The 56,675-nt window shown below is 40.2% G+C and overlaps 1 protein-coding gene across 5 annotated transcripts; it reads right to left on the bottom strand.

Moving 5' to 3' along the window:
• Window positions 1-787: 787 nt before the first annotated feature.
• Window positions 788-54,672, bottom strand: BTBD7 (BTB domain containing 7). Of its 5 annotated transcripts, XM_082059517.1 has the most exons (14): window positions 54,566-54,672; window positions 41,790-42,033; window positions 41,259-41,424; window positions 34,640-34,825; window positions 28,471-29,550; window positions 15,873-16,081; window positions 14,439-14,514; window positions 12,106-12,266; window positions 11,683-11,826; window positions 11,338-11,451; window positions 9,631-9,820; window positions 5,471-5,649; window positions 3,909-4,337; window positions 788-2,211 (listed from the first exon to the last, which is right to left on the bottom strand). In XM_082059517.1, exons 4-14 carry the CDS (start codon window positions 34,719-34,721, stop codon window positions 1,396-1,398), a joined length of 3,480 nt encoding a protein of 1,159 aa, XP_081915643.1. In that variant the 5' UTR covers window positions 34,722-34,825; window positions 41,259-41,424; window positions 41,790-42,033; window positions 54,566-54,672; the 3' UTR covers window positions 788-1,395. The 5 variants fall into 5 exon arrangements, with proteins under 5 accessions (XP_081915643.1, XP_081915645.1, XP_081915644.1 ...); XM_082059519.1 differs by lacking the exon at window positions 11,338-11,451; XM_082059518.1 differs by lacking the exons at window positions 41,259-41,424; window positions 41,790-42,033 and having other exon boundaries at window positions 54,566-54,618.
• Between the last annotated feature and the right edge of the window lie 2,003 nt (window positions 54,673-56,675).

Genomic DNA, 56,675 nt, shown 5'->3' with positions numbered 1-56,675 from the left:
CACCTTAAGGACTAAGGATGCACTTACAAACTGTAGTCATCATGCCTGGTACAATCGCTTCACCCCAGCCCAGCGGCCAGGAGCCAGCCCAGGTCATGGACATTCCCTCCTCATGTCACATTAACTGATGAATCTCACTTCTGTACTTTAAAAGCTGGGAAATGGAAGTGTAAGTTAAGAGTGCTAAAGCCGCGCACATTCCATGATGCTAGAGCAGTTACTCTTCGCTTTGATTCCGTTCACAGAACAGCCGCTGCAACGACAAAGTCAGCAACACTTCAGGTAAGGAGCACTGAAGGACGTTGCTGAGAGTGAAGCCCTTTTTTCCTCAGAGGCAGGAGAGCGCAAGGCAAGGAGCAGCCGCCCCAGCACCTCTGTGGGAGAGGGAACCCCCTCAGGCCGAGGGGTCACCGTTCAGGCGACAGCGAAGGTGCTACGCCTTGTCTTCCTGACACGCTGGGGTTCAGCACAAATCCTCAACTCTGGTCTTCACTTACCCCCACACGTGGGTAGCTGGAAGACCAAGTTATTACTATAATTTCTTACAGTATTTCTAGATTTATTTCTGCATGGGCAAATGAACAATTCTAGTCTGTCTAGTAAGTGCTTCTGGGTGATCATGGAGTTCTCCCTGGTCACAGCTGAACCAGAAAGCAAACAGAATCAGACTGTCAGATCCCAGTGAATTTCACTGGAATTCAGACTCCTAAATATCCCCCTGGACTCTTAAAAACCCAAAGATAGTTCTTGAAGTGGGCTTGCTATATAGGGGTAAGACCAGCTGCCAGAACTTCTCTACAAAACATTAGACTGGATTCTTGCCATAGTCTTAAAAAAAAAATCAGGAAGATTTCAGGTCTAAACAAACAAAATCTAACTAAAAATGTAGTATTTTGATGTGCTGTTCTTTGGAATTCCTATAATTAAAAAATAAACGCATTGTTATTATCTCATAAGAAAATACACTTCATAATGTGCAACCCAATGCACATAGGGAATTGGCAGGTGAAAGGGAAAATGCAAAAAGTATGAAAATACAGTCCTTTAAATGTGACAATAAAGTTTAACATATTAGTACAAAACTAATACACTAAAATAGATGTACAGGTGCAAAAGGCTACCAGGTTGTAGAAAAAAGGTACCAACTTTTTTTTTTTTAAAAAGGCTTAATTAAATTTGCTCAAAAAAAATTTCCCATAAAATAAAACCAGAAGCAGCATTAAAAACAAAGTGATAACATGTTGTCTCTAACAAAGCAATGTATGTACAAAAGAAGTGAGTGAAGTTGAATTTATCTGCTGGCATGAACGAATTTGTCTGACAGAAGTCAGGCCAAAGTTGCAAAGAATGGGAGGTTTACAACTCTCAGGCACGGAGAAATAGTGGAGGCTGCTTTCATAGGGCAGATTTTTTATAGAGGAAGTCTGGTTTGTTCGGAGACCTCCTTCCCCTGCTCACTGCATCTTCCCTTTCCAAATCCGCACTGCGCTGCGCTCCGTGTTCCAGCGGCTCGTCATCTGCCAGCCTGCGACTGGGTCTCTCTTCCTGCACGTCGGAGGCGTACGCAGAGAGCGAGGCTCTGGTGGAGCTCAGCCCATAGGTTAAATCCGTCTCCATTTTTGTTCTTCCCCTGATGTGAACCGGGCCAGTACCAGCACTCTCCTGGGTAGCCAACGCCAAGTCCAGTCGCTGGGGAGGTTGTTCTAAGACATCGAGGTGTATTGGCTCATTCTTTTGTCTGTGTTGATGCCCATCTTGGGAGAGCAGGTATTCCCTCCTAGAATCCTCTTGTTTTTTAGGAGATATCTGGGAAGGTAGATAGGCTGACTTTAAGCCACTTGGTGATGCCTTATTGTGGCTGTACAAATCTGGGCCAAAATATATGCCTTGTGAAGGCGAAGGACTGTGCCTGTTGGGTGCTGGAGTAGAGGGTCTGCATGCAGCATTTGAGAAGTCATAGAAGTCAGGATATTCCTGTTGATTTTCCCGAGCATCTATTTTTTGCTCTATTGCGTGTTTCTTTCGAGAAGTGGGCATGTGTCTGTTCTGAATACATGAAATGTGCTGGGGCAGAGCAGGTGCTACCTCTGTAACCGTCTGGCTTAATTCTGTGTCGACCGTGAGCTCTGGTAATCTTCTGTCTTTTAAAGACATTGCTGACACACCCATGGCGATATCTGGCATCAGTTCATTTAGCAAGGGCTGAGTACACTGGAAAAGAAATTGGTCCATGGGAACAAAGCAAAAGTTAAAAAACAAACTGTATTTAGGACAGTTTCTGTAATTCAAAATGGCATTTTCCTAAGCTACCCTTGCTTAGAGCAACCTCAGCTTGCAAGTTCCCTACACTGTCTAAAGAACACGTGTCTTCCAGCCTTCACCTCCCTGCTAGCGCAAGTCAGCTGCTTGCTTTCATGAAGCTTTTGTGCCACAGTAATAGTTCCTTCTTTAAAGCATCATCTGCAATATGCAGTAAATGACAGTGTACCATTAAACTCTCAAAAGGTAAGCCTGCTTTAAGCCACTTGCAATTATCAAACTAAACAGGTACTCAGTGCAGAACTTAATAGCTTCTTCCAGCACAGAGTTCCAGTGCAGGGAAGCCATGAAATACATATTTCATCACTACAGATGCAACCCCTCTGCTTGCGTTTCACATTTTAATGTAAGTTAATTGCAGGCACACGTGTACGTATGCAGGACAGCCTTAGGGCTTGGGAGGAGCATCAGTTACAGGGCTAACCAGATTCACAAAGTGAATGGAAGCTGTTGTGTGGTTGCCTTCTCACCTATGCCTATAAACAATCCTGCAGTGAGATAAGCACATTACAGGCTTCCAGACAGAACAGTTAAAAATTCTATTTGTATTTATAGTTCCTAATGAAAGCAATCTTAGCAATCATTGATTACTAGTAATTCACAAATTGCAGAAAGAATACAGAACAAAATATCACCCATATTAAATTTTTGCTTCTTGCATTTTCATAGAAACATTGTAATGTGAAAAAGATCACTATATGGTTTCCTTAGTGAAGTCAGTATTGATCAATAGAGAGAGCCATGCTACAAAACCCACCCTTGAATAAACAATGGCAAACAACTCTAATGTGAAGTTAAATATTTTAACCTAAATATAACAAGTAGTACAACATATTTAGGACAATTGTTAAAGGAAAAAATAAAAATCCAGGTTTCCATTCAGAACCCAAGATTAAATCTGCATCTAAAGAGCAGGTTTTCAGTATGACACAACTGCATACCAAAAATATTTTTTTCACTGCAAAAATAAATTACCAAATTCTTTATAGTGCATTTAATGTACTTCACAAAGCTATGTCTTTGTCGAGTATATAAGAGTTCATTGATTTCACTGCATCATATTGTAGTTCAGCAGCTATAATGACTGTCTTTAAATGCTATAATGAAGCCCTCTGTATTTGCAATTACCAGTTTCTGCTGCCTATTCATTTTAAAGTCTTTTTCACAGCTGTAAGGTCTTCACATTTTCCACAGGTTCTCTTTATACACATCTGTTTACTTCAGGACAACTTACCTCCAAATAGCCAAAATATCACCATCATTTCTACCCATGAATTATAGCATGCACTCCACTACTAAAATTGACTTATGCTTTAAGGTAGAGCAAACTATATTATTTCAGAAGATTCACAAGTCCCACTTGCCCCTCCAAAATTCCCCTGGAACACCTGGTGCTCTCAGGGGTCAGGGCCTGCCTTTGGGATGCAGAATGCTGACAGCCAGTTTGGCAGAAAATTCTCCTCCTAACCAATTAAGATGCTCTTTTATTTAACAAAGTTACTTCTTCATAAGAATTATCTCCAGTTCCTCTCCATAACCCACTTTGAGTGGCCAGAGACAGGGAGAAGCAGAGAAATCACAATACTCACTACTTGCTTCTCGGCAGCCATCACGGCCGCTGCTGCAGCCACCGTCTGTCTCCCCAGAGCTGTAGTGTTGGTGCAGTCCGGAGGTGCCGCTTTGACCCCGGGCAAGTAGACGGGCGGTGCAGCTTTGGGAGCCGTTCGGGAGTGGAACAGGGCGTGATTACATGGGTAAGAAAAGGAACGTGAGGGATGTTGACTTGGCACCCTTTGTTTCCAGCCCACTTTGAACTGGTTATGAATAGGAGTTGCTGGTGGGTGGTATGGAGGTGGAGGAGGGGGCAATGGTGGATGGAAGGCCACAAAAGAGTCCAGTTCTGTAAACATGGTTTCTGCGGTGGGAGTGCTGTTAACGCGACATCGCCCGGACTGTCTCATTGTCAGGAGAGGGCTTTCATCCCCAAATCGCTCATCAGGAAAGAATTTGTGAGGATTCTGCAAAGGAAAAAACCCAGCATGTAATAAAACAAAGTAGAAAGTCATCCAGAAAAATCTCCTCTAAATTGGCTAGTACTTTAACAGCGTAGTTGTGCCTCAGCAGCACTCAAGGTGATTACAGCTATCACAGAATAAAGATATATTTTTTTTTTAAATCAAGACAAGCAGCATCGGATTCACTGTGTGAATAAGTTGGCCAATAAATGCATTTGCTTTAACAGCAGTGCACACACAGAAGTGCCATTTCCATTTTCCCAGCCCTGACGTGTACCGTGCAGATCTACTGTATTACTTAAAACTTCTTCACCTCTCTGATTCAAGAATAAATCATAACCTAGATTTCTAGTTATGGTTTGACTATTCTCATCAACTGCCTCTTCAACAGATTTTTATTGTCCCCAAAATCTGTGGCAGTAAGAGCACCCTGAATGGCAACAAATCTTGAGACAAATTCTTACACATTGCACTTACACATATATAAAATTACATACATCAAATGCAACAGTCTCACTATAGTTTGCACCTGGAGAGTTCTAAAGTTAAGCTGGCATTTCAAAGCATTTTTGCACCTGCATGTACACACACAAAGCAGTTCTCTTTTGGCAGATTATACATTTAAGTCAATTCAAAAGCAGAGGAGAAGCAAAGCATTTGTGGTTGTATGGGGATATAGCGGAAGATTTGGCGAGGAGGTTAGTTAAATGTAAATACGCTCAAGTGACTAGCACCTGTCCGTAGAAAAAGCACATACATCACACTTAATTGTTTTACTGGCCTTGTGTGCTTGATGAGTAGAACCTCTGTGTTAGATAACATAGGCCTGTGAGAAGCTCCAGGCACCTTATCACTGTGTCTGAGATTGCTGCTTTGTTGTGAGAAAGAGCAGGAGGCTGCGCCTGTCTGAAGCCTTGAAATACAGGGGAGCTCAGCAGGCCCAGTGATCTTCCAGCAGCGCTGAACTGACCAGCGCCTGCGTCCCCGCTTGTGTCACCTCTGCCTGGGAGCTCCGGTGTGGCTTCGGAGATCCCCCAGTAGAGAGGTAACTAAAATCAAATTTGCTCTTTGCAATGCATTAGTGGCCTCTGGCTCTTCTTGTGACGCAGTGGTCTTATACAGCGATTTTTTCATACCTGCAGAAGTTCAGCAGCAGCATCAGAAAGTCCAAATTCCCGCAGCACACGAATCTGAATCTCATAACTGACTGTGGCACCTTCTCCACAGTTAAGTGCGTACGCTCTCTGCACCTGCTCTGTATGACGCAGCTCCTGCAGCCGTTTGATCATCTCTTTTACAACAAGGAGGCTGGGAACTGGAGGGATAACAGAGAACAGAATGGAGATAATAGAGATTGCTTTTGGAACTCTGACACAGTAAGTCTGATTGCAATGGTTAGATTTAATTCTGAAAGAAAAAAATCTAACATCACGCTGACTTGGCTTTTCTTTTTTTTTTTTAAGAATCATTCTGCCAAGAACGGTTCAACTTACACATGTTCCTTGGAACATCATTAAGCCAGACGGGATACACACATATCACACAAATGTAAAGACATTACCATTTTTCCAGCTTCTGCTAGAATGAGCCACAAATACAGCCTTCTTTGTAAACCCCTTATGATGCCTCATGATTTGAGGAGGGGGTAGTATATTTTAAATAACAACTGAATGTTCCCTCATGAATTCTACAGGCCAAGAATTCATTGATTTTTTTTGGCATACACTTCATACTTCTAGTGGAATTCTATAATCACAAGGCCACAATACCACTATGTAACTACAGAAAGATCATTCTAAAAAAAAAATACACAAACTGTAAGCCAATATAAACCTCTTAAAATTATGTTGGTTTATGCAGCCATATTGAAAAAAAAAATTTAAAAACCTTTCCAAAATGAAATCATGCATAATTTGGGGTATTTATCCTGTTGCAAAACATTCTCATGCCACTTCTTGCTGCTGTTTGATGATGAATGATATTTCTCTGTGGTCTTTCTGTCCTCAGGAAAATGTGCATATCATAAGAGAAGACAAATCCAGACCTCTGAATATGTAAGCCCTGGCATCTGATCCTTTACCAGCTTTGCAAGCATTATATATTACCATGACCAGATGTCCGTAAAGAAAGCTCATAAAATTAAATGGATCAGACAGTAAGAACACTGTGAAAAGACATCTGCATTACAGAGGAGAAAACCCAACATCATGCAACTATAACTGGTGCCAGTTTCACAAAGTTTACATTGGTACATGAAGGATGAGTGTAAGTGGTACAAAATTCCCACCCCCTTACCCCCAGCTGAGTTCATGTACTTGGAGGGTAGGGGGAATAACAAATTATATCCAGTCTTCAAGGCATGGGAATAAGTCCTCCACACACTTAAATTGTTCTGAAAAATCCCGGTTTAGCAGCCAAATGTTTAGCTGCAACCAGCATTTTGCTAACACTGAAGATGAAAAAAAAATTTAGAGAAGTTTGAAGCAGTTCTCCAAACCAGTAGGCATAAAAATGATTCAAGTTTTTCATTAAAAAGTGGTTTCTTCTCAAACCAAAGTGGTGTTTTTTTTGTTTGGTGTTGGTGGTGTTGTTTTTACTATTACTCATGTGAAACATATTGAAGAGAGATTACATACATTAAAAATACAATTCTCTCAAGTCAGTTACAGGATTTCTAATTCAAATTGAAACTGGAAAATACCTAAGGAAGCCAAATTACCTGCAGAACCTAGCCTCAAAATGGAACAGCCTTCAGCAGAGGCTTAACTCATTTACAGTAGTGTTGCAAGCGGGCACTAAGACACACTGCCACCAGCATTTATGCAAATCCAGACCAGGGCCAGTGGGTACAAGGAAGATGCAAGCGACAGATGGGGAACACCTAAGCTGTAGAAAACACCATGTTCTAGGAGCCCGGCCTAAGGTGCACTGAGGAATCATTGTCTGGCTCTCCCTCCGGCAGTTCCTGTGCTCCGTCTGTGCTTGGGGATGGATTCCCATACAAGTTATAGGTTGGGTACACACCTGAATCTCCTCAAATTAATTTGGCTCCATCTACCCTTCCTAGCACAAAGCACTGGCAAAACAATCAATTCTTTTGCTTAATTACAGAACTAAGCAACGCAGGCAGTTACCAGGACACAATACCTGTGCTCCAGCTACTGGCCAGGCTCAGAGCTCCCATCTATGTGCAAACCACAAGGCTGGCAAGAATTCCTACATATTAAATTGTACAGAATCAAGCTGCAGTGGAGTTTCAGACTTGCAAGATGTCTCATGTTTGCCAACACAGCCAGATTTTTTCAGAAAACAACAATTTTTGCAAAACATTGGAAACCTTTTAGAACCTGTCTCCTTTCTCAACTTCTTTGGAAAGTAAGATTCAGCAAAGTGTTACCAAAGTCACATCTTATGATGAAATACTTTACATTCATGGTGAGTATATTTATGTTTTTCTCTACAGGGGGAAAAAAGTCTGAGATCTGTAATGTACTACTAAGATGCCACAGCTCTAAGTTTCTAAATAAACAAGTAGTACTTTTATCAAATTACAGAAGTTTTCAGAAGCTCTTTTTAGGTATTATCAAGTCTAATCCCGAATCACAAGAAACAAAGAGATCAAAACCATTCCACAAACCTTCCCAGAAAACTTACTGCAGTGTTTAACTAACTAGTGTTTCAAATCTTCCTAAGATCTCACCTTAAATTCTCTTCCAGTAATGTAAACCTATTATTTTGTCCTGGCTCTAGCCTCTGTAAAAATAGTTTATCTACTTACTTTCAACATAGTTGACTAAAGGGAGACATAATTGACATACAAAGAGCTTATAAAACAGGGAGTGGTGGAGAGAGGAAGATGAGTTTTATTGATGCCATGTCATCTTTATCACTTTTCTACAGACTCCCAAACTGATCCGTATCTACTGAAATGTGACACTTTGATCTAAAAGTGGATGTCAAAGTTTGTGCAAGTTTAATGAAAGGATGAAAAACGCATTTAAAATTATTAACTACACAGAAACACACGATCCACTATAGGACATTTTTGAGCTACAAATTGTTGAAGAGCGCATAGAGCTTTACAGGGAATTATTTTATATGCTTTTTCTGCTGCACTTTCCTCATGCACTCACTTCTGGTGACTGCTGGAATATGGATACCAGACTGGACAGACAAATGCTTGACCTGACCCAGTCTGGCCATTTAAAGGGCTAAACACAATGCTCCATCTGAGACTAAATTACTTCACCTGTCTTGTGGCACATTTGGTTCTGTATTTTAGCACAACGGTTGCTCTTTATAGAATTATATGTTGACTTTGAAGCTTTTCTCCACAGTTTCCCCTCTGTCATCCTGTATGCAGAGCCGACTACACATGCATAAGCACAATTCACTGAATTTAAAATTTAATCTTGGTCATTTAGCTATCTAACCGTGCCCTCCAAAACCTCCACTGACCCTCCCAACTTGTCACCAGCTGCCACTTTTGCCAGCATATTATCTATGCACACTGAGGATTAATGGGATGGGAGAAAGCTGGGAAGAGCTAGATACTTTGGAAATCCCACCAGATACATTCTTCCCGTTTGATACCAAAAGATCAAATCCATAAACAACAAAATATATTAGAGCAGTTTTAGGTCTATATTCTCCTGGCTTGGCTATCAGGAATGTCACACCAAGTATTCTGAAGTCAAGAGAGGCCATATCTACTTCCACCTATCAAAACTTACTCTGCCACACAAGGAATGAAGTTGGTTTGACTTCAAAGCTAAAGTGAATATGGTAAACTGAAAAAAGAGTGTGTTTTGCGTGCCTAATTCCAATACTTTTCTGGCAAACTAAGTTAAGCTCACTGCCCTACAAGTTATGTTCCCCTGCTTTTTTGTTTTTAAAAGAAATCAGTATTTTGCCATTTTCCAGCCTTCTGGATCTTACTTATCATGGATGACTGGTTGTAGGAAACGAAGAACCACTCTGAGAACACCCAGTCAGGCTCCAGCAAGTGTTCTATCTAAGTTTAACCAGTCTAAGGTCTTTCAAATTGTTCAGCTGAAGCAGGTTAAGATACTAGTCCCTGTAGTAGCTTATTTTCTAACTGCTTACTGTGCCATCCAAAAATAGTTTATGTCTTCAGAGTAGACCAAAGCATAAGGGTGGGAAGAAGTCCAAATAGTGCAGTACTGCTCTCTGAGGATATCATAATACTCAATAATTCACATTTACTCCCCCTGGCCCCAAGCCCTCACCTGCTCACACGAGAGCAATTGGCATTGCCATTGATGCAGCACCTTACCTGGGATCTCATTTGCTATGACTGACGGAGGGCTGGACTGGTTAGTGCTGACTTGCTGGTGGGTAATCATGTGGCAGCACTGCGGCACCGCGTTGTTCACCATGTAAAGGGTGTCGGGCACGTTGGACATTCGGACCATCCGCAAACGAACGAGATCGGTTTGTTCCACCATCATCTCATCCAGGACTGACTGCAACGACAGCCACCAGAGCCCCCATGAAGACACTGCACACACACCCCCCAGGACCTGCTGGAAATGCAGCCCCCAGGCCACAAGTCTAACAGTGTTTAACCCGTAATTCTTCCACGTCTGAAACAATATTTGGCTTTTCCACAGCATTTTCTATTCCATTTTCCAGTCATGATCAGAGTTACAGAGCTGAGAGCAGGCAGGTGGATAAAGTCTGGGAAGGCTGCTTTGCTTATTTTGTACGTGTCAGATTAGAACAACCTTCTTGAGGGCATATCCTCTGGGCTCTGTTTCAGACAATTACTGCCTATAGGTCTCAGCTCTCTGTGCCACTGAACAGAAGGCACTGATCTGAAAATAAAACGTTTCCCTCAGATGTCTTAAATAATAGAAAGAGACTTATGCATCCCTTTTAGGATTCTCATTTAGTGTTACATGGACTTATTTCGAAAAAATGGGAGGCTAACAGGTGAGTTAAAACAAAACAAAAACAAACCAAATAAACCCCACAGAAATCATTCATCTGCAGTTTCTGCATTTCACATTAATTAAACTATAAATAGCAGTATAGTTACCAGATAATAAGTATGAGAGTCCTCCCTCTAAGGTTAAACAACTAAATATTAACAGCATAATATGAAACTAACAGAGACAAGTAGGATTCCTGATGGGGGGGGTGGGAATCAGAATGCACTTTTTAAGATTACTACTAAAGCACTCCTATCCTATATACCTGAAAAGAGTCAAAGCTTTTATCACACGTTCTTTAACACATTTTTGTTAGTTCTAACAATCCAAAATACAAAGATAAAATTTTAACTGGCTAGTCTTCCCTTGCTCATTTAGTGCCACCTGGTGCTCTTGAACCTTTGTCCCCAAAATGCAGAGTAGGTTTATTGCTCTCCTCCCCTCAAAGAAGATGCCAACAACTCCTCACACCCTTGGAAAATATTTTATTTCTTAGGCACAGGGCAAAAGCTCTGAATTCACCAGAGTAGTGGTCAGAGTCTGCAGGCAGTGCAGACATGCACAGCTTCACCTCATCCTCCTGTTCCACAGTCGTCTGCTCTGATGGGACCCATGAGCTCTTGACTTAATTCAGAGCTGCCTTAAGCGCTGGCATTAGCCAGCAACCTATAAGGCCCCCATCTGTCAAACAGAACGTGGCATGTTTCTGCCCCACATAGAGCCATCTCCACCCTGTCACCAAACGCCACCAGAGATGCTACAAGGTCTTCAGTTGGACAGTCCTCATGCAAGGTATTAAATAGGGAAGCTACTGCCTAAGAGGGACACCAAGGACTTAAGTCAAATTAGACACAAAATATTTATTTCATTTTGTGGCTGATCGACCTTATTTTGGGTATGTTCTGACTCAAACAAGAAGATGAAATACCAGAGTCGTCTGCCAAGTGGAATAGCAGTTCTCCACCCAGCTCTGGGGGGAGCTGGGGAGCCTGAAAGACCTGGCACCGAGGTTGCTGAGTAGCTGCCAACTGGGACTCTCAGGCTCTCACCTTGCCATCCGCCTGCCGGGAGGGCTGCCGAGGAGCTGGGCCGGCAAACTGGCTGGAAACCAGGGAGGTTTCCCTCAGAACGCTGCTTTGTTTCCGGTGGAATTTCATCAAGATCTGTCTCGTAAACATTTCAATTTTGACAAAAAAAAATTTTGTTGAAATTTTTCTGACCAGTTCTAGAGACTTGAGCCTGATGATCAATCTTGTAAGTCTTGTTAAATTGAAAACATTAGTATTTTAGACCATCACATGCAAAGAGAGGCAAAACATACCAAAATCTTTCCCTCTTTACAGAACCCCCTGATGACTCCAATTTAACAATAATCAAGTGTTAATCATTATTACCTTAGCCTCCTCCACATATGGCGAGAACAGTCGTGGCCGCACATATATTCCAGCATTTTTTTGCCGCAGCCAGGCATTTGACTTTCCACCTTCTGATGTCGGTAGCATGTCTGAAGGAGGAGTACTAATCAGGCCTCTCTTCATCTTTAAGAATCAAGAAACAGTTTTATGGATTTTAAATATAAATATGGGGAAAACTTGCAAGAAACACATTCCTTAGACTGAATCCTTACACCACTGATTTTTCTTTAGGCTTCTGATAGATTTAAAAAAAACAGAAAATTTAACCAGAGAGTCATACATGTACTACTCTGAGTAATATCATTTTAGGAGCTAATCCTTAAATACCCACTATGCTGAATATTGCAGCATCTGAAGTACAAAGAACCCCGAGACAGTATTTTTATGAGACTACTGACTTACTGCATCACTCAGTACTTCACTGTTCATGGGTAGGATGTGCTCAATGCGGACAAAAGGTAAAAGTGGAGACAAGATCTCTCTCAGCTCCTCAATGTCAAGATCTCTTCTCTTCACACCTCTTTTGTTCACACTGTGAGCAGTACCACTGAGTAAATTAGGCTCTGCGGGAAGGAATGAGAAATACTAAGTTTACTATTTAAACTTTTTGATGTAAAGTGGGAGTTACAGGGCTTACAGGAAGTTATAAAAAAGGAAAGAAAATTCTAATTTTAAATCAGTGCTTATCAGCATCGCCCCACAAAACTATTTCATGCCTTAAAATCTAATATGAAGCATCCCTTGATACAGGTTCAGTTTATATGAGCATGGGTCATTTGCACAGCAGTCAGTTTCAAAGTGTAAGCCAGGGACAAAATACAAATAGAGTGTTTGGGGTACCTATGCTACCAAAACATGTGTACCTCTCTGTTAGCACTATCTGCCAAAGACTCGGTCCTGCAGCTCTTCTCCCTTTCCCCAGCAGCTGTCAGAAACTTATTTCCTACAAATTAAGGCCTGAAGAGTCCACTGGGATAATTATTCTGGCTTCCTTATGTAACCTACCTTAGTAACAACTGTGACAAGCCCACTGAAATTGCTCTCATGTTCACAGGATACCTGTTTGTGCCAAGAGTATCTTCCTATAAATAGCAAGATGACAACATATGACACACTTGAGTCATTCTCCCTCCCCAGTTAACTGCCCTTACCTACATGTTAGGTATTGTGCCCAACCTGAATTTGGCTAGCTTCACTCTTCAGTACAGGCAGCTCAAGTAAGGGCCACAGCCCACTACAATTTCTAATGCTTCCTGGTATTTGACTGGCACTGCCACATATTCAGAGCTGCAAAATCAGCAGTGTCACTGAGGAATTTAGACCAAATTACTAGACTAAATTTGGTCCTAATCTGATAGAACTTGGCAGAGCTATTATTTATCTTTTTGCTTATCATGTTATCTGATGATCCCAGGAAAGAGAAATGAGCCTTTTACTTAATGAACACTACAGTCCAGGCAGCTGCACAAGTACTCCAGATGAGCAGCTTCCTCCCCAGTCCATGCCTGTTACTGTTTAACTGGCTCCATTACATTCCAATGTGCCTTGAGACAAACACTTAGAAAATTTGTTTTGAAAACAGAAGTTTAATACTTACTCAGGTCACTCAAAGTACGTATTTTAACTGACTTTGGGTTGCATTTCATACATGTCCATGACAAAGCAGTTCTATTGAAGCAATAACAGCGGATTTCAAAAACATGGCCAGCCCTCCAAAGACAGTAGCCACACCAGCTCTGTTTTCACTCAGGCAGGTTCTTTCTGGTCCTCTCATTGTACTATCTGATTGACACTCTGAGGTGGGGATGAACTACAAACTACCCGCATTTGTTATTTGGGAAATATATATTTAACCTACTTCCCACATTCAACCCATGTGAGATTGCCCTTGAAGTTACCACTGTAGCAATAAAATGCATCTGAGCTAATAAAAATACATTTACATGTACTTCATGAAAAACACTGATGCCACTTGATGGCTTGTTTCTTACTACCACAGATTTCTGTGAGAGAAACATAAACTAAAGTGAAAGGCTGACACAGTGAACAAAGACTATTGTGAGAAGCCTACATGAGCACAGAAAAGTAAAAGATACTGCAGGGTTTTCTATTTGATGAATTCGTTACAAGAAAAATAATTCTGAGACAACAGCAAACCCACCAGATGTGAAAATCAGACAACTGTAGAGGTTGAAAGGGCCTCTGGAAATTTGGTCTGGCCACAACCATCGCGCCCTCCCCACGCTTCCCAGGCCGGGTAGCGCAGGTTGCCCACAGCTACATCCAGTTGGGTTTTGAACACCTCCAAGGACAGAGACCCCACAAATACTGTGGGAAACCTGTTCCAGTGTCTGACCATCTTCACAGTTCCTTGTGTTTAAACAGAACTTCCTGTATTTCAGTTAATGCCTCATGGCCCCTTGTCCTGACTTGGGTGCCAAGAGAAGAGTGTGGCTCTATTTTCTTTGCTCCCTGCCATTAGAAATTTATAGAGTTTGCTAAGATACCCACTTTTCTTCTTGAGTCCAAACGACCCCATCCCCCCTCAAATACCTGCATTCTCATTTTGTAAAGAACAAAAGATTTTTTTTTTTTTAAAGTGCATTTGTTTAGTTTTGATCATACTATGCGAAAAGCAGATCAAATTTTCTTAAACTACAGATTACCTACAGAAAATAATTTCCATACATTTTGATTTAATTGGTTTAGTGCTGTGTAGTTTAAAGGATCTTTACCTCGATCTGCTATTCTCTTCATCAACTGGTGTTCTCCCCATTTAATCAGATATTTAAGAATATCTTGTTCACTTGCCTGGTAGAAAGAGAAAGTGAGTAATCTGTATATGCTTAGTATAATGTCACACACACACAAAAAAAAACCAAACCCAAAAGGGTCACGTACACAGGTCTTCTACAGCTACAAAGAAACACAACTGTACCAAGAACAAAGTAAGTATTTGTACTTTGTGATCTGCTATATCACCTCCTCCAAATATTCTAAGGTAGAACTACTGATATGTCACCACCATGATTTCTAGATTCACGTCACTTATTGAATCCCTGGGAAGAGAAAAATAAATATTCTACAGAAGGAAAACTTTTGTCTAGCATGAAAACTTACAGGTATTAAATTTGATTGATTAAAGTTAATTAGAATAGGCAGTTCTAACACTGGAGGTTTGGATCTCTTATGTAACGTTACAAATTCAGCACCTACAGAGTGTGGAAAGCTACAAAAACAATTAAACCAACTAAATTATAATCTAGGTGAAGAGAAATGTCTTCAGTAATACTATACACAAATTTGCTTTGTTCATACCTATATACATATGCTAACCACTCAACATTTTTAAAGAAAAAAATATCATGTACTGAAAAATTTATTTACATGTTTTTTAACAACTAGGGTAGGAAATTTAGTCACAATATACACTCTCATGGAAGATCAACAGCACTGTTACTGCAATTCCTGAAATGTTTACAGTCAACAATTTTTTAAAAAGCACTTTAAATAATCTGTATCACTTAATACTAAAAAAAAAAAAAAAAAACAAACAATTTTTAAAGACCCCAAACATACAAAACCAGAACAAACAAAAAAAACCCACCCAGTCATTTATAACCTATATAAGGCTGGCCATCATTATAAAGATATCTCCCCTGAAGAGAAATGGCAGCAAATATCCACACAATCACTGAAGGGAAATCACAAAAAATAAAAAATTCTGCAATACCTGTTAGGAAAGGTATTTTTATGCCTCCTCCCGAATATAAACGAAGCCTTCTGAACAATTACTAGTTCATTAGCTCCCATTATATACATTGTTGCAGCACAACTACTACCACCACATAATAAAACACTCAAGCATCCAAGACAAATATTAGGTTCAGAAATGCTTCATTTAAAACAATCTGCAGCAGTTTCTAAACTATTATTAGGCTTCTAAGCAATAGCACATACCAGTTTGAGTTGTGTTACAAGCCAAGAACAAAATAGTTTTCTTAATCACTATATCAATTTAATTTTTTACATACTATGAAAGGAATGCTTAGTGTGCTTACAAACCCTCTCCCACCTACATTTTAAGATGAGCTACTCCCAAGCGCTCCTAGTAAGGGTATAACCTGCTCCTTCAAGCGGGACTAGCTGTGTTCTGCATTGCAGGTTACCTGTAAATAGTCAGACTGAATAGCTGTGAGCAGATGGTCCTTGCTGAGCTCATAGAAGACATCTGAAGTCATGACCTGGGTAAACTCCTCACAGAGGAAATGCAGCGCTTGACGATGTACCCACTTGGAACCGTACGGCTGAGAGCTCCACTTCAGAATGGCAATTAAGGTGTCTAGTGAGATGCTCTCAGCAATAATGTCTTCACAGCCTAGGAAACAGAAGCAAAAATCAATGATGTTGTTATAGAGGCCCTTTGATCCTGATGGAATAATACATATGGCTAAATCTGGAATAGAACTGGCTGGATAGTCACAGCAAGTGGTCAATGGCACAACGCCTGGATGGACACCGGTAACAAGAGGTGTCCCTCAGGGGCCCATACTGAGACGAGTACTGTTTAATATCTTCATCAATGACATAGACAGTGGGATCGAGTTCACCCTCAGCAAGTTTGTGGATGACACCAAGCTGAGTGGTGCATGTGACACACCTGAGGCACAGGATGCTGTCCAGAGGGCCCATGCAAACCTCATGAAGTTCAAGAAGGCCAAGTGTAAGGTCCTGCACCTGGATCAGGGCAACCTCCAGTATCAATATAGGGTGGGGATGAAGGGATTGACAGCAGCCCTGTGGAGAAGGACTTGGGGGTAGTGGTGGATGAAAGATTGGACACGACGAGACAAGCCACTTGCAGCCCAGAAAGCTAACTGTATCCTGGGCTTCATCAAAAAAAGTGGCCAGCAGGTTGAGGGAGGCAATTCTGCCCCTCTGCTCTGCTCTGGCGAGACCCCACCTGGAGTCCTGCGTCCAGCTCTGGAGCCCTCAGCACAGGAAAGACATAGACCTGTTGGAGAGGGGCCAGAGGAGGCCATCAAGATGACCAGAGGGCTCAAACAGCCCCGCTGTGAGGACAGGCTGAGAGAGTTGGGGTTGTTCAGCCTGGAGAAGGCTCTGGGCAGACCTTATTGTGGCCTCTCAGTGCTTAAAAGGGGCTTACAAGAAAGATGGGGACAGACTTTTCAGCAGGGCTTGTTAAAACAGGACAAGGGGTAATGGTTTTAAATTAAAGGAGGAGAGATTCAGGCTAGACATGAGGAAGAAATTTTTTTACAATTAGCGTGGTAAAAATACTGTGGCTGCCCAGAGCCGTGGTAGATGCCCCATACCTGGAAATTTTCAAGGTGAAGTTGGATGTGGTTGAAGATGTCCCTGCTCATTGCAGAGGGGTTAGACTAGGTGACCTTTGAAGGTCCCTTCCAGCACAGACTATTCTATGAGTCTATATGATTCCCAGTGAGAGTAAGAACATAAGTACCCTGCAGACCAAGGCTGCAAAGAGGATTAAATTCTGATTAAGAGTATAATAATTTTAATTGTGGTTTAGGTTTTTAACTATACAGTCATTTACATCATGTCTGCTGGCATGCCTGGATGAACAACTGGAAAGCTCGTTCAGCCCTACTAGAACCTCCTTTGGCTAATATACATTATCTGACTGTATAACACATCCTAAAGTTGCAGATTTGAATTGGAGTCACTGTTGTTTGCAGCAGATTAACAGAAGCCTATAAACCACAACAGAGGTGGGATTTTCATCTCTATCACACTGCACACAGACCTTCCTGAGACAAGACCATGCAGAGCCACAGAAATGTAAGCCGTGACATATTGCTGCTCCTCAGCTACTCAGCACAGGGTGAGGGCAGCAAAGCACCAGTTTCTGTCTCGAAGAAGGGAGGAGGCAGCACTGGCTGCCCTATACCACCACCTTGGCCTCCATATCAAGGAATGCACAGAGGGTGCCAGGACGATGAGAATCTCCTCTGATGTGGAAGCATCCAGGAGGCAGGTGTTCTGACTCGTGGTGGGTCTGTCTGTTACAGTTTCTTCAGACCCACTGCTGCATTAGGATTTACACTTTCACAGAGTGCATGTCTTCTGAAGAAAAGACAGGATATTTAAGTCTCCTGAAGGGACATTGCACAGATTTGGAAGAAATGAGGGAATGCGTACTGTGGGAGGGCTGAAAACATGGGTCCTTGTAGTTAATGAGTTAATACAGATAGTACCCCAATGCTGATAACTTGAAGTCTCCAACAGCACTTTGGTGATTTCATTTGTACATGTGGTTTACATATACATGGAATACTATTTCTATTTGCACTATAAACATAGCAATTTAAAGAAAAAAAACCCACCCCATCCTAGAATCATACATTCCAGTCTGAACCCACTATGGCCACAAAATTACAGCTGTGTTTATGCCCACGAGAGCTCCCCGGGACAGTTCAGAGCAGCATGCTTACACTGCAATTATTTTACTTCTTATACATCATCATTTTTCCCTCTATTTCAAGGATATTTAAGAACTAAACTTTGTCAGTTGTTTAGAAAACTTGGACTAAGCTGAATAAGAAAGTGTTCAGCATGGTAATCTTAATGTTTCTCAAGACAAAGATCTAAGAGATTGTCCTGATGCTACATATTTTTGAACAGGTTGCATACACGTAAGATACACTAACAGCAATTAATAGAATTAAAATAAAATCTTACTTTTCTACATATATCAGGATACAGAAGCATTGACTTAATTTCTGTTGCAATAATTATGTGAAAGATAAGTTATTAAGGAGTAAGTAGCAACAAGTAAACATGCTGCTTCAAGTAGAAGGGTATCTGTCAAAGGAATTACTACTTAGGAGCGAAGGCACTGAAAAGGAAAACTTAAACAGTAAGGTAAAGAAGGTACTAGGAAGCAAGAGTTTAAAGAGGAGGCAGGTTACACGTTTACCTGTCCTATTGAACACACATATTTCTACTTAATACTATAAAAACCCCTGCACCTTAATTATGAGAAAAATATCCTGACATTAAAATTTTCTAAACTTAAGTATATTAAAAAAATACAATGAACATAATAAATACAGTCAATGATCAATGAGAATGTTTGCAGCAAATTCCATGAGTATGTCTGAATGTATACGTAGTTTTAGGCACCAATTTTTTAAAATTTTCTAAAGGAATTTATGAGAATAATGTCTGTCTCCCCAACAGCACTAAAGTTTACACCAGTTCATACTTAAACTTTTCTCAACAAGCATGTGGATGATTGTTTTTTCACATGCCTGATACACCTGAGGAAAGGAAGACCGTATATCAATGTCGCCACCAACAGAAGGGCTGACAGAAGCATACACATTTCTGCACAGTGCATTAAAGGCAGTGTTATACCATTCATTCCAAGATAGACTCTCCATTTACTTTTGAGAAAGGGGTAAGTGTAGAGTCATGTTTCAACACACCTGCTTCATCTTTTACCATTACTGAAATAATAGAGCACTTCTCAGAGCTACCTATTACCATTAGGTTACTTATTACTACTACAAGTAAGAATAGATGCCTTACTATAGATATTGGCCTCTAACCTGCACGGTGAGGACCAGTGAAGATGCAGCAGAGATTGGCTGGAGGCACTTTGAACATCAGCCCCATCATCAGATGAGAACAGAGAATGAGAATTGCTCTGAAATACACTCCTTGGGATTCGGTACAGGGCAGAGAAACTGTCCCCTCTAGATGGGGGAATTCCCCAGAAGCCTGAAAGATAAACCTCACTCTGAAATCTTAAAAAAATTCTGCTCATGAATCTGAAAAACAGTGGTTTTTTGTGTGGGTTTTTTTGTTGTTGTTGGGTTTTTTTTTGTTTGTTTTTTAAATCAAATAAACCTATCTTTAAAAAAGCTCAAAATATTTCAGCAGATGTCAGAAATAGGAATAAATGAAGTCTGAAGCTTTCCACTCCGGGATCCATTTTTCCTTTTTTGTTTTCCTTACATTTTTTTCTTACACAGTTAATGACTGAGATGGCATTTAACTTTGTTACGCGAGTCCCTCTTACCTTCCCTTTTGGGGCCCAAAAAATGAAGATGTTAAGTTAGCAGCAAACCTGGCATGGCAAATGAAAGCTAGCCATGACGCGTTACAATATGCTTAAAAGAGGAGTTGGTTTCCCTGCTGTGTTGCACCAAGTCTTGCCCTAACATAATCCTAACATAACTCTTTGCATGCAATTGTTCGGTTTGCATGCATGATTGCATCCCCCGGAAGTCTAAAGATTACACATAAGGACTCCTCCATTTTAACAACAATATGTAAACCCACTCACCGAAATCAGTCATAAACAAATTCAAACTGTAAGAGCAAAGAGACCTATCTCAAAGTGAATGCCACTTGCAGTATTTCATCTGGCATTTACTTTTGAAACAATAAGGATACCTGCCCTCCGCAAAGACACAAAACTACATTTCCGCGAGAAATGCAGTTCCAAAGATCTGAGCAATGCTGATTTACAGAAACAGAGCCATCAGCTCAGTTTCAGTTCTTCTGTCAAGTCCAATTATTGCACAACTACCAATAATATAACATTATCAGGTGAAAAAAGCTCATGGAGGATGCCTAGCAAACAAAATCGTCCTTATCCTAAGTAATTTTAGCAATGTGTCAGAACTGTGGAATTATTAAAAGTATTTATTCCAGAGTAAGCATGAGGTAATAATTAAAGTGTTTTCTGAACATCTAAATAAATTGGGGCAGCCCAATTCCAGCTATGGAAGGAATCCAATTCCTTTTCTTCTTTGGCAGAAGATTTTTTTGCTTTAACAATCAGCCACTTGACAAAAAAAGGAGTCATCTAATAGCCACAACATTGTTCTTCACAGTGGAATAGAGCATTTTTCTCCTATGAGTACTATTTCATAATAGTCAGGCAGCAGCAGCCTTTCCAAGATCCATCTGCAGTGTCCCAAAGTGCTCTACCACAAGCTTCTAGGATCATTAGCATCTCTCATTTCCTTAGACTCCACGTTGAATCTCTGACAGATGACTATCACATTTTGGACATACAAGGCTATTCCTTGCACTTCTTTTGCTGGACACCACCAGGTTTTTAAACAAGTCCCTTGTGCTTCCCCAGTTCTCTCTCAAATGCAATTCCACAGACCTTCCAAAGAGAAATAGCTTGAGCCCACATTTAGCATGCTAGCTAGTAGCTTGTGATCTTATCAAAACAGTTAAAAGACCTACCAAAAAAAAATTAAGTGGCTTCAAAAGTTAGGAAGAGTTGAATTAAGTGAAGTTTTTACTACAGAATTGGTAGCTTGATTTAACTAATTCTGTAGTGGAGACCTTTCCCCTAGACTTATGCAAACCAGTGGAGCCAAGAAAAATAATTCACCCTGACACTGAACTGGAGTCTAGAAGCTATTTAATGTTTTGGTTTTTTTTTTTGTTTTTTTTTTTAAGTTTGTTGCATTAGGAGAGAGCATGCTGGCAATCAAGAAGCATAGTTTTTAAATTTGCTGGCACGTAGGGAACAGCACAGAAGCATAACCTGCTGCTAGACTGGATTGCAACATGTTCGAAAGCTCCAGAGATGCTTGTCTCATCCATCCATGAACACCCTCGCTGCTCTAACCAAGCTTCTGATGGGAAGATAAAGGAAAAAAGTCAACATTTGCTCAGCCTCTTTCCCACATCTTAGAGACCCAAAGCTGCAAATGTGTTCTATACCCGCTAAGGTTTCTTTCGAAGGCAGCCCACACTCCGAGTCTGTGGGAGCTGCCATGGAAGCTAACCCGCTTGTACCGTGGTATAAAACCAGATCGTCATCTTCCTGCACTCCACATCTCCTGCTCTTCTTCTGTCACACTGGTGCATGGGTGGCCACTCAATGAAACAGTCAAATCACTTCTGTCAGTCCTGCTTCCAGCAGCATTAGATCCCCAACAGCACAACCCTGACTGCCAGCACAGAGAACAAAAAAACAAGAGGACTGCAGGAGACAGGGCAGCAGTGCTGCCTGAGTGACATGGTGACAGGAATCTAGGTTCTCCACAGCAGTAGGCAAAACATCAGTTACAGGAACAGTAAGAGCAAGTCACAAGACTTACCTAGCACCAGCAGGGAGCTACACCTTTTTAACCGTTTATCACATAAGCAGCAACTGCCAACAACTTCTACTTTCCTATAACTGTACTGTGAACAAGGGATCTTGATCAACATCCATCTTCTGGATGCAGGTTGACTTTCCCAGTTTATTAACATTTATTGCCTCCTGGCAGCACCATATTCTGTCTTAAAGGAATGTGACAGGTTTCTTGAATTTTTAGTGCTTTTCCATCTTCTCCCCACATTGTTAAAAAAATATTTAAAAGGTGATTAACTGATGCCAAGCCTGTTACTTGCAGGTACATTCCTTTTCCACACTTCAGAACTTGAAAACAAACAAGTTTTGGTTACATGAAGGTGCAAAACTAGATGAATGTTTTACAGAAAAGAAAACAAGACCTCAGTAGCATTAGAGACAAAGAAGGGTTCAATGGGCATTAGTGGTCAAACACTGGTGAAGTCTATTGCTAAGTTCAGTACCTCTTTTGAGCTATTTTTGATCCCTCTGCTGATTTTTCTAAGCCCCAAAATTTAAAACATTCATGCACTCCCATCCTTGAAAGGCTGAATTCAAAGTATTATGGCACTATTAAAGCATTAAGTATTGTTTTTTGCTTTATTCAAATACAAAGCTGATGACTTTATAGTACTTCAGATTAACTGTCAAATCAAAAATAATGATCGATCTGAAGGTTGGGTCAGGCAGCATTTTGTGTTATACTAGCCATCCTTCCACAGTGAAAACTAAGTTATTTCGAATCCAATACAGCATATTAGCTAGCCATTTAAAATATTAAATTAGGGAGCAAACAAAAACACTGCAACTTGTGCTATTTAAAAATATTTTCAGTTATGATATAGCAGTTGTAAAGCCGTTAAACATTCTAAGATATTAACAGCTGGATTTTTGAAGTTTTAAGTTTAGCCAGAAACGTAAGGTAGCTGTTACACGTTTAAAGCATTCAATATTTGTGGCAAAAGCCCTTTAATTTTTCTCTCCCCCAGAATGGAAGTGAATTTACTCTTCTGCTCCTGTCCCATGCAAAATGCATGAATTCGGGAAGCCTGAAATGTGCATCTACATCTTTGGCTCCCTGCAGCCATCAGTTGATAATGGTCCTTGACTGGGCTTCAGCATTCCTGAGGCAGCAGATCCAGCAGCAGTGGCAGGCAGTGTAGCTGATCCAGCTTAGGCAGGAAACAATTGCGGGTCAGAAACAAAAAGCTGCCAACTCAACTGTAACAAACCAACGGGAAGAACTTAACACGGGAACAATGAAGGGCTGAAACAGGAAGAGCTGATGTTTAGAGGGACTGCTGCAGCCATCACTGGTCAGTATTTAACTTCCTAGGACACAGGTGGCTGAAAGAATAACCTGAAAACAGTGACCAGATCTGTTTCGCTGCAAACTATGACATTGCAAACACATTTTTAGGTGCCCAGTTGCACAACTCAATGCAACTGCTCTAAGGAAGAGCCTTTCTACTTATTGCTTTCTCCAGTCTTCATCTTCACAATATAAAACCTAAGCAATAATTTTAGGCTTGAGTACAAGTGAATCATTGTAAGGAGATAATAGGTCAGACTTACATTAATATTTATTTAATCATGCCCAATTTATTTTGAAGTTAGAAGTGCCAGACTAGTTCCTTTGAGCCTTCCTACTGCACTGATATATAACTGACACCCTTGCTCTAATCTTCCCACAATACATTTGCGTGTATTTAATACTGCTACTCTGGCCTTCCTGGCATTTCAGTATTTCAGTCCTGTTGAGATCAAGGGCACTTTTGAAGTCAGGTGATACCTGCCTCTAGATCAAAGGCTGCATTACTGAGTATGGTTTTAAAATAAGTTTCTTCTTATTCTTGTCAAGGGTAAAGTCAACACCTAAAAAATAAAAGGAAAGCAAAAAGTCTGAAAAGAAGTTATTTTTTGTCAATTTTACTTTAGAAAACTTTCTGGAATCAGAAGGCAGGAAAGATTCCCAGGCGAACCTACTTCGTAGGATCCCACTATCCAAAAACCTTTGACAGAAAAACATACTGTACCACCACCTCAGTGAGACTATTCATGATAAGCAGCAAGGGCAAGATGCAGAATGGAATTCATATACTTAATATAGGTATCTAATAAAATTAGGATATCTGAAGTCAAGATTCTCTGCAACAGCAGTAGATGTGGCAGCGCTGTCAGACTGGAAGGGGGGATTATTTTAACCACGTGTGATGAACAGGAGTAGAGAAGCTATCTGGTTCTAACAAGTGTGTTACAGAAAAGGAAGGGATAAGTGATTTTAAACCTCATCTTTGTGAGTCAATGTGTTAAAACAATCACATGAGTATAGCTGACAGCAGCAAGGCAGCATGGAGCCACAAAAGCAAAGTCCAGAAGCATTCCAATAAGGGATGTGCTCTAACCTTCTGGAAAGGGCTCCAACTCCCACAGCCTCCTTGAGAACAGTGAAGAGAGTGAAGAATTTCACTTTCTCAGTTAACAATTACTGCAGCACCCCTAACAGCAGTCTCAGTCCTATTATATACAAAGGGGTTTCAGTATCATCAGCTCTACAGACGAAATATGCCTGCTGATTAGTTCATCTGTTCAAATTAGTCCACTCAAAGATCCAATTCATTTTCCCTTGGAAGATAAGTGACAATCATCAGCTGCAACAAACCACACTGAAGGCCGAGTAAACTCTAAATAAAGTAGTCTTGCTTTACACTATGAATCTTTACTATTCAAGTATCTACTGATTCCATCATAGGGAAACCATCTATCAAAATACAACAGTCAGAAAAAGGAATATCAATGTTTTAGGAACGGGAAGATTTCCATGGAAAGAGTCAAAGCTGAGTCATCTGCTGAAACTGAAGAAAAATTACAACATCTGGATACTTAGAGAGGTCCCTGAAGACAAATCAAACTAAAATCTGGAGAAAATAAAAACAGTTGATCAGAAGCTTTAAAATACATCAACTTCACTTGACACTTTGTTACAAATACCCAGCCAAAACTGAGTAAAAGTGAACAAAATGAGTTGGAAAGAGTATGCAAGACTTACATATAATGAGCCCAAAATATTTTCCAGGAAACCAAGGAGACAAGCTTTAGCAAGTTTGCAATTGGTTGGCACAAGTGAACTGAATCGAAAAACTTGAGCCAGGGGGTGTGGAAACCTAGAAAAGAAACTTAAGGCATTAGCTACTGTGAAAGCCAACTGATGGGATTGGTCAGAACTTGGGCAAACTGCACACCTGCAGCACAGAGTGGAAAAGTGCAGCCAGCAGATCAAGCTAAGAGATTCCATGAGAACTGCCCACATCTCCAACACCTACACAATGCTGTCTCTTCTAGCATCGCTCTGCAAGACATCAACAAGCCAGATATTTGAGTGACAGCTTCCAGCACAGACATATGCTAGTTATGGAATCAGGGAGTAGCAGGGATGCTAATGAAATGAAGTTCTCTCATCTACTTCATGTTAAGTATTATAATAAGGGAGGACAAGGTGCTATGGTTAAGTGCTGAACAGGAATGGTGGTCACTACTAAAGCACACACTTTAAGTGATCTGTTAGTCAAGTGCAGACATATAGTTTTCCCCGATCAAATAAGCTTCCTTTTAATTTTGATTATAAGATTATAGCACAACAATTGTGCACTGTCAGCACAGTACCAATGACCTAAATATGAAGTCAGAAAACAAAGTATGAAAGTATCAGGTACTGACTTCACTGGCAGATATAGATTTTCTACAGACTGCTTACTGCACATATTTGTAAAATCCTAATTAGTTCAAGTTAACATCTAGGATTTCAGTATCTGAAGGGGTGCCAAATTTGCATTTCCTAGTACTAGATAATGTAACAAATTTCAATCCTTGCCTGATTTTACTCCATTTCACAACTATGCGTAACAACCTCCCCACTACCCAGCTTACCACTTTCGTGGCCAGACACTGATTTTCCCAAGGAAAGAAGAAATGACCTCTGAAGGCTACTGCATCCCTCCACCTCCCCCGAGCAACTGCCCCCAAACACTACAGCTCTGGTTCATCCCAAGGGCCACCAAGACTGAGCCTGCACTGCTGCACCCACTGGTCCCAGCCACCCGCACATGCTGCCGAGGTGGTGCCATCAGCCCAGTGCAGCTCCTGCTGCTGCCTTTTTGCTCCCCAGGGGTAGTGCTGGGGGAGAACCTCCAGGGAAAAGTTAAGGTCTTGCTACTGCTAACTCACAAAATACGTATTCCAGAGCAGGACTGGTCTGTAGTGCATTACTGAAGAGTGCTGGTTTAGGACATGCTGATCCACGCACGCACAAAAACCGAGCAGAAATAATGCAGCTCAGTAGCAAATAAAACATCAGTTCTGTTTCTCACCATTATTAACACCTAAAAAATAAAAGCTCTTTTCCTATCTATAAGTTTGTCCAAGTGTCTCTTTGAAGTCCTCTATCATTGCTTATCTGCTTGGATTTAACTTACACTGCTTCACCAGAGCACTTACGGATCACAGTTCTTCCAGTTTAGGTTTCCAGTCTGAGGGAAAGAATTACACCCTGTTCATTTATGAAACAGTGCATAATTATTCTGCATCTTACTGAGGGCTTCATTCACAGTTTAATTCCCTCATTACTATTCCCTGAGCACACTAAATCCTGTTAGCACTTGCATATGTGCATGCACCAAAACAGGGAAGCTGTATACTTGTATCACCTTTTTGTTTCAGCTAATTTTCCTTTCTTGCTTTCAGCTGATCTACCAAGTTGTCCTGTTCTCAAGTACTATGAACTTGCAAATATTGTATAGGAACGAAATTAACACTGTAGTTTAACTACAGTAAACTTTTTGCCACTACTACATTAAGTTAAACAAGATGCTGACAGACCAGAGAGAGTCCAAAGGAGTACCATGAAGACGCTAAAAGGGCTGGAGAACCCAGCCTATGAGGAAAGACTGAAGGAGTGAGGCCTTTTCTCCCTGGAGAAGGCTCCAGGACATCTCATGACAGTATTCTAGTAACTAATGGACAGTTACAGAGAGGACTGAGGCTCTCTCTTCACAAGGAGACACATGGAGAGAACAAGGGGCAACAGGTACAAGTTGCATCCAGCAACATCTCGATACAAGACATTTTTTACAGTGAGAACAGTCATTCACTGAACAGCCTCCCCAAGGACATGGTGTAATTCCCATCACTGGAGGTTTTCAAGATGTGACTGGACAGGGTACTGGATAATCTCATCTAGGCTCCCTTTCCCAGAAAAGGGTTAGGCCAGAAGATCTTTCGAGGCTCCTTCCAACCTGGGCTGCTGTACGATTCAATAATTCTGAGCCTAAGAACAGCTCATTCTCATTCCTGTAGCAGAAAACCCATCTCCTTTGTTTTCTGTCAGTTTTATTGCAGCAGGATTATTTCAGCTTTCAGCATTATCTGAAAATTAGTTTCCCAACACCAGCCTCTACAGAAGATACAATAGTTCTGATTAGTTTCCCATATCTTTATCACTCACGGTTTGATATAACTATTAGAAGAAGCCATTATAAATATCTATTCCTGCAGGGCTTATACCTGCTTTTTCTTCCCCAGTCCTTCAGAAGTTTCCTATTTTACCGAAGTCTACTTGTTAGTTTATAGTATAAAGATTTCAATCTTGTCAAATTTCAGTTGAAAGCTACAAGTTACGGATGTACAGATCTACTGTAAAAAAGGTATCTTAAAAATAAAAATCCACTAGCTTAAACAAATCATGTTGCTGATATGTCAAGTGAATTCCATTCACCATTTCTCAGCTCAAAAATAAAATTCTCATCCCTCACCAGCAAGACCTGAAGCAATCACCATATCCCGTTATGTGCAATATGGTTAGTGAATTGTTCAAACACCAACAGATGAAAGAGCAAGCAAAGCTCCTTCCACCACAAGAGATATTATTAATTATTAAGTCACTGTTCAAGGCTCCAGCACCTCACCAGAGATTGCAATATCCCTGGCCTGCCCCCACATGCACAAAGTATGCTGCCAAGTTCTGAGTGATCTTCAAGAGTGATGGACAGAAAAAAACGTTCCTCAGCTTTAAGTCTGAAAACACTGACTGCCCCTACTTTAAGTTCTGTATATGAAGAAGTGGATACTAAGGACCTAGGACTAGTGCAATTAAGCCATTTAAATTCACCTTTCAATAGCAAGATTCCAGGCTTGGTGTACCCCCTTTGACACAAACTACAGGAATAATAATTCAAGTTTACAGCCTTGTTAACATATATGGATACTTCATAACAAGTCAAAATATTCCATCCTCCCAACAAAGATCTCTTGCATCTCCCCATCATTTACACTCAAAAAAAATGGATTATAGATGAAAATACATAAAGATCAGAAACATCAAGATCAGCTACACATATCTGACATAAATAGCATATTTCAATAATGATCTGCATACAGTTAAAAGGTCTCACATGGCATTTCTTCAGTCCCCAGAAAACAGATGAATTATCTGCAACTTACAGATGGAAAAGAAATTTACTTTTCTTAAAGGAATTATCAGCCACTGATAGCAAGACTCAAGAGCCAAACTTACACTGCAAAATAGCTCAAAATTTTTCTAATAAGGTCATATATTCCTCAGCAAGGACAGTATTACATACCTTGTGCAAGCATGTTAAACTCCAAGAACAGTGCTATGTGATAAAGCTCCATAGCTTCTTCAGCCCTAGTCATGTTTAGTTTTCCTGCTACAAGAGCCTGAACTTCACTTAAACTGCCCACTGAAGGGCTGGAGTGCAAAACTGAGAGGTCCACCACATCCGTATACATACAGTTCAAAATGACCTTAGCATACTTTTTTGGTATGATAGATTCATCCAATATAATTCTAGTTGGAGTTCGTAGAGTTCGATCTGTGATTTCTTCACCAGTTCGTATCCTCCTCTGCAGCAAGTGACGAAAAAACGGAGACCGTGACGAAATAATAGCTTTGTGAGCTCTGAGCTCTTCATCTAGACAGTTCTGACTTCCACCAAAAGTTTCAACCAAGTCAGAGTTGGATGAAAAGCTAAGAACCACATCGTAGTAGCACATGTAATCAAACAGTGTGCGCATGTCGACATCTAAGGAATTTGGCGTTCCAAATTCTTCACTAAGCTGTACGAGGATATCAACATTCTGGAATCTTGAATCTTCCATTCCAAACTCGCCCGTATAAAGGTAGTGTAACAAAGCAGAAAACATAGGCATATCTATGCCAGCTGTGTTAATATCCATTATTATTTCCGCCCCATACTCTGGTGAGGAAGAAAGCAGTGTCTTAAAAAATGGACATCTTGCCGCCAATATCGCACGATGCACAGGAAAACAAGTTTCTTGAAATATTAAGTCTACATCGGTACAGTATTTGTACTGATAAAGTTCAGCCATGTCTTTTTGTAGCGTCCTGGCTTCTGGTCTTGCCAAATTAGCTTGTAGATAAAGTTCCTTTAAGGCTGACGTTCCTTCGTATTCTTCTACTAATGCATTAACGTCTCTGACATCCCAGCCCGAGAGGAGTTCGCGCATCTGCTTCGCGTGATCAGCAGATCGGCTGGATTTCCGACGCTTAATGAATTTCTTTTTGAGGGTGGCAAGGCCAGAGGTTTTCTTTTTCTTGTCTTGAGGTTTCTCATGGCCATGATCAAGGCTGTACAGCTTCGATTCACAGCCATAGCCTTGATGAGAGTAGGATGATGTCCCTGAAAGTAAAAGGGAAAATTGAACACATTTATTCTTTAAATTTAAAAGGAAGGTCCGTAACACCTAAAGAGATCATCAATGTCCTGCAAGTTAACATAGTTTTTCCTCCTTCTCAGATCACATAATTCAACAAGTTGGGAACCCGACTGAAGCCTTTTCTAACCATTAAGAACAAACTTTTTTTTTAATGTACACTATTTTAAGAACCAAGGAGTGCCAGCTGATGTAGTTCTGTGCACATGGCATACTTATCTACACACAAAGAGAACACTGTGGTCATAGTGTTACAAGTGTCATTATATTAACTATAGGAAATGAAAAAACAGCCTTTTCAAAAACTTATATGATCTCAGTGACATAGCAGTACCCTCCCCTCCATTGAAACTGTTCTTCAAATTCTGTTCTTCTACCATTAAGTGTCATTTCAACAACAAAAAAGCATACCTGGCATCAGACAGTTAGCATAGTCACAAGAAAAAAAAAATTAAAAAACACAGTAACAAAACATTCAAGGAAATTTAGGACAATTAATTAATTTTCAATGCAAATTCAACAAGAAAGTAAAAATCCCATCATATAATAATCAAGTAATGCCAAAATTCAAGCACATAAAATGAGCTCCTTTGCACAGAACTATAGACATGAATTTGTGCATACACCCCAATTAAAAAATATGGAGAATGTAAGTTTTACTATATTAAAGATGTTCTTTGAACAGAGTGTTATACTATTAAAGTATATCTATAATTATTTTCTCCTAAAAAAATAATTTATAGGGAAGTTATGTACCAAACACACCATGAAATGAAAATGGATTCTCCTCAACGTTGTCTGTGTTACATACCTGACCTGTTCCACTAAATGAACCTTTGCTGATTGTCAGTTTGAACCTGGCTGCATATACAGTAACACTGGGAGCAATTTAGTAAGAAAAAGAGGAATTAGAACCTGCATTTTTAGAAATAATGGAAAACTGAAGAACTGTTTCAATAAAAAAATAGTTTAAAAGGTTAAACAGAAGCATGACTCTCACATTAAAGGGTTATTTCCTAATTTAACTTTATTTACAGAATTTTCACTCTAAGCTGGATGGTAAACAATTTCAGACAGAAAAAAAAAAAGAAGTGCAGAAACCGAACTACTACTTCCAGACAAAAGAAACTATAATAAGATATTCACAAATGGTATACAGATTAGTAAAAATTGCAGATTCATGCAAAATAGTATTTTTCCATTTTCTGTTGGGCATAGTTAACATGTTTCCATTAGAATGCTTCTGTAGCTTCACTATTTGTTGCCTTTTTTTGATCTTTTAAGTCCAAAGTGCATCCATCCACCTGAGTTTTTGGGGCCTTTTATAACTTGTTCCATCATTTCTCTCTCACAGTTCCATTTGTTTCAGGTTGATTTGATGTGATGCTATTTTGCTATGCTATTTTGACAGTGATATTATGGGCCATTTGTCAAAACACAGTGCTTTTAGTTACCATGTTATTTCAGGTAAGTACTTCTTAAGCTTTGAAAGACAGAGGAGCAATTCAAACTTGTACTTGAGAGCACGGCAACTGTAGCAATCTAAGATGTCTGTAAATTGTCTTATTTAAGCCTCAATAATTCTAAGTAATCTTATATCCTGGGTTTTATGCCAAGCGAATTAAAACTCCCTCAAATCATGCAACACAATGGTTTTACGATTCATCTATGAGTGAAAACTTTGGAAAGAAACTTTGCTTTCTTTGAGGAAAGACCTCCATAACCATTTTATCCATGCTACATTAAACTTTGTTTGAGCAGGTAACATGCTATTAATCATACTGAAATTTGAATACATTAAAAAATATAAATTTAAATCAAGAGAACCGCAGTAACTCAAGACAACTTCAACAAAGAGGTTGTGCTGATTGTCCTGCAAAATCCACTATAAAAATTCCTTCCACATGCTGTACTAGATATATGTGTGTGTATATATATAAAAGTAGATATTTGGTCTCCTGCTGATAGAGACAAACCTAGAATTTCTGCTCCATTTAAAGAGCATCAATTACATTTCACAATAAAAGTATAATGATGCTTTGGTCACCCTATAATGATAGATTCTGCTCCAAGAGAGCATGCCAGCTCATTTCTGTCTGAGTTATTTTGGATTCTAATGGCAAACTTGAGTACGTGGAATATTCTCTTACATTCTGTTAAAGTAAAACTAGGACACCACAAATCTCAGTTTCATTCCTTCCTAAAGGCTGCCATGAGGCGAGGTATTACTTGCACGTGAATCATCACGAGATACTAAAACACCATTTAAACCTCTGTGTACCCTGAGCTACTTATAAGATTTAACTTCAGAAGTACTGCAAACAGTACTATTAGCCCTCACAAACAAATAAGACACTGCTGTAAAAATGCCACCACACAACTGCTTTTTGACAGAGGCAGGAGCAGAGATGCACCAGTACAACTATCTGGGTTCACAACAGCTGGTACCCTCCTATCACTCAAAGACAGACTTTTGAAGAGCCGCTTTTTGACCTGTCTGTGTTCCTTCATAAGGCAGCAGCATTAGAACTAGGAAAGAGAAATTTATTCCCACTTCTATACTAAAAGGCACCACTGTATTAAATGCTGTTACAAAGCAAAAGCTACTTATGCCCCTAGACATATCTAGCTTTGAACAGATAAACATTTACAAGAAACAGATGACTGCCAAGAGAAACTACTTGGGCACTTGACAATGAATAATGGGATCTGCCTAGTCCTCTGCATGCCTACACATTTTAAAATCTAATTATAGATATCTATTTAAAAATAAACATCTTGAACAGATGTACCACCCTAGAACATGGTGCAAAATCCTCCTCCTGAGTGTTGTAGACAAAACACCAAAGAGATGACTGGTTTAGCCTTCAGTAAAACACAAGTTTTTCTTTATTACTTCTACTGATTATCTCCTCTTCATAAACTGTAAGCAAATTCAGCATAAAGTCAACTAACAATTGGCACTCATCCTGTGAAACTACTGTGCTTTGCCAGATCAGTTCTCAGCTTTTAACATTCATTCTACATTTAAAAGTAACATGGTACAACTTCAATAATAAGGCAGCACATCTAAAACAAATCCATAGGCCTGAATCCAGTTTCCAGGAGTAAGGCAACTAATGCCTATTCTGCAGCTATTATAACTCTAGTCCCCGTAATTCCAGTTCTACTTTGGGGCAATAAATAGATCTAATGCCTTCTATATTAAAAAAAAAATATGTAAAAGTTGATTTAACCTTAAAACATCATTATTCTGAGAAGTGATGAAAACCTCAGCTATCAATCGTAGGATACATCTACTTTCTACTGAGACAACTGCACAAACCAATCATCCAAACAAGAATCAAGATGAGAACGAGTCAAACTCCACAAAGTAGCAATAAGAGATGTATGCCTGTGATATAGACAGCACATTCACTAGCACACCATAATCAGATTTCAGCAAGAATTTTAATGAGAACACCCACTTGCCTCAAATGAGACAGCCACTCGCTTTTAGACCTTCCTCAAAAAAGTCCCAACCACAATTTTCAATATGTAAAGGGGATCAATAAATTTATTGGGACATACTACATTGGGACATAATGGGTTTCTATTTTGAATTTAATAATGAAGAGCACCAACAAAACCTTCCACATACCAAGTAGAAAGTTTCTGTGGAATTTAATTAAGCCTTTGGAACACTCTCCTCTTCAAATCTGCTCAAAAGGTGTTTCAGCATGCAGATCTGCCTCTTTTCAGATCTGTGTTTCTTCATCCAATATAGAGGCAGATAAAAACCACCAAGACACAAAAACATTTTGGCTGTGATTTTTAGAAAGTTGTATATACAACTGCAGCAAACCTTTTACTACTGTTAGTTATGATGCCCTGAAAATACATAAAACCAGAAGGGGGACTCTACAGCATGTATATTCAAGGTGTTAGTACTAAAAGTTCTTGCTTGACATGCTACAACAGCACACAGAATTTTTAGCCCACAGCACAGTTCTTCACATGTAACAGTTGGTGGGCTGTCCTCTACTCAGATCTTCAAAAATTAGGAGTGTCACAAAAGCCGAGACAAAAGAGAAAAATTACAAAGCAAGTCAATTTTTCCTCTGCTAAGGATATCACTGTGCTTTCAGTGGTGATTAAAAAGAGAAGTAACACTGAATATCAGTAACTACTTATTCAGTTTTGCAAGCCAAGGCACAAAGGAGAAAAGTGTTTATAAAGTATTTATGTTATTTACTGCTAAGATCATTCTTCAGGCTGTCAGGGCTGGGTTTTTTTAAGCAAGACTTATCTTCTCAAAAACTGCCTTCTTTTAGATTCATCACGTAACTATTTATTATTTAAAGTCTGACAGTACTTAGATGTACACTGAGGTCTTTTTGCAATAGACTGAAAGCACATAAGGGTAATACATGCCCCAGTTGTGACTGGATAAGAAAACAGTTTCTTAAGGGCACTTCAACTCACATTTCCAGTTAAGCAAGGTCCTTGCTTGTAAATAATACTATTAGGACAAAAAGTACCACGAATACCCATTTACAGGAACAGGAAAAGGACAAGAGAAAAAGTTGTCTTCAAGACTGCTTGTTATTTTAACAGGCTTATTATCAGAGATATCCTTTCTAGCAACAAGGAACTAATTCACTCACATTAGACACAAGCCAATCCTACAACAAATACTGATGATCTATAGTTTCATATGCTCTAACAGTTTCACAAAAAATCTGAGGAAAAAGAGTAGAAAATGGTAGATGGCATTACAGATAGCAACTGCTCTTGAACTGCGAAAACTAGTATGCATGGTTTAATTAACAAAAAACCTCCATTTTATTTTATTCCAATAACCTGGCATCCATTTACTAGCAAATAGCAGATCAACTCACTGTAGACATAGGCCAAACAGATACAGGGCAGTACCAAATTTTATGCACGATTGAGCTTCAATGGATTCAAACTGGTGACCTAGAAAATAAAAGGTCTGCATTGCCAATCAAATCCAGTGCACACACAATCCAGCGAGTCATTTATGTAAGTGACAAGATAACTGAAGAGAGTTACCTATGAATGTCTGTTGTGCCTGTGAATTTCCCCCTACCCTTGGGGAACACGAGTGAGGGTAGTTTGATGCATTAGCACCCATTTTCTTCAGTCACTCAGGCATTACGCCTGCTGGCTCTTCAATGTATGATCCCATAATCCTTTATCAATCTTCAATCCCAGGTCCAGCATTCTGTTCCTCCATTTCTGAAGAAGAAAAACACAAATAAATAACTTTTTTCAGTAGGTATTATGTGATTTAGATAAAATAAACTCAACCTCCAGCACACAGTATTTTCATAAATTAAAACCTCAAACATTTCCAAGATAGCTTTTGATTTGAAGGATTAAACCAAGATCAAAAATACATTTTTTTTTCTTCTAAAATAACTGGTAGTTTTCCAAATCATTCACAAATCAATATGATACACTGGAACAAAGAACAGGATGGCTATCAAACTTTTAGCTAGGAAATTTTCAAGTAAGAGTTGGTCTAGACTAGATATGCTAGATATGCTCCTTTAACTATTCCAAGACAGACCTTTTGTACAAGCTGATATGCTTACACGCTGTTATAAAAATCCCAAATTTCATTATACTGAGAAAGCAGAATAAGCCAATACTGTTGGAGGTTATACCATCATCACTGCTTTCAGCTGCACTTAGATTTCACACTGTTTATGTAGTTCTCATTCAGTCCTACTTTTCAAGTTTAGACTAGTACCTAGAAGTAGGTTTATAACAGTAAAAATAAGGTGTTTAAGCATTCATTTACTGTTTTTATCAGGCATTTGAAAACATTTTAGGAAGTTGATTCTGAGGAAATTTGAACAAGGATTCACTGCTAAACATACACAAGTACATCCTAGTTTATTCCTATATTAGCAGTGTTATAAAATATTAATACCGCAAAAGGAGAGTTACCACAAAGAACTGCCGACTGTCAACTGAAAACACGTGCCCCCATCCAAAAACACAAACATGCAGATAAAAGTGATACAAATGTAAAGTCTATATTAAGCTTTTTTTTAGACTCCATTCAATATTGTGAACACTGGAAGCACAAGAAACGTGCATGATTTCCAACTATCTGATGCCTGAGAACAAGGTTCCTAAAGTCAGGCCTTTTAGCATTTGTCGTCTATGACATCAGATATTTTCAAAAAGGAACCACAACACCTCACACTAGACATGAGGTACAGGCAGAAGGGCTGCTCTGGAGAGCACCCAGCCCAGGCCAGCCCCTCACAGCAGCAGCCTGCTGAGCACCAGCTGAGTTCTGCCAAGGCAGGAGACACAACACAGCAACTTTCCTGGTGGTCACATGCAGGGACAGGAGTTGGACTTGATGATCCCTGTGGGTCCCTTCCAACTGAGGACATTCTATGATTCTATGGTCTGACACAAGCCAATTCGAGCCAATCCACAGGCCTTCAAATGCAGCAAACGGGAGCCCACACACCTGCCCTCCCTAGCTCAGTGGCAATGTCTCCTCAACCATATATAACCTGATGTTTTCTTGAACTTCTCTATGCAGATTCAGCTTCCCACATATCAGGAAACAGAAAAATAAAATACCTTCCTACGCAAATAGTGAGCCTGCTCAGGATGAAGTCAGGACCAGAGCGCATGCAAAATGGGCAACACGACACCAGCCAACACCAGTAAATCTCCTCAGCAAATACAAGCTGTTGGACCAGTTCGGTCTTAGCCAATGCATGTACACATTTTCTTCCTTGTGCAGAAATAAGCTAGCTACTCTAAGATAACAAAATCCATATGGATGCAGATGTCTTTAAGAAAAAACACAAATAATTCCGTTAAAACAGTGACACTCCACGTGATTTGTGTACCCACACAGAATATGTTGCTTAAATGTGCAATCCCTTTCCAGATGGTATTAGTTACATTCAGTACAAACTTCCTGGAGGTAAGAGTCACCTTTCAGTTTGAATGCTAACTCCCTCACAAATAAAGGCCAGAATCCTGAGCAGATATCCCAACAACTTCCCTTTTCTCAGCCAAAATTGGACTTGCTTCATTAGGACAGAGTCCTGGAATACTGCCATGGCCAATCCACTTTCCTCTTCTGTGTTCAGCTGTGCTGTGATAACTTGCCTATGAGATGTCTACTAACACTTTTCAGTTCTTCCTGACACAGGAAAGAGCCCCAGAGCCAAGTTTTTTTTGGTTTTGTTTGTTTGTTTGCCTTCTTTTGTTTTGGTTTTGTTTGTTGTTATTTTTGTCCGTTTTCTTCCCTAGCAGGTACTAAATATACGCAACTAAGTCTCAGGTTTGAAGTTAATACTTTCCACCTCCTTCCACTTAGCAACAAGCATGCCCCAGAAGCTGGAAGGAATGTGACCAAGAAATATATGCATTAGCATTCAATGCTTGAATTTGTAAAACAAAAGGATTTAAATTAACTGAAAAAATTCTAAACACTATAAAAAGTTCCTAAAATATCTGATATGTAAAATAATTTATTCAGAGGCTTACCACAAGAACAGTTACACATTAAGCCTGAGTATCATGCAGAATGAATGCACTCAATAAATTTAAAATATGAAATTTAAGTAATAAAGGCCAGTGTAAAAACAGTTATCATATTAAAGCTGTACACACAGAAGTATCCATTTACATTTAAAATATCTATATTATGTAAATGTGTACATTTATATAAGTAAAGCCAAACATGCCAAATGCCAGTGAAGGAGGAATTCAATGCAGAGTATAGTGGTCCGTCATTTACAGATGCCAGAACCTCCTGGTCCGCCTTTCAAATTGAACCACGTGCTGCTTGGTGCTGCGTATGCTGCCTGACCTCTTGAGAGCATTCTGCATCCTGAATTTTAACACACTGTAGTTCATAAAATGTGTTGTGCCCCATGGCTCAAAACTGGTGCTAGATGCTTAACCTCATGTATCAACTGAAAGTACAACATCTGTATTTTTTTATTATGTCACTAAATTTTACAAGATAATATTGTATGACCCGTGCTGTATTTCCCAAACAATTTAAGCTGGTAGCAGTGATGAACTCTGTCCTCAAGAAGCCCTGCCTTCCTCTCTTCCTTCTCATATCCACTTCCCCTACCTTGTTTGTTCTAGCCCAAATATTTCATTAATCAGATAAACCGACGCACGTTAAAACCAACCTAGACAAAAAGTTTAATCAGTATCAGTTACCCAATTGGTTTGTTATGGCATCACACAAATACTTACAGGAGCAGAGGTAGAAAAAGAAAGAGGAACATGGAAACATGCTGCTAGAGCAAGAATTGCATCTTTTGACAGCATGATGTTCTTGAATCACTCATGGATTTAGATGCTTATTTTGTTTGCTTTGATTTACTAGTGTGCACACTTCAGCCTCTAAACTAAACTCAGACTACCTGCACAGAAGTCAGTCTTGCATACAACCTGCTGAGTCTATTGCAGATGTAAATACCTCTGTTACCACATAAAATGCCAAATCAAGAATGCTGTTTCCCATGGTGAAAGACAGCTGTAGAAGGACATGAACATAAAAATGAAAAAACAACTCCAAACCACAAACAATTAGATCTTTAGCTGCAAAAGGAAAGACAGGTTTCATCTTTCCTTGCAGAAGTTATCCTGCGCAGCAAAATCTTCCCTATTTCGGCTTAGCTGAAGAATTTTTTAAATCTAATTTTAGCCTCAGAATACAGTCATGAAATTTTTTTTGTTTTAAAAGGTACCATCAAGTGAACTTTTTCTTGCCTTTCTGTTAAGAGTTTATATGCATTCACATAAGCATTATCAAAAGGAAACTAAATCCAACACCTGCAGACCTACTGCAAGAGATCTCTCATTGAGAGCAGTGACACACACACAAATGTGCATTATGTATACATACACACACGTATACAGAATAAAAAAGTCAAACTGCCAAAGCTTGTTTAAAAAATTCTGCACTGCAGAAATAGTATATGAAGTGTGTGATTCAAAACCAGGAAGATTTAGAAGCGAAAATTACCACCCCAAATGCTACAAAAAGCACAGAAGAGATCTTCAGATTATATTGATACTCGGAGCAGAATGAAATTTAAAATAAACACAAATCTAGTTAAAATTTTCAGTACCTGAAGCAAGTTTCTCAGTTTTCTCAATACTTTTCACACTGAACCCAAAATCCTAAGAACTTAAGATGACTTGCATCTGATGTGTCTGGGCTGACAGCCAGGAATTCCTGGACAAAAAGTCTGTGTACAGAAGGGACTTTGGGTAACAGTGACACTTTGTTTACAGTCATCACTCAATACAAAGGTTTCATAACACTTTCTGTAGTTCACTGTGATCCAATTAATCTAAAGGGCAAGGTGGGAAGCGTTACAACATGTTTTACAAACAAAAACATTTTACTTTTTCCCTTCTAAAATGTTCACAGCTTTCTGTATTTCTTCTGGCATTGTTGCCACAGGATTATGAAATAGCAGAACACTAAGACCAAAGTAGGAAATAATATCAAGCACATGCACGTACTTGTACCAACATGATTTTTCAGGTTCTACATTTTACTTAATACATTTTAAATTTACTGTGAGTAAATGACAACATCAGTAACACAAGTATACCTTATTAATAGTTGCTTAGATTTTTATCTAGACCAAAACCACTACGCTATTTTGCCCCAATAGTTCCTTTCAAGTAACAAGGAAGTAGGTAGAACTGTAATGCAAGACAACATGGCAACATCCAGCAGTAAACTGGTTCATTTGAGAGGGGGAAAAAAGAAAATTAAAAAATCAACTTTTAAAAGCGATAACCCTAGTAACAGAGAGTACTTCAACTGAATTTTAGCAAGGACAAACCTATTTTCACAGAGATTACGTAGATAAATAACTACAAGAGAAAGAATTTGTGAGAAAGAATCCCTGCCATTGTCCCCAAGGTACATCCCACCAACTTTCCTGAACAAGCCGAACCTGCCTCCAGCAGAGCAGGGGTCTGCTGACTGATACAGAGCCCTGAGCCATCACAAAGCAATTCAGGAACAACCTCACATCCAGCAGAACGGTTCTACAGCTCCTATCCACTGGGGAGGCTCCAAAGCCAGTCCTGGCCATGCTGGTTGCTATGCAGGATCACTACTGGAATTATCAGCCAGCAACATCCAAAAGGACAAGCAATTAAAAATGAAAAAGTTGCTTGTGGCTGGAGTTCCAGCTTTTGTTCAGATGTGCATTTACTCTCTACCTTGTTTTCTTACTACCCTAGTGGGGGTGAGAGGTGGTTTCCAAGGAAGAGGAGCTGACAGGAACTATTACCCGTCCTGACCTTCCTCTTGTTCCACAGCCGAGGAACTCAGGGGAGGTACTGGCACACTCACAGGCTGCCGAGGTCAGCAGTCTCCAATCTCAGGAGCACACCTGCTGAAGGACTGAATGCATGTGGGACAGCGCAACTTGAAGAAATTGTGTAACTTGTAAGCAATTCTTGGCTCAAAGGAAACAACTGAAATTTTGAAGGACCAGATGATCTTACACCCTAACACACACATGAATCCATGCAAAGCTTATTCTGACTCTTTTTTTAAAATCCAGTCAAGCAATCTTTATAATAGTTAAAAATTATGCAGATGATACAATAGTAAGATGTAACCGATACAGCCTGAAAGGTTCTGGTTTGGATTAGTACTGTACAAAAATGAGGAACAGATAACGTTCTTCATTATTTGGGTTTATGAATCTGTGCTATTTCATGATTTACTGCATTAGAAAGAAAATCCAATAAGCAAAATACCAGAACTTAAGCCACATCAGCAGATACAGGCACGAGAGGGCAAGACAAAGCAGATATAACTAGATTTCGAAAGTGACTGCATTGCTTAGTGCTTTGCTGGGGATCATGTGTTCCAACTATCACAAAGAACCCTTTTTTGAAGCATGAATTTTAAAGCACTTTCTTTTTCATAAAGTAGTACGCTTCTCCATTAAGACGTTCTTTCAAAATGGAGGCAGCAAATACCTCACAGTAGTCCTAGCTTTATTTCTAGATTTGTTGAGAATCAAAAAAATGAGCTTTGTGGGGGAGAAGGAAGGAAGAAAAAACCCACAAACTTGTACCAATTAATTTTCAACACATCCTTTGAGGAATCAGAGCAAAAGTTAAAAAACTATACTCAAATAGAAATATGTACACTTCAGACAGTGAAAACATTGAGAAGCATTATGGCAGTTGAAAAGACAAAGAACATATAGGAAAAGCCCCTCTTTTCAATGCTAATAGTGTTCAAAGTAGAAATTTTTTTATTGTCAGCAAAGCAATTCAGAGTATTATATGAATGTATCACATCCTAGAAGCAATTAAGTAATGTTATCAGCGGGGGGTGACAGGTCAAATCACTAACAGCACTGCAGAGGCACGGGACATCAATGTATTTATATTCCTCTAAATACAAAAAAAGTTCCAGCACCTAAAAAATCCAAACACACAGAGCACACACAGACTAATTGAATTACAACAGTACAATCTGCACAGAATAGCAAGTACATCCCAAGCAAGTGAAGTGTTTTCATATACTGGCAAATGAATCTCAATCTCTGTACATCACTGGTCCTTCCAGCTGGCTGCAAGCGCTCGCTACTTTACCAGAAGTCTGATTGGTGATACTTACATGAAAGATTTAACTAATGTTCCTGAAGTTGAATTCAAAACACTTCTTTTAGCAAAATCAGCAAGAACCCATTTATTGCCCTCTAGGACTCTCTTGAAGTAAAGGGACAGCATGTATTCTTCAATGACTTTCTATCTTTTAGAAGTTGACTTGAAAGGAACATTATCTGATTCAGAGACAAAACATCATTAAATCCATTTACTTTGTGAGAAAACTAAGAGAAATCCTATCCACCAAATCTTTTATCAATATCACGGAACGGCATTATTAGGTATGAATGTATCCATTTACGGGGAAAATGAGGATAATATATTTGAGCCAATCTAAAATAATTGCAAGATACCCTGATATATTGTGATATATCTTGAAGAGTATAAAGTTTTTTCAAAAGGCCTCTTCTGAGCAAACAAAAACATGATTTTGTTTTTTAAGAAAGGCAAATCCTCTTTGGTATAATAAATATGTGAACACATCAGTTGGTTAAGACAAAAAGAAAAAAAAAAAAGAACATCCAAATTACATGAAAAGTACCTCTGAAAAAGGATCAGACTTTTTTTTAAAGTAGTCTGCTTTTTTTTTTTTTTCTCTCCATCAAAGTTCCGGCCAACACTCAGTTGTCTTGTCAGGCAGTGACTTAACTCAGTCATGTTTTAGCTAAATTCAGTTTCAGATACTGGCATCGAATCTGGTCTGGTAAGATCACTGTTCCTCTCTGTCTCCAGACACTGCCTGTCCTTCATTACAGCAGTATCCTCGGTCATCTGCTCCCTTCTTCCTGCATGGAAAAGGCAGAGGTGGAACAAAAGTAAGAATTCTCCACATGAAGCTGTCCCACCTTTATACAGCATATTTCATGGGCTTCATATTTAAATACCCCTTATCTGTCAACAGGACTGTTGTTTTTGTGGAGTCAGGCAGGTAGTCTTCTTGGGACATTGTTTAGTGGCAGAGTTAGGTTATGGTTGGACTCTATGATCTTGAGGGTCGCTTCCAAATAAAATGATTCTATGACTCCCTCTCTGCAGTTTTCACAATTCATACGATTTTATTCTATTTTCTTTGAGAGTGGCCCCCAAAGATCCCTGTTTCATTGAGAAAGGGAATTCCTTGCTCGAGCTGTGACCCAACCACAACACAAGATGCTGTTTTCAATTAGCAAGTCTACTAAAACAGGGAAATCTTGGCTGAAAACCCAATCATATGGAAGATCAGCCTCTGGATTTTAGCACTGCTGCCTTCTCACATCAAGTAACACCTCAATGGGGTATATCCTACAGTCTGCTTGTACTAGAGACATTTTTCCTTTCCTCCAGGCTCAATTATTTCACAGAAAGTCATTTAGTCTGAATGAGGATCTGGGAGCTTCCTGCTTCTAAATACACTGCACAGTTCCATTCCCTCCCCTCCCCATCCTCTCAGAACATGTTTCCTCTGAGAGTATATTAAGTTACTAACAAGGCAACCCTAGACACTATACTCTGTACCTACACTAAGTAAACAGAACCTATCCTCTCTTACGACTTGCTATTTTCAACTCACCCTCAATGACCATCCTTTTGATCACACAGTTTTAGTTTTCTTATTAACTTCCACACCCTTAAGAGGAGCAGTAGCAGTCTGTGGTATTGCCACTGCTGGGGTTTCCCCAACAACAGCTCCAGCATCCCAGTGGCAAAGCAGACTACAAGTCTTGGACACATGTACTGACTGGCCTTCCCATATGCTTGAACTCTGTTCATAAATCAGTTTACTGATTACCTCTATCACCTTATTTTGGCTGCAATCAACTCCTCATCCTGCCAGCCAGCCATTGTATCAGTATCAACATTATCTTGTGGTATTTCTGTTGCTTGGCACCATTACCGACTTCGTTCCTCATTACTACAGTGTTTCTGCATAATCCTCTTCCTTCCTGCAGGAGCTTCTGAGATGCTTGGTGACAGAATAACACACATATCTGCTTCCACTGAAAATCTCTGCCTGTGGCTAAAAAAAACCTACTACAAATATTGCCATATATTCAAAACAATTTTCTATACATCCTCCTCAATATACCACGTTTTTTTGTTCTGTACACCACCCTCTCTATAGATCCTTTTGTCATCACACAACAGCACATTTCACCCATGTAGCCTTTTCCCTTAGATAAAACAAAAGCGAAGTATCAGTTGCTAGCATCATATCTTACATGTTTAAGGCTAATGGATTCACCCATTTACATTAGAAAATCTGGAAGGTGGAACATGAAAAGGTGTGGTAAAGAACTCACAAGGTTCTCTAGTCCAGTCCATTTCATGAGACATATCAGGAATTTTGTTAAAGAAACATTGATTTTCCTTGTTCAAGACAGCATTAAGTCACAGCCATAAAACTGACACATTTCAGCTACAGTTTAAATAGAGTTTCTATAATAATAGTAATGAGCTACGACAAGTCTTGGATCCAACCAAAACACAGCTCCAATCTGGATTCAAAATGCATTATTTCGTGTATGCAAAATCAAGTTGGTTCAGCAACACTGTGGTTCCATGCACATCTCTTCAGCAACAGCACTCGCCTCGGCTACTACCACCATCTTCCCAAAGCTCCTCTATGGCAGCAACCAAACCAGGGTATTCTCTTCAGCAGGATTTTTTTCCTCCAGTGTAATTAGCTCCCTGCACCAGTTTACCAAATGACCCAAGGAATGTCACCAGAGGAGAAAAGAACAGCAAGAAAAGGCTGCTTGCTCCCTACAGTCAAACGCAACATCAGTTGACTAACGCTCAGTTGGCAGAGACTTCAAAAAAACAAATATTCCCAGTCCATGCACTCATTCCTACAGCAGAGCTGTCCCCTTACATGGTTTCCCAAATGTCTGCTGGAATGTAAGTCCTATCAGGGACCTGACTGGACCATGTTTGTTTTCAGTGGATGTTCTGGTGCAGCTGCAACAGCCGCTGCCCATCAATACAGCATTGTCTCTATCTTCATTCAGTCCACCACCAATTTCAATATAAACATCTTAATGTCAGGGGTAGCTATAAGACTACTCTAGTAATACACTGTTTCTCCTACATAGCTCTTAAAAATTAACAGTAGGGAAGAGTACCTTCAAATTGTCTGCAAAGCAAGGGCAGTCCTAGCAGAAACAGGTGCTTTACACAAAAGTAACTACCACTAGGATTCACCACAGCAGTGTTCAATGTACGTAGCTAGCTGAACTGCTGCTTCCTCTTTGGCCTATACTTCTTTTGCTCTGTTTGTGCAGTTTGTTCCTCCCTTCAACTAGGCCTTGGTTAACAATCCTTCAGAGAACAGCCATTACAACTAAAGAGGTCCATTGAGATTGTCACTTTATTGAAGGCTCAGAAGATTTAGAATCTGCAGTGACACTATATATGCATCTAGTTATTAGTCATATGGGGAAAAATAAAAAGCTGAGCCTATGTGAATTTTAATATATGCCACTCAATCCAACAAATTCCTCCAGTGATGGGGAGGAGGTGTGTATGCAGGGGTCCCTGCCTGTCAGCTCTTCACAGGCACATCAGGGTGACCTGACAACCCCACTGAAGTCAAACTAACCGAGAGCTGAACCTTCCCCTCACTGTTGCTCCAGCCATGGGTTTTTCTTGCTTCCCCTCACAGTACGTACAGAGACTACACAATCACAGAACAAGTAGTTTCAGATGGCTGATCCACCACTACCCTGCTGGAGGGGGTGACAGGTAACAGACAGAAAAAGGGAATTCTTGCAGGTTGGTCTGACAGTCAGCTGTTACTGGAACAGGAACCCACAGCTGTCGATATGAAGAGAGCTGACTATTGCTATTAAACTGCCTCACGGCTCACAAAACTATACCCTTGTAGTAATCCTTCTCGATCTCTCTAAACTCAGGCTCAAAAGTCCCTTTGGCCTGGCCCTGGGTGCTCCAGCAGAGCCCTCCTTGGCAGCCCCTGGTTCCGAGGCTCAGGTCTCAGCGCTGACTCTACCTTCTCCCCTTGTCTCCAAACATCCAGGGTCACTCCCTGCTCTGCTCATCGAAGCAGGCAGTAATACAAAAATCAAACTGGAAAATTCATTGTGCACGGTATTTAAACAACAATTGACTCATTCGAGAGCTTGTAAACTGGTTATGGACTGCTGCCACCCTGAGCAAGCCTGAAATTCCTGGCCAAACCCACAGGCTGTTTTTCTTTTATTTCGATATTTTAACATACAAAGACACAACTAACAGGGTGATCTTATGCCTGTTTGTATAAATCAGTTATTTGTGTATATACTAAGATTTTAAGAGTTATTTAAAAGCTTGCACATTTAAAAGATTTCTCCTTTGGTTGGGCTTTTTTATGCAGACAAGTTAAATTCATTAACTTCAGCAGAAAATTTTAAGAGCCATATTGACTTCAACAAGTAACATTTATATCATATGATGCCAAGAAATCTTTCTATGCCATACAGTTCAAAGATTTCAGCCATTTTAAAGACTGATACTTTAGTACACGCGCATGTGCACGAGAACTCATACAGTAGCAAAGTACGCAAGTATTGCAATGCTGCCCCTCACAAGCAAACTTCAAATACTTCCACAAACTACCCAAACCTTCAAAAGTTACACTAGTAACTTTAGCTTCAGTAGTTACCTGCACTAATACCTACATTTAGACTCCATGCAAGTGTAGCGAGAACTAAATGCTCACAAGCATCAAAGTATGTGCTCCCCCAAAATATAAAAAACCATTTCAAATGAAACAAAAAACATACTTTCTCAATGATAAAAGCAATCAATTGAGGAAGGAAAGGCTTAGTCAGAAAACCAGTCTAGCAGTTAGTCTACAATTAAGTTGGAGCTTTGTTTACATTTTCCCCTCGGCAAGAAAAGGAAGTTATGTCTTCCAGATTTCCTGCAACAGGCTCTCTCCGCATTTCTGAAGTGTTCATTTTTGTCCTGTAACATGAACACGCAAGTTTTACAGAACAGTCAGAGGAGCATTGCACATGTTGACATAACACGGTGTTCCTAAAAACGGATGCAGCAATCATTTATGCACTTAATTCAACAATATCTACACATACCTCATGTACAGACTTTTAAGACTGCAGTTAACGAGAGCTTGTGGGATGTTTTTTTGTTTAACTATTTGCTACAGCAAATGTGCCCTTTGAGCAGACTGATGATATGCCTTAACTCTTCTCTCTCCCTCCACAAAATTTGAAGCTTTTCAGCTGCCTCATCTGAAAAAAGATTTTTCAAAGAAATCAAAAGTTTTAGAAGTCTGTTAGATTGTACAAATTAGAGGTGATACTTCACTAAAGCAACCCATTGCTCTTAATCTCATTTTAGGCCAAATTTTGTTCATCTTTCTCTCTTATCCACAACCATCGTTGTACTTTTCATACTACAGTTTCACACTCCAAGCAAGGGTGAAGGGCAGAAAAGGAAGCCTTTGCCAGCGTGCGCTATACTTACTAAACCTCCTTTGATTCTTCCATTGTTTGAGAAGTTCATCAATATATGCAAAGAAGTCAACACTGCCACCAAAAAAGCAATCTCACATCCTTCTCTACCCAGAGATCATTCACACTCAACTCTACATTCTCCACCTGCATATTCATATTCAATGAACAAGAACAGGTTTTAGCTGGATCAGTTTTCAGATTAACTTGTTTCCTTTAAGTTAAAATGAACCTTTTATTTTTGTTAATCTCGTATATGTGGGGAAAAAAAGAAAAGGTAAATTCCATTTGCTTCCAAATTTAAAACAAGGATGAAACTCAGATTCACAAGATGTTTAAATAACTATTCTCACTACTCTTGACAATTACTAGTGTTCAATCCAATTCAGCCTTGACACAGGTAACACCCAGTCACAAGATGTGACCTTTTCTAATTTAATTCTCCAGAAAAATAAGTTGGTAGCTAAAACCAGAATGAAGGGAGAAGGAGAAAGGGAAGTAGATTCCTAAGATGGTGGGGAAACATCCAGATGAGCACAAGAGTGTTCATCCAAACTGGCAAATTATGAGCCAATGATCAACTGAGGAAGTATGCAGTAATGAAGTTACTTTATATATTCTCACCAGGGAAACTAAAATGTCTTGAGAAACTTAGCATAAATAAACCAAATTTTATTTTCCTTAAAATGGAAAAGCCCTGAGTAGTATGGACAGATCTTTTGGAAAGTTTGCTTTAGGACAGTACTTCTGAGTATTGTTATTTTCAGAAGCCTTGTAATTTAAGACTGAAAACCAACTTTAAATAGTAAATGTCCAGGTTACAGCAAAAATCTTGATTAAATGAAGTTTAAAACAAGCAGCTTTGAGCCAGTGCAGAAACAGACACAAGAGTCATTTTACCAGGGGTTACCGAGTGTTCAGGTTTGTGTCTAGAACTACAAAGTAATATTAGAGGGGGCATACTCATACTGTATGACAACCTTACTATGCTGGAAGGATACTCTGGCATTTCAAGTCCAAATGCACATTTCCAGAAGCACTTAATAAAGGACTAAACCCTACATAGATTTTAATGACCAAGTATGAAGTCGGAGGTACTTTCTGATCCAAATAATCTATCTTTTTATTTAAAAAGAAACAGAAAATTATTCTCCTAAATATTATCTTTGGCTACGCAAAAAAAAAAAAAAGTCAGCCAAGATGGGATTTGAGAATCTGAGGCAGTAAACACACGTTCTGATCCAAAATCTATATAAACTAAATTCCCAAATCACTCATGACAATAAACTGCAGGGGAGATGGAGATACTTAGTACATCGGGAAGGTGGGGGGACTCACTGTGACACTGACCAGCAGCTCCTCATGCTGTTATACACATTCCTCTGTAGGAATTGCAGTGCTTACATCCAGCTCACCAGCAACAACTGCTGCCTCTCCGGAGCTGAAAAATACTGACATAGCTTAGATTATTCCTCGTTCAGTAGCAAGGCCACCGCTACACTCGGTAATACAAAATTTCCTGTCTTGATTGCGCATTTTGCCAACTCAGCATTCTCCTACTGTGCTAGTGTCTGAAACACAATAAACAACCCATTTCAAAAACTTCCTAGAAGCACCTCCTTACAAACTGACAAAGGTAGCTTCAACTCAAAATGTCACTACAAGCAATTTGATTGTATTTCAGAAAGCTGTAGCCACTGCTAGAATGACTTAAAAGAAATACACGCACCTATTAGAGTTATCTTCTCTGCCCACATTCTAGAGATTTCATATGTATTTCATTTCACCTCTTAAGACACTCAAAATTAAAATGCCCATTACAGGATAAGCCAAGATATAGGACATCAGCCTTAAATATATTCCCATACTTGATTAGTCTGTGATTTTTTTTTTTTTTTTTTAAGTGGACAATACAAAATTCTGCTATGTATATGCCTACACTCTCCCTTCTCCAAGATGAAATCTTCCAGTCATTCAGTTAAATATCACAAGCAGCTTCAGTCATAGTCAACCTCTATTTTAAGAAACAAGACATCTGGGTGCATGAGAGAAAACCTCTAAATGTCTCCCCTTGTACAAAGTACTTCAGCGCAACCTCATGTTGAACACTACAGAATTTACATGGATGAGCACTATAATTATCACAGCAGCAGAAAGGCTTCAAATAGGACTTGCGCCTTCCTAGATGGAGTCAGAGATCACCAACTCCACAGGAAACCCAGTTCCTCAGTTCCAATAGGCAAAGAGCCGCTTCCATCCCACACCCTTTACATTGAGCCATCATGAGAACAAAGCTAAAGCAGGAGAAGATCAGAAAAGCTGAAAGAATAAGGCAGTACAAGTCCCGAAAACATTTCCTCTCTGCATCCTGACTGGATTTGTTATTTTAGAAGGCTTTTTAGTCAGCTCTCAAGCAGCATTTCCAACATTGGGCTCAAAAGAAAGAGCATGAAAAGAAACTTTTGTCACTCATACTGATTATTTTTAAAACAATTATAATAACGTACCCACCACAGAAGTGTTTTACATACTTCACTGCGATACAGAGACCTGGGGTAGCAGATAAGCAAAGCAGCATTCCACTTTCTCACTAATGCAATATGAACTACCTGGTCACTCAAAAAAATACTTTAATTTGCATATAAATAGGTATAATATTACTAAGGTTTGATGCCTTCACAAAGCTTCGGTATTATTGCTCTTTATATTTCTAACCTTGATTCAAATCTCTGCACTAGACTATAAAAAGAACAGTCTTCTCTGACCCAAACTGAAGGCTAGAACACACATGTGAGCACACAGATATATTTTGCAGCTCTCCTGATCACAGAACCTCTGCAAGTACCAGGTCACAAAACAACACACCCAATTAGAAGACCAAGCAGCAATCATTTATTACATTGCTGTTTCAAACAAGTCCTTTGAGTTTAGCCATTGTTAACATCAGTAGAAGTATAAAATGGCTTGACAGTTCCTCTGAAACAGAGTTTTAACAGATCTTGGACAAGGTTTCCAAATCAGAGAGAAAACCTGCATACCATTAGCTAGCTTGGTCTGCCTGTAAAGCACTTCCCACTAAATAAAACTGAAGATTTGAAGTGACAAAGAATGCCAGGAAGAAGAGATTCACTTTAAATGCTACAAGTTAGCATACTGAAAAAATCCTGTATCAAAGAGGATAGAGTAGAAATAAAAAGTCTCTTTAAGAAGAGAGGCAATGGCGGTAACAGCAGCACTAGAAAAAGATTCTTAAAGAGAGATTTAAAAAAATTAAATTCTACCCTTTACAATTTACTATAGTAGACTAGAAGCAGGATATGATAGGTAAGAAAAGCAGATCAGGACAGAGAAAAATGTCTTTCTAATACAGGAAGAACTGAACATAAAATGAAGTTTGATTGTCATACAGAACATACAGTATGGCCATTGAATTCGGACAAGATTTGAGGACAAAGTCAAATAGTATTCACAAAATCATCAGACATTTTTTCAGGTAACAGCTAGTGTTAGAATGTCAAATTCAAAAAGTAAAGAAAGATCTCCAAAAGATACTTCTGAAACTTAGAAAATTATTTAGGAAGATGTTACCCTCAAACGTTACAGTCCCACACCCTACTGAAAGTTTCTTCTTCTTAATCACTTTTGACTGTTGTTAAATGTTTTGCATGTTTTATCACTCTGGTATAATATGGTAATTCCTGTTTTTCATTTAGAGAAATAGTTTTAACTCTCTGATGACAGAAAACTGCCAACAGGCTGAACACGTCTGCAAGCCTACAGTTGTTAAAGGACACATTCAGTAGTGTTTGGTGTAACCTTGCACAACACACCCAATGGAGCAATCAAATCAGATTTAAATTTAACTAAGTATATGGTTATGTACGTACTCCAATCTAACACACTTTAGGCAATACAGTCTCACACCCAGCTCTCCTTTACCTAACTGATCTCGCCTCTACTCTGTGCCACCAAACAAGCTTTCCATAGCAATGCAATGACCCAAATCAGGGACATGATCTGAAGTTATTTCGTGTTTTAGTGCTTTATTTTTCAGATAGATCAGTTTCCTGCAATGCTTCAGAGAGAAGACATGTAAACAGCTCTACCAAAACAGCTGAGGGGACTGTGCAGGAAGCAGGAAAAAGCAGCTGTGGACTGTAAGTATTTAATCCAATTTTGCCACTAAGCATCCATCAAGAACCTCATGGCCACCCTTACAAAGAAAGCAAGCTATCTGCCATAGTCCCAAGAACAGAGAAATAAATGAGAGACTTCAGATCCCCTTTACTTCCAGGTGAACCTCTGACATTATCTGATCTCTTTGCTTGAGCACTGGAAACTAAAACACCACAGGCAGAACAAGATGATGAAACCAAAACATTAAAACTTTACAGAACATCATATAGCAAGGTATGAAATAAGTGTTGCGTAGGCCATCATTGATATTCAACTCCTTTCCATCCATTTTTCCTCTTGCCCATTTCTACTCTCCCCAACACAATTTCTACATAAAACACACAGGGATTTCAGATCTCCTAGCATCCACTCATTATACAGAAAGCATCATTACAATTGGCACCTTCTTGGGAGACACACAGAGCAGGCTGGAGAGGCACAAAATGCAAGACTAGCGTCAAACTTTGCATCTGCCATTCCTTGTTATAGTTCAGGCGCACCAGTAAGCCAGCATATGAAAGAGCATTCTAAAAATCAACAATAGCTTCTGTCCAAAGATTTAAAGATACACTGACAAGCTTATTCTTAAAAGAACCTGTTAAGGAAACAGATCAATAACTACGTGACTCACTGGAAGCTCATCCAACACTCATATCTGAACTTGGATTCCCAGGCCCTGCTGCGTGCACAATGGAATCTGTGCATCAGTTTTCCAGACTTGTATGAAAAAAATGGTACAAGCCATTGATCTGGTAACAGAAATCAAAACTCATTTAAATATATTCAGGAAAAAAATAGAGTTAAGACTGAAACTAGCATTTTTTTAATCAGGATTTTCCATAAGAGCAGTCAGATTCTCATTAGTATTATTTAGAACATGGTTATTTCTTCTTAAGAGCAATCTCACATTTCATCTATAGATCTTTTGTTTTATTAATGTGAAATACATGCAGCCCATGTAAGATGTCCATAGGATGTTTCGATTCATCTTACTTTTGGTCTCTGAAAGGCAGTCAGGCGCAACTTTCCTGATCATCACTGTGCAGCTAAGACATCAGAGTAAATTCCCATTTTCTTGCACATGGTCTGGTATATGGAGACCAAACTAGCAGGAGGGGCAGGGCCAGTATCACACCTCCTCCTACGGCACATGCAGGGCCACGAGACAACCAAGACACCAACGCAGTCTGCAAAGCAGGACAGAGGAAGACGCTGTCCAAGCCTAGAATTCATCCCCTACAAGCCTCTAGGTTAATTGTCATCAGTGACAGCTGTAAACCTGACATCATGAATGCAGCAACTTGAAAGGTTGCTTTCAAAATGAAGACTCAATATTTTTTTAGTCTATTCACCAAGCTCTAACAGCCCCACTGAATTAAATTCAAACAGCTGGCTGCAGACAGCATATCCTACTACAACATAAGAATGAGTAAAATACCTTCACAATGAAGTTTTGAGCTTCTCAGACAAGCTTGAAAACCAAGAGGGGGAAAAAAATAAAAATCACTATGACAAGTCCATGCAAGTCTTCCAGGAGAGCTTATAAAAGTAATTCTTTCACATATGACTGCAAATCAGCCAATGCCAGCTATAAGAATTACACCACTACTGTATCTATGACTCAGCAAGGGAATCTGGACACATGAAGAATAAAATTCACTTACATTAGTAAGAGGCAAGGATTTTTAAAAAGCCAGCAATTACAACAATGCCACAGAAAATGATCCAAGATGACTGTGTCTGTGCTTTGTATGTTTAAACATACAAAGATGGCTTAGAATGTCAAACCCATTTACATATTTGCTAAAGTTTGAAAGCAAATAAAACAATGCTCAGTGCAGCTGAGCCAAAACACAAAGGATTCAATAGCTTTTTTCATCTCAGTGATCAGAAACGAACAATGGCTGTACGTTCGACACAAAATACTGAACTCTGTTTCCAAGATTACATGTATATAGACCAGCTATGCAAGTCTAACTTGAATCTGAATAAAAAACAGACAGCAAACAGCAGTTTCATGTTTCAACTTAAGATACAAGCTTATTTGCTAAAACAGTCATTGGAGGTTTACATATAAGCATGAACAGATAGTAATGTTTACACAACATTATTTGATGCAGTAAAGTATCAAGTTCTTAAGTAGCCCAATTACATTTTGGTCCATCAACTAACACTAGTTAGAATTAAATTATTCCAAGAAGTGAGAAAACATCACAAACCATACCTTTCCAATACATCATCTTCATCCAGATATTCTACAAAATAAGCACTCAGATCATGTCTTTTAAACACTTTAGTCCACAGGGTCTGTACACTACTAAATAAAAGACACTTGTTCCACATCCTCAAAAATAACCTCTATATTGTTATGTTGGCAGCAGACTCTTAGTTGTCAAGAGAAGAAATGAGGAAGAAATATTTTCACTGGTTTCTTAAGCAAAAAGTTCAAATAGAGACTCGCTAGATCTAAAAACAAATTACCCTCCCTGCACCTCCCCATGTAAAGAGGCATACTAACAAAAACTAGGATGGAAAGGGGTCCACGGTTAACATTTGAAACAATAAAGGAGAATCTGAGAAGACAAAGAAGGTAAAGCTTTACCTCATCAAGCTTCTCAAAGCCTCGAAAAAGTTATGAGCACTAAAAACTCTGAATTCGAGTTTCTATTTTTATTTTCTTCATTTCAAAATAAAACAGAGCACGCAATATGTGGTTAAACCTGAGGTAACCACATCTCAGTGGTACATCTGTCAAACACTTTAGATTTGTGTATTATGTTACACTGGTTTGGAGCAAAGCCTCAAGCAATGCTACACTCCCTAAGCTAAATTCTCACACAAATAAAGTATCGTTGTATCAACACGTACTTTATGATCTTACTAGCACATTTTAACGTTAGTACCTCACGCGTGTCATCTTTCACCCAAGAGCATCAAATGGGATGGCAGGGGAGAGCAAGTAGAAGCACAAAGCGAAGAGCAGAGCCCTATCCCCCCGGCAGCCCGAATATTCCAGAGGCACACGAATCACCCACGGAGCTCTCCGAGTTTCTCCAGGAACACCACGGTAACCCCCATGCGGTGAGGAGCAGGACGAAACCCCGCATCCCAGGGCGGCCCCGGCCACCGGCGCTGCCGCGGGACAGCGGAGCGGCGGGCACACCGACGGGAGCCCCGCACCGAGCGGCCGCGGGCGCTCTCGCACCGGCGGACACCGCAGCGACCGGAGCACCGGCCCCGCACCGCTCCCGAGTGAGGCGACTCCGACACCCCCCGGCGAGGGTCCCCCCAGCGCCGGCGGGCCACACCGGCCCGGGCAGCGGGCACTGGGGCGGCGAGAAGAGGCAGAGGCGAGGCCGCTGCCGCAGATCCGGACCGGGATCCCTTCAGGCTGGGCCCACCCGCCCCCGGGAGCAGCACCAGAAGGGCCGCTCCCCGCGGCGGGAGGCCCTGTGGGACGCGGGGCCCCGCACACCAGCCCCGCCACAGCGGCGGAGCTGCGGTCTGGGAGCGGCGAGGCGGGCGCGGGAGGCGCCTGCCCGCAGCCGGCGCTGGGCACTGCCGGCCCCAGCTCAGGGAACCCCGCCGCGGGGGCGTCGGCGATCTCGCCCCCTCCCCTCTGCCGCCGTGACACCGAGCCCGGCCCCCCTCCCAGCCTGCGGTCACCGCGCGGCTGCCCGCGGCGCCTCACCTCCCGCAGCCGCTCGCCGCCGCCATCCTCCCCACTCAGCACCGCCCGCTCCCTCCCGGCCCCGCTCCGGCCGCCGCCATTTTGTTCCAGAGCCCCAGACTCGGCCGGGCAGGGGAGCGGGCACGGCGCGTGCGCAGCAGCGCTGCGGCGCCCGGGCCACGTGGTCCGCGGGGGGCGGGAGGGAGGGGAGGGGCGGCAGACATGGCGGGGGCGGGGCCGAGGGGCCGTGAGGGGCTAAGGCTGGGCCCTGGGGACGGCACAGGTCCCGGTGCAGCTACCGCCCGTGTCTTTCTCGGAGGTGCGTGTGCGGCTTGCTTCGTGTGGCAGGTCACACCAGCTTGTCATACTCGGGTACAAAGGTGTCTGCTATGTACGTGGTTTGTCAGCACATGTTCTTTGTCCCTGAGACTTCCTTAAGCAGCTTATATTACACATATGTTTAGTTCCTTGCTTTGCCAAGCTGTTAGGAGCTTGTGACAGGCAGGCCACAGTCAGATTACAGTTTTATTGTTCATGCTAGGAGTATATACTGTTCACCTGGAAATAAACTCCTACCACCTTGCCCATTTCTGATAACCTCTCTCACCATCAGAAACTGGTGTTTCACGCATTTACGTGAAAGTAAGTGTGACCAGCAAAAATGTTTGCAGCTTTTCCCCCTGTTGCTGATACCGCTCCTACTACATTTTCCTGGAAGAAAGGTGCATCTCGATACAGGCAGGATCAGAACAAATTCACCTCCATGTCTACAGGATCAGTCTTTGAAATTAGAGAAAGTGACCAAAAACAGACCTCAAAGCTTTACCAGAACAATAAAACCACGTAAATAAACCAAACTACTTGTGCTCTCTAAAAGAGCCAAGCACCGTGTGTCCATATCTGAGAAGTACTGAGTAAAGAGTTTCATGCACAGGCCAAAAATCTGATGAACTCACATGGCAGAAAATATTCAGCAAGCTGAAAGCCACATCTGTGATCACTCTTGGTTGGTTAAGGCAAGCTATGACTGATTATATTCCCTCCTGACTTTGCTGACAGCCGGTTTCTGGAGAGAAGCCTTCCTCCCACTTGGCATCACACTGTCCTCCAACCATCTCTGTAATTAACTCGCCTGAATGCACCAGACCTCCCTAACTACCACTTGATGTAACATCCCACAATGCTGAGCAGCTTACCAAGAAGGGAGGAAACAACCAAGCTCTAATGTATTTGTCCATGCTGTAGACTGCTTTCTAACTGGTTTCAGCCTAAAATGAAGGAGAAACACTGTTAGTTGGGCTGATGGAAAGTATCTTGTACTCTTTGGGGGTTTAACCATCTTATTTGTATGATCTCCAACAGTGTAGTGCCTGAGAGAACCACAGCCTTTGACTTCCATGTCCACACAGTACCAGAGTGAAATGAGGGAATTTCTATAATTGCAGTTTAATAGATAAAGTTCACACTGTCAGGGTTATGCTTGTATCTGTTCAAGGGGGACTATGTCTGTAAATATTATGTCTTTGCAAGCTGCTGTTGTTGTTGTCAGGAGAGCCAATAAAACTGACTGGCAGGCAGAGCTCAGCCTCTTTGAGCTGTTGCCTGCTAGAGCCTTCCCAACTTCTATTTCTGTCTCTTTTCTTGTGCTTTCCTAACCCGCTTTCCATTCCCTGCTATTATGAACCATAATCATGGAATACCACATACTCAGTTCTATTTTACCCTTGTTTTCTGTAGAAATGTGGTATATATGATCATATTGCCTGTCTGTTCATATATGGTTTTAGGTCTGTGACTTCTGTGCTAAATATTTTTTCACTTATTGATCCATTTTTCGTTTGGGTCATCATAGATTCTGCAATTACAGAAAAGGCTTAGTTTGTCTTGGCCATCAAAGTCAAGCAACCAATAGACACAAGCCTTTAGGAAATTAAACTGCAGTAGTTCCAATGTGCATGGAATTGTTGATTTAAATATATTTCTTAGGAGAAATGTTTGCAGCCAAGTTGTTTAAATGTCAACAGTGTGAGACAAACCCTGCCTCTATATGTCATTCTGGATTTATAATATCATTGTTACAATTTTAGCAACAACTTAATGAGACCAGCATAGAAATAAGAAGCAGTTGAAG

This window comes from Streptopelia decaocto (genome assembly GCF_964273445.1).
Source record: "Streptopelia decaocto genome assembly, chromosome: 7".
In the NCBI taxonomy this organism is placed as follows: Eukaryota; Metazoa; Chordata; class Aves; order Columbiformes; family Columbidae; genus Streptopelia; species Streptopelia decaocto.
This window is presented reverse-complemented; position numbering and strand designations above follow the sequence as displayed.

Excerpts from the sequence above, each read along its gene's own strand:
- BTBD7 (XM_082059517.1), bottom strand. The coding sequence starts at position 34,721 with ATGGGTGCTAATGCATCAAACTACCCTCACTCGTGTTCCCCAAGGGTA. Across the intron at positions 14,515-15,872 it reads TTCAGTCTGACTATTTACAG|GCAAGTGAACAAGATATTCT; the intron begins GTAACCTGCAAT and ends TCTTTCTACCAG. Across the intron at positions 11,452-11,682 it reads CATATGTGGAGGAGGCTAAG|ATCTTGATGAAATTCCACCG; the intron begins GTAATAATGATT and ends TTTACGAGACAG.